Here is a 60,948-nt window from a genome sequence, read left to right as displayed (position 1 = left end):
TCAGCTGGATGCAGGCTGAACTGAATTTAGAAGAGCACAGGCTAATGGTGTAATGACATTTGACGCAAAGAACCCAATTAATTTGATGTTTAATCATTTCTGACACAATGACTAGTGAAAATATAAGTGCAGTAGTTTGCAAATAAGTCACGTCCACCCCTCCCTCTCTCCTTTCTCTCCCCCCCCCATCTCTCCCTCTCTCTCCCCCTTCTTCTCCTCTCCATCCTCGCTCTATCTCTGATTGGCTTTCTTCAAAGATAATTGGAGGCAAAATTTGATATGCTCAATGTCATGGACAGGAATGAGGTTTCGCCGGCGTCTGCTGCCACCATGAAAAAGAAGGCGGAGGGTGGCACTGGATGCAGCCACATCAGCGCAGCCAAGGCTGTCTCATCCAAATGCACGAGGAGCAACAGCGGGCAGAACTGTCTGGACTCTGGCTCTCCCGGGGAAGCGAGCGCTAACCTGTCCGGTGTGCCCAGCAACGTCGTGATGGACGAGACCGAGGACGGAGAAGAGGAGTCCAAGTTTCAGCATCCGCGGTTGCGCCGAGCTGGGGGGAGCGGCAGCGGCGGAGGCGGAGGAGGAGGCGGCAGTATCAGGATGAAGAACTTTACGCCAGGAGGGGGAGCCTCGTCCTTGGCTTCCAGGAGAAACTCCAACAAGGAACCCTGCCTTACGCACACAGAGGACGCTCCTGCCGCCCCACGGCCCACTGCTGCCTCCAGAGCTACCGAGACACCCTCTCCGGGCGATGCTGCCCAACGTGGCGAGACCTGCAGAGCTTCTGGGGCGGAGGCGTCGGAATCAGCGGTCGCGGTAGAGGTTTTAAACGCGACAGCGGGTGATGGTTGCAACGGCGTCGCTCCAATTTCCAGCATGAAATGCAACAAAAACGGAGAATGCAGGAGGGACTCGGGTACCGGGAGCCTGCGCTCAATCATCTCCAAGACGGAGAAGCAGACCGGGGGATCGGGGAGAGCAGAGGACGGGGGGAGCGCCAAGCGAGGAGCCTGTAACTCGACCACCGCCAGCATGGACGGCTCGATCACGCCAGGCGGGTCCCTGACCGGGGGGCACGGAGGAGAAAGCGCAAACCCCGGCGCAACCCCCGTGTCCAGCGGAGTCCCCGAGAAAAAGGACTCCAAGGTGTCCTTCTCTAACGCACCAAGCCGGAAAGCCTCGTCCTCGCTACACGGCCCGGCTCAGACTCAGACCCAGCAGCCGAGGAACTCTGTCACTTTCCAGAAGCCGGAGGATGGCCCGGCAATTGTGCCCGCCGAAGATGCAGAACCTCGGGGAAGCCAAGCCAGCTTCATGCAGCGGCAGTTTAGCAGTATGCTGCAGCCTGGAGTTAACAAATTCTCCTTGCGCATGTATGGTAGTCAAAAAGCAGTGGAGAGAGAGCAGGAGAGGGTAAAATCAGCTGGAAATTGGATTATCCACCCTTACAGCGATTTCAGGTAAGAGCTGTGGGTGCGATTGGTTACATGAGGGGCTCGTAAGGGTCCTCATTGTCATCTACAACTTACTTTGCAGTGAGTAGCCTAACCACTGGGACTCCTTGGAAACACATGCATTTATTGTTCGGGGCTACCGGCTGCTGGTTTTTCATGCCGTCCCTTATGACTGAACCCGCAGAGATTTAAAACGATGCATTGCATCGGACTGCCTGTAATCCCCCCCAAACAACCTGTTGTCAGGCAAACCGACTTTAGCGAAGAGTGTCCTTTCAAGGTTGTAAACAAACCTATTCTAGTCCACACTGTAGCATGTCTGGGGTGCTCAACAAGCTAGGCCTGCTAATACACATCGACTTTTCGTTGCAGTGCGATCTCATTTAACAAAGAGGACAGCGCTCTGAAGCTGCCTTCATTTAAAATGCCATTATTTCTTTGAGGATCCGGATAAGGTGTGCAGTGTAGGCTCTACAGCTTGCTGACAGGATGTATATGTATGTGTGTGTGTGTGCCTGTGTGTGTATGCGATGCACTCAGTAATGGAATGTCACCTTGAGCCAAGTGTGCGGAAACCTCAAGCATGCTCACTGGAGACATATCCGCCTGTACGACTTCCCGGATTGTGCATTATAATGACGGATGCGCTCTTTTATATCGCGGCTCAAACGCCGACGACCCAGCTGGACATCCAGCAGCTATTTTGTCATTCAAATATTTTGGGGGGAAGCACCAGAGAAGAGGGCTCCTCGTGATTGAGGCTTGCCTTTCAGCGTTTTATTCTAAACGTAGAATAAAGGCGACTCGCCTGATTGAATTTGGGTCAAAAAAATCAGCAGGTTTGACTCTGGGGCTGGATGGGTTGGTTTCAGCACCACAGGGAGTGGACAGCTCCCATCTCATTTGGAGTCGGCTCGCGCGTGTGAGCGCTAGACCCCCATCACTCATCATCCACGCTTGGCCCTTTGGTATCACGTAACACCGTGTCAGGACACCAAACATGAGGCATAACTTCAGCAGCAGAGATGCAATTTGACGACAGGCCACTTTTTAGACCTTTGTTTAGCTCGCAGACTCCCACTCCGCGAGAAGCTAGGGGCCCTCCCCTGATTCTTATGCTAATTAATGCATCTTAAAGCAACAAAGTTGTTTCAAATATCATCATCGGGGCGGTTATTGTTGTTGTCGTGTGGTGGGGGAGTCAGTTCCTGTTGCATAAGTCGCAGTGTAATGACTCAGCGCTGCACCTGTCCTGCAGAGCTTCCTGTGACGGGATCAAACCTCAACACTTTACTCTCTGTCCCATTTACCAGCCTGTCACATCAGCACTGGCAGTAAGTAAGCGAGACTGTCGTCCTCTTGATATCAATACCGTAATATTGTTGAGAGCTTCGTATAAATGAGCCCCCATTTTCTGTTAGTGGGGCCCAGGAGAGCTCATAAACAAATTTAACACAGTCTATGCGCGACTTTCTCTCGTTTTGTGACAAGAGAATACAATCATGGGTTTAAACACATCATTCAGAATTCAGAAATAAAAAATAATAAAAATAGTGAGAAAATCCCTCTGTTTGCGGTCTCTCAGATTCCAGATGTAAAACCTGAGAGAAAACAATCGATATCTACTTGCTGATCTTAATAATAGGCTACTTCCTATGCAGCACTGCCTCACTCAAATCCTAAATGCATGCATCTGTGTTATTAAATTAAAATAAATCAAAAACATGAAACATTTCCTTGTTTGTTGCAGGTTGCAAATTCAGCTCATATTCATACATATCCGGTTTTAATGAGGTCTGAACAACAGAAAGAAATTAAAAGGAATTTTCTGGTCATTTATATTCCCTTAATACTTATTTTTATACATGCAGATATATAAGTGTTGGCAGGACCCTAAACAATGAAGAGACAAAGCCAAAATAAAACCCAGTGGTCCAGAAATGAAGATGAAAGGGGCCTCCCATGGTTTAACCCATCATTTAAACATTTGCATTTAAATTTTTGAATTATTCCAGGAAAAGCAGCTCTGCTACATGTTCTTACTCACACGAGCAGTGATAATCATTAGATTCCTTTTGCTGTGTAACAAAAATCTAAAATGTGTAAAGTAATCGGTTTAATGCTGATTATAATTCACGTCAGTATCGGAAAAAGTAAGTATCTTTTCCCCCCCATTATTCCCTGCATGCTCATGCTGGCAAAAAATACCACTTTGGCTGCACTTTGTTTACACTTTTCCATTTTGAGCCAGGCAGTCTCTTGTGCCTATTGCGTTTCCACAGCAAATCCCTCTTCTCATCTGACTCTATTTTTGTCTTTTCTTCCCCTTTCCCCTCTTTTTCCCTCCTGTGCTCTGTGCACACACCCATGTAAAATGCACTGTCACGCACACACATCCACTTCCACTTCGCACACACGCCTGATAGGTTCTACTGGGATTTTACAATGCTGCTTTTCATGGTGGGCAACCTGATCATCATCCCCGTGGGCATCACCTTCTTCAAGGAGGAGACCACGACGCCCTGGATCATCTTCAACGTGGTGTCCGATACCTTCTTCCTCATGGACCTTGTGCTTAATTTTCGCACTGGAATCATCATTGAGGACAACTCAGACATCATTTTGGACCCTAAAACCATTAAGAAGAAGTACTTAAAAACTTGGTTCATTGTAGACTTTATCTCCTCCATCCCAGTGGATTACATATTTCTTATAGTAGAGAAGGGGATCGACTCAGAGGTGTACAAGACTGCTCGGGCCCTGAGGATCGTCCGCTTTACCAAGATCCTGAGTCTCCTGAGGTTGTTGAGGCTCTCCAGATTAATACGCTACATCCACCAATGGGAAGAGGTAAGGGCACACATTTCATAGCTATCCCTGAGCTAAAACATTATCTCAAAACTCACAGCTACAGAAGAAGAAACCCCTAGCCTAGTCAGTGAGAAAAGGTCAGTGATTTTCCTCCAATATGCTGATGTTGGCTCATGGCCAAACCAACAATCTGCTTCTCTGGCCTGCTCTCCTTCACCTGGAGGCCCAGGATCAGTGTTCTCACCTGCCACCTGGTGAGAAAAATATAATGTCTGCAGGATGTTTGCGCGCTAACAAAGTTTGCATTCTAATTACTGTTATTGTAACACCATCCTCCTAACCTTCTGTCTCCATCTGACCTGGCAGTCCCACAGGTGGCACTTAATAAGCAACCTATTACCAGGGCAAACATAGTTAATCAATTAAGAGACCGGAGGAAGAGCAGGTGAAGTAGAGACAGCGATTATTATAAGCAGCACTAGGGGGGCTATTGACTGTGATTATGTGACTAATTATTCATTTAAAGTGATTGGAGAGGTTAGGTGAGATGGCAGGTCTGCACAGACCTGACTGGTAGACTCTGCATGTGAGGATGGGTGCTGTTGCTAGGATGCTTCTTGAAGACTGAAACCCAAAGCACCAGTCCTGAACTTCCTGGCCACTCAGCTATTATTTACTCCACGAGAGGGATACACCTTTGTGGGCCCCTGCCCCAGCCCCTCACCAGACTCTCCTCCTCTGCTTTAAGAGGAATAGCCTGGGAGACAGGAGGTCCAACAGTGTCATAAGATCACTCTACTTTTCATTTATGCAAGTATTTGCAGCCTGGTGCTGGCATTTTGCAGTAGTGAGCAGCACAGTGGGGCTTGGCTGCTCACTTGACCTTTGGATAATTGGATTTCTGAAGATATTATGTGATATGCACACATACACGCAGAGTGGTGCATGATTGGAAGTAATACTTGCACGTGTGAAGAATAAGAGTGGCGATGTAGTGGAGAGTGAAACAATGGCACATGCGGGGGATGCCCATTTCAAATGCCTGTTTCCGTTATTGTTAACTATAACAGTTTATTTTGAAAATCCAAGAGTTGAAGCTGTGAGCTGTTTTTAGTTCCTGTAACGTTCTCGGCGCTGTCCGTGGTTCTGAATACCTCAGTGAGCCAGCACAATGTGACCGTGTAAGTCAGCTTTCTGTCATCCATCCTCATTGCAAGAATGATGACCAACTGCTCTATTTTGTGAGTCGCTGATTGATAAAAAGTGACAGTGAAAACCTCATAAAGGTTAAAGCTGCATTTAGAAAGATCAGCACATGTGATTCATGTCCAGTCTCATTCCTCATCACTCCAGTCATAGAGTATCACTCCTCCCTCAGTTGCACTGAGTAAGAAATGACCCATTTCCTGTTCCTTCATAGTAGACTAATCAGACCATCCTACGTGTTTTATAATGAAACGTACTGTCACTTCTGCACATTAAGATCTCATACCTATTATTAGTGCTTTTAAGCAGCTATTACATGCTAAACAGCATCACAGTTTTGATTCTTGAGGTCAGGCAAGTGATAGATGATTGGCCTAAGTGACTGTCCAGTGATAGAGGATGATTGATGTGCGAGACGACACAGACTATAGTTGTTAAGGCTCATGATGGTCCCCGTCCATCACGCTGTGTGCATGTGATGGCACGTCTGTCTCCGCTGTTAGTGTATCTTTTGTGCCCGCAGGCTTGCGTGAGTGTTTTGTATATGTGACTGGGCCCCATGCGTGCTGGCACCTCAGATTGATGTCACATATCTCGGTGTAACGAATGCGCTGCTCGCTCCTGCTGTGTTTGGTTTGAAACGGATGGGAAGCTGTCTCCCCTACTCATTTATTAAACTTGGTGGAATCCAAAGAAGAGTGTGAACAGGAAGGCAGCGTCCCAATAAGAAATGAATTCATAGCAGATTAGCAAAGGGGCAGTTGACATGGTCAAGATTGAGGTTCAAAGGTGGACACGGTTACTGATACACACACACACACACACACACACACACACACACGAAGACAAACTGGCCGGGGTTATGAATACCAACATGGAGAATGAAGAGGCTGCAGAACAAAAGGAAGCTGTGTTGACTCTGTGACACAGAGTGAAAGAAGACACACAGACTAAAGACACGGCGAGGAGGAGGTTAATAAGGTACAGTAGGGTGAATCAGACACGAACAACTGTGGACAGAAAACAAAAGGAGAAAGTAAAAACAGGGAATAATCCTCCAAATAAAATCAAATCTGCTCAGGACCATTCCTGAATGTGTGAAGTGATCAGGACGCATCCGCATGGCAGCCATAATAAGACCACATGATACACTGGAGCATCTTTTATGAAAAAAAAGAGATCAAATCTGCTACTTATTGAGATTTTCCATTGTGTGAATATTTACATATAAAAGAAAAGTTAATCAAAAACATGTTTAAAGTTTACTACAATTCAGTTTGTATTAGCTGTATGTGTCCTTGTGTTTTTTCAGCTTTTTTTTTAACATCCATGATTTAAAAAATTAAAATCATGATAATGAAGTGGAAATTTTCTCCAGTGGTTGTCATATATATGAACTGCCTGAAACACCACTCTGGAATGATGTCCGATGTGCATTTTGCAGCCCATCTGGGCATTGTAGTTTCAACATTGCAGTCATTTGTTCAAGAGTGCAGCACTACCAAGTTTTTCTTTTACGAAGTCCTTATAAGTTCCCCTTTCCTTGACCTCATGATGTTTTCCATTAAGATCAAGGTAAAGCGATTATGAATTGGAGGTAGGGGGTAATCAGTTTGACTGGTCGAAATGCAGACAGCTGGAGAACACATAGTGCTGAAGTCTCATCAGATAAAACTTACGACACTGTCAAGAAAGCCATAATTACTGATTTCATGTTCCAATATAATTTTACATATAAACTCCTCTCCTTGCCTTGCTGTCTCCAGATCTTTCATATGACCTATGACCTAGCCAGTGCGGTGATGCGGATCTTTAACCTGATCGGTATGATGCTGCTGTTGTGTCACTGGGATGGCTGCCTACAGTTCCTGGTCCCCATGCTGCAGGAGTTCCCATCAGACTGCTGGGTGTCCCTCAACAAGATGGAGGTACGTATGAGGGAATCATGACTAGGCACGTTGGACTGCACCTATCACACCAGAACTGGGCTTGCTTCTTGTAACCCGAGTGAACAAGAACTAACTGTGGTCACAAGGTATTGATCGAAGCGTCTCACTGTCATCAGAAAATATTGGCTAAATCTCAATCAATATTTTGTGACCATGATAAGCTCTTTCTTGTCTTTCACTGTGCAGGGAACCCCAGTGCTTTAGAAAGGTTATTTGGAGAAGGGAAGCCTCAAATTGGCCTCAGAGATTTTTAATTCTTTAGAGGGGAACACCACCAATTTTCCACTTCTGTTTACAGGACCTTGCTAAATATGTTAAAGAAAGTTGCACAGTGCCCTTTGTCGCTTCACAAAGCCGTGTGAAGTGTGATAAATGTCAAGTGATGGCACTTGAAGTTACCAGATATCGTCTGTCGCCCACTCCTCAGCTCAAAGCTACATCAGGCTCCACCAGCATAACACAGCTGATTCTCCAGTGTGGTAATGTGGGCAGCAGGAAGGAGGCATGCAAGCAAAAAGACAATATCTCTGTTGTGCTGCCTCAGTAGCTTGTTTTTATTGTTTAATCTTTTTAAATGATGTGAGCACAAAAATGATTAAGACATGAACATTAAACAGATCTTAATCGTGACCACACTACTTTACAAATAATCGTGTATGAGTCAATAATATTAATATTAATATTAATTAATATTACTGATACCAGGGTAGCACTATGCACGCTTCAGAAAATCATTATTAAGCTTAGTGATCACTGCTGTGTATGATTCAGGAGGAAAAGTGTGTTCGCCTTTCAAGCAAATCAAGGATATTACTCATATCACAACCTTGTCATTGGCAGAAAACAGCTATAGCTTACCAGCAAAGAGGCTGTTAAAAACAAACCTGTGAGATTTAAGTGCACCTCTACATCACTCCGTGCCTCCTCTTCAGCACGGTGGGGCGATGACAGGAAAGATAAAAGGGGGAAATAGAGGGATGGGGGAAATATGGCCAGGCAGCTGGGCTCTTTGTTGCCATGTCTCTCTCAGAGAGATAAAAGCTGTTTGTTTATAGGTCTGTCTGTCAAACCAGCCTTTTACTGAGCAAGAGGAGACCACACCAAACCCAGACACGAGGCACAGGTCCAAATGGGGTTTTAAACAGATTGGGTCCTGCTCCCAGACACCGTCTGGGTCGGCCACGACGGCTTGTAAATTTCAGATTTGAAGTATTTCCTGGATGAGAGGAGGGACTCTTGTTTTTAGTGCTGTATAAGAGTAATTCTGGTTGAAACAAGTTAATGGGATGATGAGGGTAAACATCCTCTTTGCCATATTGCTGAGATGAAAAGGATTCACTTTTTGTTTGATGTGTCAGACTGAAACCTACTGCAGTTTTACTGATGTTATTTTGTAGAGCTGGGTCACTGAGGACAAAGCATATATGTATATTTTTTTCTTCAATGTTGGTAAAATGATCTTGGACAAAAAGAACAATAAATTACATCTTACTTTTTATTTTGCTCCTCTAAATAACTAACCTACATCCAGAAAATGTAGGTACACATATTTATATGCAGAAATTTAGAGATTATAATGAGTGGAGGTGTGTTCACTCACCCCCGAGGCTGACTATATCAAAACCAAGCCTTTGATGTTATAGATGATTAAAAATCCGTCATGCATTGCCTTCACTGTATCAACTCTATGCCTTACACTGAAATACACACCACAGTACCAGTATAACAAATACCCCTGCTTCTTTGAATTTATCCATCCATCCTTCCATCTAGTTTCTTAATCACTTGTCCAATTCAGGGTTGGAGCCTATCAACAGCTGTCATGTCAGAGGGTGAAAGGCAGTGTGCAGAGAATAGGAATAAGACAGTCAAACTGAAATTGCTGCGATTTATTGGATCTGAAATGATTAGCTCAATTTGTCGAGCCACAGAATATTAAATCAGCAACTTAATGACAACAGATGAAATCATTTGGTTAGCTGTAAGACAGAGTACCAAATATTCACTACTTCTGTTGCTCACATGACTTATGGCTTTTCTCTTTGTTTTACATAACTCGACATTCCAGGTAAATCAAAATGAGTAATTTGAAAATGCTGTTTTTGGACTCACAAAATGAAAAAAATAAAGACTTGTTTATATCGGCGCAGAGTGAGATTTAAAAACGTCTGTCAAATATTGATAAAATCATAAATTAGAGAGTACATAACGGCAATAAAACAATGTGTCAGTGGCACAGATGATTTTGGACCTGTTCTAAAAGTTGTCGATTGCACTCGACCAACTTTGATACAACACAAATGAACCACAACAAATAGTCCATCCATTTAATCATCACAGCAGTACCAGGGGCCTGCTCAGTAAATGTACTATGCTACTTTGGAAGACAAGGACCTCCAGGGTGAAAGAGGTTAAAGGCCTAAAGAACTCACGGAGAGAATATCCAAGAGATCCTTCAAATCAGTGCACCAACATGCAGCTGCTATGTAAAATGTAAAGCACGTATCTAACAATGACAACTAAAAAGCACCGCAGATGGAACAGCAACACAAGTTCAAAAGTATTTCTACAATTCTAAACTTATAGGCTGCACAAAAGACAATCGTGCTCAGTACACGCTGCAGAGTTTGAAGTCCATGATGATGGAGTCTGGGCCTGACAGGACACTGACTCCTCCAGTGTTCTCTCCTGTTGAATAATCAAAGACAGCCGGTCTCCAGAGAGCCGTCACTCTCAAACGAAAGGCCCGCTCTGGCGTGGGCTACATACGGCCACCTGAGACCACCCCCTATTGAGTGGCTGACAACTTGTAACATTAGCCATTGTGTTGCAGCCAGGCCATCCATCATGGCTCACACCCTACAGTGGCTCTGGTGGTGTGGGGCCCACAGGCAGGACCCATGGAGGGCGTTGAGAACACTCTGTAACTCTGAATGACATCCACCAGCTAATAATTGGATTCAGTCAAACTTGTACTACCTCAGGGAACATAGGTTGTTTTAGCAGTACACCCCGACTTCCATCCCTGTATTGAACTCAGGTTATATTTAGCGTGAGCTTTACTCTGCCTTATCAGCCACTAAGTTAATTTCCATGCAAGAGTGCTTATAGAGCTTGGCTGCATTATAGAGAACAGAGGCGACTGGGTAATAACAGTGACAGTCATGCTAACTGACAGAAACGGGGTGTATACTTTCAACTCTGTAATTACAGCTGTGTGTGCACCCATCCCTTACTGTACCCACATCACAGAGGCGTCTCTTTCCCATTATCCCCCGCTTCCCTCAGCTTTGCAGCACAGTGGTCTGCTTACTTTAGTGACAGTAAGTCAGTAATCACTGTGTCTGGTGTGAAATCACTTGATTTACTCATTGCAATTAGTTTGACCAAACACCATCACAGGTCTGCTGTGGGATATTTCAGATTTGATTTGAAGTACTCATTAAGCCAGTTATAGCAATATACACATGAAGAGCGAAATCTGCTGTCTGAGCTCTAAATTAACTCGAAATTAGTTGGTGGTGTTTGTTTCGTGGGAGAGGAGAGAGAAAGATGGGATTATATCGCAGGTGTTTTTGTTTTGTACAGCCTTACTGAGCCAAGTACAAGGAATGCAATGATATTAAGTTGTATTACTGAACAAGTAGCTATGACATCTAATTATGCTGAAAACCACTCAAGAGGAAGTATTTTAAAGCCAGTGTAACAGGAATTTTCCCTCACGTGGTGTTGTGAAAAGGACTAAAGTGAGCTCCTCACTCAACTTATTTCCCTTACACACACACACGCACACATTTTCATATCTTAGTGAGGACATCTAATTGCGATAACACTTCCCCTAGCCGCTTCCTCAAACCCTAACCATCAAAAATGAATGCCTAACCGTGACACAGTGGTAACAGTGTAACCCTGACACTAAAACCAAACTTTGAGTCTCAAAAATTCCTTCAAACTCGTGGGGACGGGCATTTTGTCTGCTTAAGTGACTGTCGATCCTCACAAGTATGGTAGCACTACAATTTCACGGACACTTTTCACAAAGATGACAGCCGCTGTGGCCACCATCAAAAAATATATATACACTTTATTAGTTACACCCCTCTGGTATTGGTTTGTACCCCCTTTTTCCCTCACAGCGACTTTAATTCTTCATTGCACAGATTCAAGTGCTGGAAACATTCCTCAGAGATGTTGCTGGTTACTGACATGTCAGCATGACACAGTTGCTGCAGATTCATGATGTGAATTTCCTGTTCCATCACCTCTCAAAGCTGCTCCATTGGATTGAGATCTGGTGACTGTGGAAGCTATTTGAGTGCAGTAAACTCACTGTCCTACTCAAGAAACCAGTTTGACCCATTGGTACAATGTGGTCATAAAGGGATGGACCTGGGCAGCAACAATACTCAGGTATGCTGCACCCTTTAAACACTCAGGTTCCTGTTTTTAGCTAACAGTGGTGGCACCTACTGTGGTCTTCTGCTGCTACTTCTACTTCAAGGTTAATGATCTTGTTCGTTTAGAGATGTTCCTCTGCAAACTTTGGTTGTGTTGAGTGGTTATTTGAGTTACTGCAGCCCTCCTGTCAGCTCAAAGCAGTCTGGCCATCTCTCTTACATTAGCAAGGGATTTTCACCCAGAGAGCTCCTGCTCACTGGATATTTTCTCTTTTTCAGAACATTCACTGCAAACACCAGAGATGGCTGTGTGGGAAAATCCCAGTAGATCAGCAGTTTCTGAAATACTCAGACTAGCTCTGGCTCAACAACCATGCTAGATTCAAAGTCTCTTAATTCACCTGTGCTCTGATGCTCACTTTGAAATTCATCAGGCCATCTTGACCTTTTAAAAAATGTATCAGTCCTTTATTTATCCAGGTAAAAAATCTCATTGAGATTAAAATCGCATTCCCAAGAGAGACCTGGCATCATGGCAGCAAAAGTCAAAAATACATGTACCACACAAGTACATAACATTTAAAACAAATACAATATCCCGTTTGTCTCCATGTTTTAGTGAACTAAGTTGCTGCCATGTGATTGGGGGGTTAGATATTAACAAGCAGTTGAACATTATACCAAACAAAGTGACTAGTGAGTGTATGCATGAACAGTATGTATATATATATATTTGGTGATGAAGAGCACTACTCACTCCATAGAAATATTTTTTCCAGTTTCTCTGAATGAGTTTTGTCAAGTCCAAAAAAATAACTGATGTTAATGACAGGTTAATAATTTTAGCACACAGCCAGTACTAAGAAAAAAATCAGGGCATGTTGGCCTCTGCTTCATCTGCCTAATCCTCTTTAATCTGTCGCTCACAGGTTTACCATTTCATCACAGTGAGTACAAAAAATTACTTATAAGTTGCATTTAATTTAACACAAAACCTTTGCAGGAAAAGCTTGACCAAGGGTTAAAAAAAGAAGACACGTATAAGTCTGAGATACGTACCGTGATAATGAAACTCTAGTGGAGACGGTGGAATAAGATGCTGGAAACAGCTAATCTGACTCTGTCCAAAGAGTAATGTTGATACACTGAACTTTTAGTGTTATGTACTATTTTTGTTTGCATGAGCCCCTCCAAATGTAAACATGAGCTGTTTGGATTTGATTGACTTGATTGGTGTAACTGACCATCTGCGCAAAAGCCCTCCTTCAGTTCTGGGCTTATAACTATGTCACAGATGATAGAAGGCTAAACAGAGTAAGGATTTTCTCACCATATCTAACTCATGAAACACAGTGTATAACAAAGTGTCTCCGGTTCTTTTCATCTTCTCTAAAGTTGGCTTAAATTAAGTAGCTCCACTGGGCCAGGCAGCCATCAGTTCATATTGGACAGAATACTGAAATCCAGCTTCTCTGTTGACCTTACAATGAGCTCTCTGTGGAGCATGCTTTGCCCTCCACTTTCCAAATAAATACATTTCACTGTCCAAACTGCAGATCATAAAGACACCATGCACAGTGAGGCAGACAAGGAGAAACAGAAGGAGAGGAAGCACCAGACAAAGCTGACTGTACAATGAACTCTGATAAGCTGTTGTAAACTAAACTGGTGGGCGTGTGACAGGACCAGGGCAGCGACTTTGTCAGACGGTTGTCGATTATCTTTGAGATGTTTGTTCAGCTTATCGGGCGTCCAGCACGCATAGTGATCATTCAGTATGATATTGCTCCATTTTCCACTTCAGTGTTACTGTTGTTTTTCATGCACTTTGTGTCATTTGTAACATTGTAAGTGATTTGGATCAGGGAATGGGAAGGTCTGTCTGTTGCTCTGCGTAACACTTTGATTACAAAATTTAACAGATTGCTATCAAATTTTCATTAGACTATAAACTTTGTTATACATATATATATATATAATGTATTTTGACACCATCCGCAATTATAGTAAACGTAACAGTTGTCATATTGCACTTTTCTGCTCTACCCAACCACTTTCAGCCATTCACACAAGCACTTTTTTTTCTATCGGGCTCTGATGGATGCACTCGAGAACAACTTGGGGTTAGGATCTTGCCCGAGGATATCTGGCAGCTAGGGATCAAACCACCAACCTTCTGATTGGTAGATGACCTGTTTTACCCCTACTAGGAGTAACCCTTGAAGCTCCTATTTGAACTGGGTGGTTTCTGTCATATTTCAGACTTGCTTACAGAAAAAAATGAATGAGTTTGCATCAGAGGTTAGTGATGTTGCTTTCTGCCTATGACAAAACCCAGAAACTATTCTAGTTCTTCAAACCACATCTTTATTGATATATACTGAGGTGTCATAACTCGTCATTATGGGTACAGGGGAGGTTGTCAAATGTCGCCTTTATGGGGGAAAGAATTAAAAGCATCCCACTGCTGCTAGCATGGATAAAGTGCTGATGCATACTGATAATGTGAAGGTATTTTGACAGCACACGAGTTACATAAACCTGCCCAAACTGTTTGGCAGGTGTGTTTCACATCTGTGTTTGCGAGGCCTCTTGCACAACAAGGTTGCAGCAGGCTATTTAAAGAAGCATTTTAGGGTACTGCAAGATAAATTTAAAGCCCCTGCGTTATCAGTCAAGTTCAGACTATCCGCAGCTAATGGAGACGGTGATTACCATCAAAGCAACGGATAGTTCCCAAACTGAAATCTCCGAGGAGAGCGATTGAGACTTACGAGGATATGGAGTCTCTCCTTCTCTCTTGCCTGTTTCTATTTCAGAATCAAAGTGCTCATCATTCATCTATTATTCAATCTGCTTCACTCCACTGTTTCTCTTTCTGTTTTTACATATACCATTTAGCCCCAGCCCACTTGGTGGAGCTATATTTATTTTGGGAGTTTTGATTTCCCTGAGCTCATATGGAGAGCTCTTTCTATCACTTTGTGGCCATTTAAAGTGATGCTGTTTGGATGTTAACAAACCTCTCTGCTCAGTCTCTACCTGTGATTTTTTTTTTAACCTTTTATACCTAGTGATTGTTCTCGTATCTAATCTAATAGATGAATCAGATAAAAACAAATCAGAAAACAGCAAAAAAAACAACAAAAACCCCCCATATGTTTTTTTTAGTTTTCAGGTTTGTGAGTTACCAGCACTTAGAGAAACTACATTTATTTTCCTCTATTAAGCCAAATATTCATAATGAGAAACTGATTTGTGCTTTAATCTGCTAGACACAGTACTCGTTGTATTGTCAAATTGTTAACATTTGAATACACACAACACATTTTGCATCGCACTAAAAATTTTTTTTTACACGAACTTAAAACAATTATGTTAATTTTTAAGATTAAAAAACATTGAAAAAGTTCCAGTTTTTCATAATAGCACTACACTTTGGTTCATTTAGTTAGTTTTGTTATTGGAAAGAAACAGAGAAGAACTGCACACTTCTTAATATAATGCTGTAGTAGAGTGCTGATGCACTCTCCACAGCAGGTTATGGGGAGGATATAATGCAGCCGATTGCCTTTGTTAAGTGCAGCCAGTGACCTCTGTGTAGCTGGTACATATTTAGTGAGGCTAAGTGTGTGTGTGTGATTTTTTTAGTGTGTGTGTTTCTTTAAGACCTGAGGGTCTCAGAGGTTTTCAGGATGCTGTTTGTAATTTTTTTCCCCCCTGTGCGCTGCTTTAGTAACACAGCTTACACAGATAATGAGTTTCTTTAGTAGAAAAAAAGATTAAACATAGCTAAAAATCTAGGATTCTGATTCTACTTTTCGCTTTGAGTTGATTGCATTAGCATCGTGTTCAGACTCAGGTCAAATCAAGACCTTTTTCATCTGACTCTTTTGTGAAGGGCCGTGTTTGGGGACAAAGTTACAGTGAAATAAAACATTTAATAAGTGTTCATTACATGTATTTAAAGTGGGCGGCAACATAGACATCTTTCTAAGTCACAATCACATTTTGGAGTTGCTGCACAAGCAGCTTGGTGACCGCTGCCCTGCTGTAGTAGATTCCGATTCACACAGTTCTTCAAGTGCATATTTAATGGCCTCTCATTATAATTCCTCTCTGAGGAAATAACTTTCAAACCGTCTCTACTTTCCTGATTAGGCCTCGAAGGAATCCCTCGGTGTTGTTTCCCCTTCCTCCCTCTTTCCTTCTGTGTCCCTTGAGCTCTCATTTATATAACTGTTCCTCCATGACCCCCTGTCCCCAAAGCTTTTCTTCTAGTTACCTACTCCCTGGCATCACCCTCGTCTGAAACATATATTTGAATGTAACATTCGTGTGTTTAACTCCTTGTTTATCTCCTTTCTTGTCTTTCCACAGAACGACACCTGGTCAGAGCTGTACTCCTTTGCTGTTTTCAAAGCAATGAGCCACATGCTGTGCATTGGTTATGGCCGCCAAGCCCCGGAGAGTCTATCAGATATCTGGCTCACTATGTTGAGTATGATTGTAGGAGCTACGTGCTATGCTGTTTTTATTGGCCATGCAACAGCTCTCATCCAGTCCCTGGACTCCTCCAGACGGCAATATCAGGAAAAGGTGAGGAAACAACTCCGTCCCATGATTTCAACACTTTTCTGCAAGCTCTTTTTCTTTAGATCCAGTATTTCCTCTTTATTTAAGTTATTCACCTTCTTGCAAAGTGTTGGATAAGAAAATGGGATGAAACATTAAAGCTGAAGTGGTGGCCCATCAGTTGAGTAACTTAGCCTAGCATGAAACAGAGAAGCAGCTAATCTCACTGATCATCTACCAAACTTTACTCACAAGCTTCTGTAGAGCTCTTCAGCTTACACATTATGTTGTTTTTGGGGGCGGCTGTGGCTCAGGTGGTAGAGAGGGTTGATCCCTGGCTCCTTCAGTCTATGTACTGAAGCATCTTTGGGTAAGACACTGAACCCTGAATTGCCACGAAGTATCCATCCGGCACCAGATGCCGACAACTGTGTTTGGAAAAAGTCTTTGTTCCAGTTGAAGTCTATGGGAAAACAGCTTTCTGTCTTGACCTCTGTAAACATTTTCCTGATGAGGTCATGAGCTCAGTCACTCATTTTGAGTCATACTGAATAAAAAATTAAGTCTGGTGTAAATCGTGGTCAGATTCAAAAATGAGGATTAACCATCATATGCTCACTGGCTAACAACTTATGATTGATAAGTCACCTCACAGTCAAAGACTCATCCTGAGGCTTCATAAACCACTGTGCACGGTCAGGACCAGCTCTATAGTCCAGAAACAATCATTGTACTAATCGAACTATGACCAGCAAGATACAAAATTCAGTAAGCAGTAATATGTGTTCAAACAAGTTAGACACTATTTGTTAACTAAAAAGTAAAAATGTAGGCTAATAAGATTACTAATATGCATGACTAGCAAGTGTTAACAAGGATTAATCTCATGTAGTCCAAGATCTCACAGATGAAATCAACTTTATGTTCATGTTGAACAGAGCTAGATGAAATAGAGAGGTCATTATGGTTAATGTCAGACAAGCAGATGCTCACATTGCTAATGATTTGACTTAAAGATCACTTGAGACGGATTGGTAGTTAGTGTCAAGGGAGGAGTTAGATCAGTTTCACTATATCTGGAAGAGTATTTACTAACTGAAGGGCAGAAAGGATTTTTTTTTTTTTACAATCCTCATTTTGTTTGTGGCTGATTTAGATATTTGCTGCTCATTAAATGAAAATTAAACCATAAGGTCACGTAATTAGTTATCAATAATAGATAATACATATCATACAACAGGCTGTGTGTGTGTGAGGAAGTGTAACAGGAGTGTGTAGCATCAACCTACTCCTAAACGCTTCAGGTTGTGACCTTAACGACACACCATCAGGCGCCATTAAAGCACCCGTATATGCTGTCATAAGGACAATGAACCTGAGCGTGGATCAGAGCAGCGCTGAGCCGCGCTGCAGTAGTGGCCTGTCGTGGTAGCACAGCCGCTCTGTTTCCAAGCAGAGTCTTGCCGGCTAGGGAGCAGTGGGAGTGCTGCTGGCTTTCAGCAGCCAATCAGAGGCTCCGGGTGTGTTCGGCCAGGTAGAGCCACATTGCCAGAGGCTGTGGCTGTGCCTGTGTGTGTGATTGTGTGTGTGTGATTGTGTGATATGATGTCCCCTTGAGCAGCAGTAGAATTGATGAGGCAGCAGACCTGTGTGTCCCGGCAATGTCATCCTGAAGGTGACGTAAGCCATCATGGCCGCCTCGCTCTCTCAGAGTCTCTCGCTTCCTGGTCACTCACTCACTGGATCTCACTCTGCCTCTGCTCTATATCATCTCTTATGCATCTTTAACTATCCCACTTTACATGAGCTCCACCCCTCTTTTTCCTTCCCCTGCACTGCTTAAATGTCTCCACCTGATTCTCTCTGGCGTATCTCCTTCCTGATCTCTCGCTCTCCTCACCTCCGGATCTAAATTTCTCTCTTTTTTCCCCTTCTCTTCCTCTATATCTATCCTTTCTGGTGGTGGTGTCCTTGAAAGGTGCAGTGCTATTGCTAACTGGCTGCTACACAAAGCAAACTGAGGGGGAGGGTAAACCTGTGGGAGACACAGTCCTGGCGCACTGCAAGATATTTGAATGCTGTGTATTTCACATTGTTTGCAGTTTTTCTCTTTTTTTTTGTCAGTTTGGTGTCTGGCTAGCATAGTGCAGCTCTCCCCAAAGAGTTTTTTTTTGCCATGTGGCAGGACACTTGAGTATAAATCATGTCCAATAAACGGTTTAGAAGAAAACGATTCAGCCAGCAGAGTGCTGACTGGAGCTCTTGTCGTCACAGTTTGCCCAGGATGATGGGAGTTACACGGCGAGAGGAAGGTCCTTTGTGTTTTCTGTCTGAGGAACAAGTCACCCAGATGTGCAAACTGTCCAAATAAAGACACATACAGTATATTCAGCCTTGTCTTCCTCTCGCAGAAGGTTGAAGGTTTAAGTTTTCCCCCAGTTTTAAAAATCTTGTCGAATTTGCACCACAAGCAGGACGAACTCAGCAAACTAAAACCTTAAAAATTTAAGAGCTGTGATGAGTTGTCTAATCCTAAACCAGCCTGTATGTTATCCAGTTTAAGGATGAAGTGAGGAGTAGGAAACCTACATGCCTTGACATTAGAAATTTTTTCATAATGCTGTGCTCTTTATGTTTTTTCTTTCAGATTTAGACATTTTCTAATACTTCCTCACCCTGTCCCAGAATATACAGTTTTTCTGCTGAGGCCAAGAAGTGCATTTCCCCAAAAACCTTTTTCTCTGACCAGTTGTCATATATTTTTTCTGCTGCTCTGTGAGGATTAGTATTTGAGCTGCAGGCATGTTTATTAAAGAAAAAAAACCTCAGAGAGCAGAAAAGTGCCATGCATGCCAGTGAGGCTGATGCTGATGCTGCCGGGTGAATTTGCAATGCTTCCAGATAGGACTGTGAGTGACATTTTTATCATTTTGGAGAGTGTTAGCAAAACACGTCTGCTGGCAGTCTGTTACAGCCCCAGTGTGGATTGAGCTAGCATTGTGTGAAAGTTTCCATTTCAAACCAGAAGAAATGTCAGAGTCACAATTCATGCAGGTTAAATTTAGCGAGAATTTGGCTTAGTGGCTTTGGTGCAGAGACCTTTGTGTTAGTTATACATAGTAACAGTGCACAGTGACACATAGCAGAGGGGCATAGAAAGAACAGCAGTTCTACTTGTGCCTCTTTTTTGCAGATTCAAATCTGATACACCAATGAAAACAATGAAAATGATAAAAATGATGAATTTAGGGATTCTAGATTCTAGATTTCACCATTGATTTGGGATACCATATAACTGCACTGTCCTCTGATTCCTAGCTCAGTGAATATGCTGTTTGTCATATTGCTATAGCTCTATAATGACATACCAAAACATGCATAACTGCTCATTTGGCCATCTGGAAAATCATGTCTAAGGTGCAGCATTTTGTGATTCTGACTTTGTGGCTCTGAGAGTTTTGTGTAGCGCTGTATGAGGTGTATAATCATGGTAAAAAGAAAGTAGACCATCTTCAACTCTAAGGTTTTACATATTGGGACATAATGAAAGTAATCTGGTCCACAACAGGTCTCATAATGAGGTAAATACAGTCTGAGATTAACTACAAAACAACACATACTACACCCTGTCATTATTTATTTAACAAAAACAAAAACAAAATGCAGAAGCAGTGTGTGAAAGATGAAGTACACCCTTACTGGTGACATAGGAACCAAGAGGGTAGAAAGCAGCCATTTGCTGTTGATCAACTGCAGTTGATGAATTGAGTGTTGGAAAGTGTGAGGTTTTGGGAGTTTGCAGGAGCATTCAGATGACTGTTTTCACAATGCCAAGGGGAAAAGACATCAACAATGATCTTGGAGAAGCAAGTGTTGCTGTTTGTCAATCTGGGAAGGGATATAAGGCCATTTATAAACAATCTGAAGACCATCATTCTTCTGTGAGGTCAGGCCTTAGTTAGCATATTAAATGTTAAAGTTGATGACAGTACAATTAGAAAAAGACTGACCAGACATGACTTGTTCAAAAGTCACCAGGAGAAAGCTTCTTCTCTCTAATATAAACATGGCAGCATGGCTTAGGTTTGCAAAGTTGTATCTTCTTGTGTCAGCTTTGGACCTGCGCACCTTGCAGTCGCTGAGTGGACCATGAACTCCTGTGTATACTAAAGTATTCTAGAGTCAAATGTGAGGCTGTCTGTCTGACAGCAAAAGCTTGGCTGAAATTGGATCATGCAACAGGACAATGATCCCAAGCACAGCAGCAAATCTGCAACATAATGGTTAAAAAAGAAAAGAATCAAGGTGTTGCAATAGTCCAGTCAAAGTCCAGACTTCAACATGATTGAAATGCTGTGGTGGGACCTTGAGAGAGCTGTGCATAAATGAATGCCCAAAAACTTCAGTGAACTCAAGCAATATTGTAAAGAAAAGTGGGCCAAGGTCTGTATGAATGCAGCACAATGAATTTGTAGACATGACCTGTGATTAACATGTCTCAAGCTTTTATTATTTCCCCCTTATATTTCTGTCAGTGCTAGACATCACAGTTTACTAAGTGTGGCTTGTTAATAAAGTTGCTTTTAGTTGCAGGAATAAGTGAATCTGTGTAGAGGTGGAGAATCAGACTGGATTTTATATTTATATATACTAGATACACTCTTTTGTACTTATAATACTTAAAAAGGGTTTTGCATGAAATAATCATCTCTCCTTTGTAATCATTGTAGAGGCTGATCTGAGTCAGTGAGACAGAAAACACACAACAGTGCTCCACCACCACTACCCTCCTTTCCCTCATCTAGGGTACCAAAAACTCCTTTTCTACAATTTTTAGTCATCCCCCAATTACCCAGAGGCAGGCGGGCTTTGTAAAGAGATTCCTGCACTCACATCTACAACAAAAAACATCATTTTTTTAGTTGTATCTGATGGTATTCATTATTGGACATTACTGGTTTTTAAATAAAAGTTTCTTTTGAGTCAAGCCTTATCACCCCGTTTCCTTTGGCTGTCTCTGCCTTTGACTGAATTATATGATTTCCTGTATTTCTTCAGAAGCTCCGTTTCATTTAATGAGACTGTGTTCTGTGTGAGACCCCACAGTGTGTTGTTCCTCCCTCTGTACACATCTCTGAATTGAAGACAGAGAAATCAAGTTCTTATTTACTGCTATCTGATTTCCTTCTCTTTGGTGAATGTGCTTCATAATGTAATGAGGCGATTTAGCCGGGGATGGAGTGAATGTATTATACATCCACATGTCCGTTCGGGATGAACCCGAATTAGGATGGAGAGTTTTTGGATGAATGAGAGAAGGGGACTCAAGCGAAAGGGAGAGAAAGGAGTAAAAACCTGATGCTGGCTCAGTAGTTCATGGGTTTGAAAGCGGGAAAATGTAATCACAGACAAAGCGCTCTCTAAATGTCTTACCGAATAACAAATCACGAAAAGCAAATAGATCCCAAACAGCGGTTTAGATGACAAAATGTCAGTGGAGCGGTTTGCTGCCGCATCATCAAAGTGACACAGAAAATGGATGTCATTTTCACTCTCATTTGGGTGTTTGTCAGTCCCCTGTGGGCGCTGTGACGCACTGGTCAGACGCTTGTTTTCTCTCCTCCGTGACACTGGAGAGATTTGACGTTTGCCCGGCGATGATCGATACGCCGCACTATGACATGGCACTCAAAGCCACGTCATTAAATGCCACCATCTCAGTTCAATCAGATAAGCTTTAGCTGCCTTATTCGTTCAGCCTTATCCGACTCAAGCTGCGGGACTGAGCTTCATGCGTAACCGCACTCGGTCGCTGCACCTCTCCCTCTGTGAGGTTTACCCTCACTGCCACCCCCCCTCGACACCTACTCTTTTCACACAATCAGCATTTCCTATTCTGTGGGCTGCTCACCAAGAGCGCAGTGTTGGCATGGACACTCCGGGTAAAGAGTTGTGACACGGGGTCATTTCTTCAGGCTGCCCTCCATCTGCAGATGTCAGGAAGCAGATTCACTCATGCAGGTGAGACTTTGTGTTGCGTAACTCCGTCAGAAGAGCTGTGGAGCTGCACCGGCCCAGGAGACTTTTCCTTTATGTGGATGCTGAATAATTCAGATGTTGCATGTTACGTTTATTTATGTTTATGTTTGTTTTCCTCAAGGAAGCTCTGAGGATGACGCTATCAGTCAGAAGCACGCATTGCTTTTTCTGGGCACGGTGATAGTACATTTTCACTACAGAACAATCTGTATTCACTGCATTCCCATTTCCCCTCTGCAGGAACAATAGGCGTGTAGTTTGAATCTGGAGGGCTGATATTAAACTTACACAGAACACAGTTTCATTGTTTTGCCTCCGTGCATTTGAAATATAGCAGGTACTGAAAAATCTTACAGTCAAATTTTGTATTTTTTGTCAGGAGTTACTCATCAAAGAGGCCAATCTTAAAATATTTACACATTCTTCTTCTCCAGAGTGCACAGGGAAATAGAGGAGTTTACGGCTGTTTTGCTGGCAAAGCATACCCAAAGACCAAAACTGTTTTCAGCAGATTCAAGCCCATGGCTCCGTCTCATCTGGACAAGGTTTACAATACTGTGCAAAAGTCTTGAGGCGCCACCTATTTCTTAATATTTTGCTCCCAAGGAGCCAGGCATTCCTGTAATTTTTGAGCAATAGCTTTCCAGGATTTCTGAAGGACACTGGTCATTGGCCATCTTTGGACATTGTCTGCTTTTTCAGTCCAGTTCTTGTACCTTTTAAAAACAATCTTTTTTCTTTAAGCTAGTTGAAATGAAATGAAATTTATTTCGGTCAACAACAACAACAACAACAACAGATTATCATTCTACATAAAAGTACTCAATCAAAGTACTTTTATGTAGTACTTTGATTGAGTACTAGTACTGTGTTCCCCCAAATTTCCGCACAATAGGTCATATAAGGCAAACAAAGGGAAGTATACAATAAATAAAGGCAGTTCTTATTCAAAGAATCTCTTGTTTTATAAAGAATAGAAATAAACTTGGATAATTTCCGTTTCACATGTTCTATGTGGGGCTTCCAACAAAGTTTATCATCAATAATTACTCCTAAAAATTTTGTCTCATATACTCTTTCAATTTCAACATTATTTAAATTCAATTTTACTTTAATGTTACTTTTACTACCTCCAAATAACATAAATTTTGTTTTACTTTCATTCACTGGTAGTTTATTAAATACAAACCATCTATTTAACTTCATGAGTTCTGTTTCCACTGTTTTCAGTAATTTCTTTATGTCCTTTCCAGAGCAAAATAAGTTTGTATCATCAGCAAACATCACATATTTTAAAGTATCACTGGCTGTACAAATATCATTTATATAAAGTAAAAATAACTTAGGTCCCAAAACAGATCCTTGCGGAACTCCACAAGTTACTTTTCTAAGTTTAGATTTCATGTTATTAATACTCACATATTGGAACCTATTATTCAAGTAACTATTTAACCAAAATTGTACAACACCTCTTAAACCATAGCTTTCACACTTCTGTAAAAGTAAAGAATGATCTATCGTATCAAAGGCTTTACGTAAATCAATGAACACACCTATTCCAAACTGTTATTCATCCACAGCCGTTGCAATATTTTCAATAAATTCCATCACAGCTAGAGATGTTGAACGATTTCTTCTGAACCCATACTGATGATCATTCAATAAATCATATTTATCAATAAAAGAATCTAGTTTGTTTGCAAATAGTTTTTCAAGAATCTTCGAAAACTGAGGCAGTAAAGATACCGGTCTATAGTTTGACACAATCTGTTTATCACCAGTTTTATATAATGGGATCACTTTGGCAATTTTCATTTCATCTGGAAAAATTCCAGTTTGAAATGATTTGTTACAAATATATGTTAACGGCTGAAGGACACTATGAAGAACTTCTTTAATTAGCGACATGTCAAGGTCGTCACAATCCATGGATTTTTTTACTCTTGAATTTACTCACCACTTCTACAATGTCACTCTCACAGACTCCACCAAGAAACATTGAGTTACATTTACAAGAAGTAGAATCTACTTTATCATCATTTCCTCCCGGTACAGAAATCTCTTTTGCCAAGTTGGGACCTACATTAACAAAGTAATCATTAAATTCATTAACTATGCTCTAAATTTTCTCAATCACTACATTACCTCTTTTTACAACACGTGTTGGAGAACATATATTATTTGGATTTTTTATGATCCCATTTAATACACTCCAGGTAGCCTTAATATTATTTTTATGTTTTTGAAGCACCTGTTCATAATATCTTTTCTTTTCATATAGCATAATAGATGTTAATTTATTTTGATATTTCTTATATTTGTCTTTAACACTGACCAGTGAATTGTTCAAACATAAAAAAAGGCACCTGACACAAGGGACGAACCACTGTTGTGTCTACAGATAACAGACAATGTAGCAAAGAGTCAAATTAAATCCCGTTTCTCTAGTTCTAATATATGAAGTTCTAATATCCACAGAAGAGGTCAGGACAGAGATTCAACAGTGAGTGTCTATAGCCATCTGTAAAGCACTGCGGAGGCCCTGCCATGATTTGGGGTTGCATTTCAGCCGGTGGTTTCAGGGATCCTCTAAAGAATGATGGAATTATGAACATGGAAAAGTACCATCAGACTGACAGTGGCTTCATTTTCTACTATGGTGATGATCCTGGACACACTGCCAGTGCTTTAAAACCATACCCAGGTAGAAAAACACACAACAAAACAATATCATTCATGGATTGACCTCCCCAGAGCCTGGAGAACTATTCCTGAAGAACACTTAAAGAAATTACAAGAAAAAAGTCAGAGACAGTTAAGGCTGTGTTTAAGAATAACATGTTTCAATAAATTGCTGTAAATGAGGGGTTGCTTGAGACTTTTTTCACAGTATTGTATGCTCACCTCACTGACTGCTCACAGTTTTGATATAATCCTGAATGTTGCATCACTATACACTCACTGAGAACTACATTAGCAGTAGCTAATGTAGCTCCTTTTGCATATTTCTTCAATAATGTGCTGAAAATTCCTTAAAGGTTTTGGTCCATATTGACATGATGGCATCACACAGTCTCTTACATACTCTGAGCAGCCCATCTGGCACCAACAACCATATCACGTTCAAGTGAGTTAAAACAGTTTCATACCTTAATCTGATGCTCTGATCTGATGCTCGGTCAAGGTCATCTTGACCATGTCTCTGCTGAGTTGCTGCCATGTGACTGGCTTATGAGATATTTGCTTTAATGAGCAGTTGAATAGATAAGGAGTGTGTCAGTGTGACTGTGTAAGAGGAGAAAATATCCCAGAAAAGGGAAAAAGCAAAAATGTTGCATTTACTTCTGCACTGTGGTGTCAGTGTATGCACATCATTATTTATTATTCAGTTTTAATAATACGGGCATATCTGCTCAGTTTATTAGCTCTGAGATCGTCCCCTGCTGTCCGCTGTTTTCCCCCTGAGAGTTTCATTCACATTACATGAATAATGTAAAATATTCAGCCAATAGCAAGGGAGATAATTCAAAACAAGTCTTAACAGAAATAAAGCTCTGTGTTTAAGCAATGTGACCCTAGTAGAGTGAAATGGTACTCATCGGGTGGGGTCTGTTTGGTTTCTTGTTTGTCGTTTGTCTCTTATTAGCGTATTAGTGTGACCAGGATGTTCACAGTTATAGTACTGCTGTCATAAAGCCTGGAAATGAAAAAAGGGAAGCTTTCGTTCCATTGTGCAGCTTGGATCTGAGACAATAATTCTTCTAGTACAGTACACATGCATTCAGTTGTGTACATCTTAAAATCATTGTTTGCTAACTGTAATTTTCTTCTGCAAACAGAGAGCCAGGCCGTCTGTTCCTGACAGCAAACAATTTTCAGTTAAGGAGTTTATACGCTGCACTGGAGGATTCAGAGCTTGCAACAGTGTTTGAGCAGGTGGCACTCATTGTTTTGCTCGGGGCCTCTGGCAGGACACACAACATCTGACATACTGTTGTCTGTGGAAGAAGTTAACCACGAGCCTTTCAGGGTTTTTTTGGGGGGGATGGTCTTGCGAGCAAACCTTTTCAGGGGACGTTACTTGATACTGACAGACTGTGGCTTTCATCCACAGCATCCACAGCAGAGTTTAAGGAGTGCTGGGATTGGGGTGGTATGGATGATGACTTCCTCAGCCCCTGAACGTTGTGAGTACACAGCGGCTGCCAGCGTGCTGACCTCTCAAAATTGTGGTTTGGACAGCTTTATAGGCTGAGTTGAGTTGTGGTCTTAAGCTTTCCAATTGAGCTGGGTTGAAGTGCACAGAAGCTGACAGCAGAGTACAAGGAGAAATCTTTTTCTCCCAACAGTTCACTGTCTGCTCTGTTTACTGCCACATCTATCACTCCTCTCTCTGCAGCCCAGCCACGTTGTTTCTAGTTTCTCTGTGATCACTTTGGAAGGACTGAAATTAGCATATCTAAACAACAGAAGCTGCTTGTTTGTCTTGCTGCTATGTTGAAGGGAACCTTTCACTTTTTATTGATTTGGCATTGATTAACTGCTTGGTGTGTTCATTTCAGCTGCGTGGTTTGTATATGTTTGACGACTCTTGAGAGACTTTTGCACAGACACTGATGTGCAGAGATTTATAAACCTTTCTAGCACAAAGTGATGCTTCTATTGAGAAGTTCTTGAAAAATTATTAGAATTAAAAGAGTTTTTAAGAATTTCCATTTGAAGTTAAGGCAAAATTCCCAGAAAGGATAAATATTCAGCAAAGCATTTTAGCCCATAAGAGGGAGAAGTGGGGTGAAACACTAGTAGGAGCATGGAGGACTCTTAAGAAGCTTAAGAGATTCTGAAACAGATAAAAATTATTTGTAAGAAGAAGAGGCATGAGAAATATTCTACAGGGAGTGCAGAATTATTAGGCAAATGAGTATTTTGTCCACATCATCCTCTTCATGCATGTTGTCTTACTCCAAGCTGTATAGGCTCGAAAGCCTACTACCAATTAAGCATATTAGGTGATGTGCATCTCTGCAATGAGAAGGGGTGTGGTTTAATGACATCAACACCCTATATCAGGTGTGCATAATTATTAGGCAACTTCCTTTCCTTTGGCAAAATGGGTCAAAAGAAGGACTTGACAGGCTCAGAAAAGTCAAAAATAGTGAGATATCTTGCAGAGGGATGCAGCAGTCTTAAAATTGCAAAGCTTCTGAAGCGTGATCATCGAACAATCAAGCGTTTCATTCAAAATAGTCAACAGGGTCGCAAGAAGCGTGTGGAAAAACCAAGGCGCAAAATAACTGCCCATGAACTGAGAAAAGTCAAGCGTGCAGCTGCCAAGATGCCACTTGCCACCAGTTTGGCCATATTTCAGAGCTGCAACATCACTGAGTGCCCAAAAGCACAAGGTGTGCAATACTCAGAGACATGGCCAAGGTAAGAAAGGCTGAAAGACGACCACCACTGAACAAGACACACAAGCTGAAACGTCAAGACTGGGCCAAGAAATATCTCAAGACTGATTTTTCTAAGGTTTTATGGACTGATGAAACGAGAGTGAGTCTTGATGGGCCAGATGGATGGGCCCGTGGCTGGATTGGTAAAGGGCAGAGAGCTCCAGTCCGACTCAGACGCCAGCAAGGTGGAGGTGGAGTACTGGTTTGGGCTGGTATCATCAAAGATGAGCTTGTGGGGCCTTTTCGGGTTGAGGATGGAGTCAAGCTCAACTCCCAGTCCTACTGCCAGTTTCTGGAAGACACCTTCTTCAAGCAGTGGTATAGGAAGAAGTCTGCATCCTTCAAGAAAAACATGATTTTCATGCAGGACAATGCTCCATCACACGCGTCCAAGTACTCCACAGCGTGGCTGGCAAGAAAGGGTATAAAGAAGAAAAACTAATGACATGGCCTCCTTGTTCACCTGATCTGAACCCCATTGAGAACCTGTGGTCCATCATCAAATGTGAGATTTACAAGGAGAGGAAAACAGTACACCTCTCTGAACAGTGTCTGGGAGGCTGTGGTTGCTGCTGCACGCAATGTTGATGGTGAACAGATCAAAACACTGACAGAATCCATGGATGGCAGGCTTTTGAGTGTCCTTGCAAAGAAAGGTGGCTATATTGGTCGCTGATTTGTTTTTGTTTTGTTTTGAATGTCAGAAATGTATATTTGTCAATGTGGAGATGTTATATTGGTTTCACTGGTAAAATAAATAATTGAAATGGGTATATATTTGTTTTTGTTAAGTTGCCTAATAATTATGCACAGTAATAGTCACCTGCACACACAGATATCCCCTAAAATAGCTAAAACTAAAACAAACTAAAAACTACTTCCAATTCAGCTTTGATATTAATGAGTTTTTTGGGTTCATTGAGAACATGGTTGTTGTTCAATGATAAAATTATTCCTCAAAAATACAACTTGCCTAATAATTCTGCACTCCCTGTATAAATGCTAAATGAGAGTGGGGCAGTAAAATACTACAGGTCAATTTTGGCCTTTTCTAAAATTCATAGGTGACATTGTCTAATCATAGCATGATGTTTGCTTATTTTGCCCTTTGTCTTAGTTTGTTTTAAACTTTGAGTGTGGTTGTATTCTAGGTTTTTATTATCATCAAAATCCTGTTCACTAGAAACATTTAGCAGTTTCTAACTCTGTCTTGTACTAGAGCCCTGAGCCAGTTCCTTCCTCCTAGATGTATTTATTTATGAATGAAATGCAGTTGTGAACAAGTTTTCACACTAAGGACAGGTTACTGATTCTTTGCAATTAGGAGGGTAAGTAGCCGCCAGATGCTGCTAATCAAATTCACTTGATTAATTGATCATCAGCAAGTCTGAGTGCCTGTATGAAAGCAGAGGTTCTATTTGCTGGTCTGGAGCATTCAGGTGTGTGTTAACACAATGACATAATCTTGCCAGGACATCAGAACAGTTTCAGCCCAAGGTCAGACCGTGCAATGTTCAAAGAAACCGCAAAATACTCAAGAGCTACATCTCAGACTCTACAGGCCTCAGTCAGCATGTTTGTGACAGCACAATTAGAAAAAGACAGAAAGAGTATGGCCTGTTTAGAAGGGTCACGAGGAGAAAGCCAATCCTGTCTTAAAAGAACAGCTTAGTTTTCCAAAGCTACATCTGAACAAACCACAAGTGGGGATGTTTGTCCCTAATGCACAGCAGCATTTGCACAAAACCAAACACAGCAAATCAGCACAAATACCTCATACCAACAGTCAAGCACGGTGGTGGAGAGGTGATGACCTGGGCTTTTATTATCCTTATGAGGGCTGTGCCCACAAACCTCACTGAGCTGCACATTCACCCAATGTATATACTATATATATATATTTATAATGTTATCCCTCTACCCCCCCTCTACCCCCCCTACCCCCCCTACCCCCCATGTTTTTGCACATGTCGAGGAGGCGTGTCAGGATACATTTCACTGTGTGTTATACTTGTATAACTATGCATGTGACAAATAAAGAACCTTGAACCTTGAACCTGAGCTGAAGTGGGCCAAAATTCATCCAGAGACTGAGAAAAAGTAATGAAGTAATAGAAATGAAAATGATCAGTTCATGCTATTGCTCTAGTAAACTAGAATTCCACAAGAAAATACAACAAAAATAAAATGAAATGCACACACTGGACAGAAAGAGCTGTTTTGCAGATCGTTTGAGCGGATCACCTGTCGGGAGCTTTCGTACTGAGGTATAACTGCAAATTATTGTGCAGTTCTTTAAGGACGTAAAGTTTGTCAGCCCTCTCTGGCCACTAAATGCCTCAAGTCTCAAGCAGTTGCCTGGTGACAAACTCAGATCTCAACCAAAATGTGGTCTTTGTGTACCTGCCTAACTGGAATTAGTGTCACGGCGAGTGAGGAGAGCCGTGTGAATAAAGGAAAAAGAGGATCCAAGCGCAGGCAGTCGTGAAGGTGTGAAGGTGATTTATTGACACAAAAATATCGAGAGGCAAACGACAAAATGGAGAACTAAACTATACTGGGACAGCTAAACTACAGAGCATGAACAAGAACACGAACCTGAACATAAAGCAAGGTGGACGACGGTACAAGATGGCGACAGCAGGGAGAACACACGAGTAGGGCATGGAGGATACACCGATGACGCAGGGTGGCTACACAGAGATACACAGACGGACCAGCAACTACAAACACAGAAGACGCGACTTAAATACACACAGAGAAACACAAGGAGATTACACACAGGTGGGGAACACAGCTGGGAATAATCAACAAGACGAGACAGGGGTAAAACTGAACACACTCACATGAGACGCGGACCTTCACAATAAAACAGGAAATGAGAACACAACACCAAGACGCAGACCTGACACTGAGAGAGACAGAAAATGACACATGGAACTAAACTCACACAAAACATGAGAACACAAATCCTAAATACCAATAAACAGAAACATGGAACTCAATAACAATAATCATCATCACCACCATCACCACAAAATGAGAAAATCCAAAACACCAAGATAACTGAAACACAAAGCGCCAGAGAAACATAAGAAACAATCCATAATGCAAAAGTAAACCAAAATATAATAAACTCAAAATACTGGGTCCAACGGACCCAGAACCGTGACAATTAGTAAATAATAAAGTCCAAAAACAAGTGAGCACTGCAAGTTTTTGCAGTTTTTAGCTTGTTACTCAAACAGGTGTGAATGTGCATTTTGGGGGCTATCATCAGTGGCAGGTTGATACACACTGCTGGTGTCTCAGTGGGTATTTAGAGAAGCAGGTTGATATGTTTGGGATTTACTGAATCTGAACTGAAAAAAACATGTTGTGCTGATGTTTTTCAGTGTTTGAACAGGTCTGTGATGAGAAATAGATATAAATACATTTTTAATGGCTCAATTAATTGCTGCTTTCTGTATTTTTGGCATTAAGAAACATGTATAATAATAGTTAAACAACTGAACAGTGTCACACTAGAAAAGCAATACGATGCACACTTGCGAAAACTAATTTGCCAGCCCCATTACTGTTGTGGTTTTTAAATGCAATCGCTCACCTCAAGGTCAATAAAAACTTTTTCTTTCTGTTGTTTTTGTTTGCATTAACAGGAAGTAAAAATCATCTCTCTTCATCCCACTCTCTCTTAGTACAAACAAGTGGAGCAGTACATGTCCTTCCACAAGCTGCCTGCTGACTTCCGACAGAAAATCCACGATTACTACGAGCACAGATACCAGGGCAAGATGTTTGATGAGGAGAGCATCCTGGGAGAACTCAGTGAGCCCCTGAGAGAAGTGAGACAATAATGCACATTATTCCCATTTTATATGAAATATATATTATATTAAAAAGTCGTTACTGTGCACATTTTACTGTTCTTCTTTGTGTCTTGTCTTAGGAAATTGTGAACTTCAACTGTCGCAAGCTGGTGGCGTCGATGCCGCTGTTTGCCAACGCAGAGCCAAACTTTGTGACCGCCATGTTGACTAAGCTACGTTTTGAGGTATTCCAGCCACAAGATTACATCATCCGGGAGGGCACTATTGGCAAGAAAATGTATTTTATCCAGCATGGAGTCTGCAGCGTCATCACCAAGGGAACGCTTGCAATGAAACTCTCCGATGGCTCTTATTTTGGAGGTAAGATATTTTTTTTTCTGTTGGTGCCATTGTTTTTTTAACCCTTTTGTAAGCGATGGCATTTTCTGTTTCCCCGTTTCAGAGATCTGCTTATTGACGAGGGGTCGGCGAACAGCCAGCGTGCGAGCGGAGACTTACTGTCGACTTTACTCTCTGTCTGTTGACCACTTCAATGAAGTGCTGGAAGAATACCCCATGATGAGAAGAGCCTTTGAGACTGTTGCCATTGATCGTCTAGACCGCATAGGTAAAAAATGATTTAGATCATTTTCATATGTATCATAATGTATTATCATATAATATATTGGGCATGAAATTATGTAAATCTCCAAAACATCAGCTGCTAAGTGTTTCTGCTGTCTTTTCTTTTTAATGAAAGAAAATGAAGCCGTGAACAAAAAACACAAAAGAAAATGTTTCCTGAATATTAAAAGAAGCAGTACAATGAGCTGTGCTCTTTGCTCAGAATGACATAGGATACTGTAACAATAGATAAAAGTACAGGGTGACACGTATATTTCCTGAGGGCTTGTTCTGCTAGAGGATGTACCTGAGTTGAAGGGCATCGCATGCTATATCTAAATCGCGTTGTTCTCTCGTTATATGTCCTCCTGTTTCCATGTATTTATGCATTATTCACCTTTATGTACTCCTTGTCTTTTCCTCTCACTTTACTGCTTCTGCCTTTTTTATCTTTAGTAATTAGCCTGTGCTTTTATTTCTCTCTGCAGGTAAAAAGAACTCCATCCTGATGCACAAGGTGCAGCATGATCTCAACTCTGGTGTCTTCAACAACCGGGAGAATGAGATGATTCAGGAGATCGTCAAGTATGACCGTGAGATGGTAAAACTAGTAGACCTGCAGCGGCCACGGGCCATGTCTATGACCCCTTCGCTTGGTGGCATCTTTGCCCCTCCGGGTCAGCAGCAGACAGGCTCTGCTATTGCCACCCTCCAGCAAGCTGTGGCCATGAGCTTCTGCCCTCAGATGGCAAGTCCTTTGGTGGGTCCAGGGACTCTGCAGTCTCCCCGCATGGTGCGAAGGTTTCAGGTGATGCAGAACCTCTCCAGTCCAGTCTCCATGTCTCCTCTGCAGTCTCAGCCCCCTCTGACGCTTGGAGGGGCATTTGGATCTGCAATTTCGAGTCCCCCGGTCCAAAGCCCGCTTGCAGCTTCAGGACGGACTTTCCAGCACATGGCAAGCGTGGGACCCTCTGGGTCCCAGCTGTCCCTAGTACAGCATCATGCACCAAGCCCCACACAGACCCAGCAGAGGCCTGCCTCACACAAGAGCACCCACTCCCTGCATATGGGGAGCTTGAGTCAGGACACCCGTGCCCTGTCGGCCTCCCAGCCTTCACTCCCCCAGGAAGGAACACCGCAAGCTGCCTCTGCAGCCCCTAGCCCCCCGCCCTCCACTCGCACCTCCAACACCTCCATTGGACCTCCGCAGCCCCCTCACTCCAGCATGCCAGGGCCCTCAGGGGTGGGGAGATCCTCGGGAGCCCAACAGAGGGTGGCATTTGCCTCCACACCTCCTCCCACTGGACCTGCTGGAATGGGGGCAGTAGCAGCAGCTGCTGGATCAGGACCTCCAGACTCTGGAGCTCCCAAGAAAGATTCAATTGTCAGCCTTCCAGAGCTAGACTCTGCCAGATCCCGGCTGTCTTCCAACTTGTGACCCTGGTAGAGTTCGAGAAAGAGGCCTTTTTTGTAGGAGAATCTATTCGGTTTAGGTCAGTCCAGCTGATCTGTCAGCTTGCTGAATGACCAATCAGCTACCGCCAGCGCCACCAGTTATTGGACCTGGATGCACTGTGTGCTGGTGCCAGCAGAAGGAAAAGAGCTACTCAAAGTCTTGAGACACTTTGGCTAGGAGGAGTCTATACAATTAAGCTAGAATAACTTAAGGTTGAACTGGTCTAGTCTACTGTGCCAGCACCTTTAGTCTTAGTATCACCCCTTTCACTCTGCTTCCAAACACCTACTGTATATCGCTGTCTTTTCTGTAAAGATATGAAGAAAAGTATGATTGATGTAACTATTGCATACTGTGTAGAATCCATGCAATGCAATCTAGCAGGAGCTGGACTTAAACTGAAAATCAGGGACTTGAGGTCAAATGACAATGACATTTTAAGCGTCCAAAAGTGTTTTGAGTGTAACTTTTCTGTATAAGCTGTTGTAGCAAAAGAACACATTGCTCTTCATATTGTTTCAAATAGTAATGGAAATAGTGTTTTAGACCGCTGGTCGATCTTACATCGATGTGTAAATAGTTGATGAAAAAAGTACGGAAGGATATTATATTCATCGTATCTACCCAAACCAAAGTTGAGCTTGAACACCAAGTCTGGTTGTGTCTGTATCAACTAAAAAAAAAAAAAAGAAAAAAAAAAAAGAAACATCGAAGAAAATGCCATTTATTTAACTGCCTTGATTCAACATTAGAAGCCATATATTTGGTTTGTGTGTATGTATACATGTGGGTGTAAGTGTGTGTGCGTGAGTTTGTTGATATGTTTTGGTTCCACTTTCAGAGAATGGACTCACACTCTACACTGCACGGTTGGTTTGACATGCCGATGGTGGTGCTGACCTGCTTTCGTGAAACACCTCTGAAGCCGGTCGGCTGTTTGGTGGGTGGCTGATTGTAACCCTGAAGGCAAAGGTGGTTAAAATATCTGAGCTTTACTCGAAGGAAACATTTGTGAACAACCCATACTGTATACTTGCTTGTTTCTGTCTAGGTTTATTGATTAACACATGCAATATAATTCTGCAATACTCTACCCCGCCTATATATATAAATATATATGAATATAAATATCTATACATATGCTGTACAGGAAAGTGAACTTCTTTCTTTTTCATATTGTTTTGTTTTTAATGTGAAATCTTAAAGAATCCAGCAGCTATTGTGGCTTCACTTGAGGTATTGTAATCCAGTGACCATGTTGTTACCTTAACCAAAAATGCTTGAGAGAATGAAAGGACTTGTAGTGTAACTCTTATTTTGTTTTGTTTTGTTAACACTTGAGAGGAACAAACTGTTTAATTCTGGTTTCACGTCACAGGAAGAATCCACGCTTTGAGTTCAGCGGGTCAGAACCTTAAAAAGAAGAAAAAAAAATCAGTTTAGCTAAACTAACTCTCTCTGATGTTCAATTGTGAGATGAATGGGGGTTGAGGGTAGGCAATATGGGGGCATAAAATGCCTCAGATGTAAAGAAAAAAACAAGAAAAAAAAGAGAAAAAAACGTACTTGCTCTATATCAAAGTCTTTATGTGTCCCATTTCACCCAAAACTCCCATGAATGTCTCAACATTTAGGGTTGAGGCTTGGATAGCTGGTTATATTTACTCTAAATACTCTGATCCTGTTGAACCTGAAATACTTCTCTTGCTGAATGTATGCCATACGAGAAGGAAGACAGCTAATCAGATATAAACTGCCATGTAAATAAAGGGACAGTGATTTAAAGAGGCTTTTATGATGCAAGGGGGGGTTGTGGGCATTGCTGTATGTGTTGCTGAGTGTCCGTGTGATCTTTTTTTTATGGTTTGATGATGCTTCTCTGGGTTGAACATTGCTATATTTAACCTGTACCAGATCTACCACAAGAGGATCTCTCTTCTTCTTCTTCTCCTTTCTATTAGTTTATTTACTGAAGTGGGCGTGAACAAGAGTGAGTCGTAACAACTTTGAGCTCCTTGGTCCAAAGTGAGCACTGAGGACGTCCAATTAAGCACCTTGTGTTGCACTACGACCTTGTAATCAAAATGAAAAATCGATGCTCTATTCTCTTAAAATGGTTGCAGTACTTCTCTCGGACCCATTATCTGGTTAAACTGTAAGGAAGGAAAGTGAATCCAATTGGGTTAGAAAATAGGCAGCTGATTCATTGTGTTAAACAAACACCATGTCCACCTTTTTCAGCTCTGAACATCGACAGAGTCTAATTGTAAAATCGATGCGATGGACATTTCACTCAGGTTTGCTACCTTTCCAGAGAGATGTATTGATTGCCGCAGCGTGGCTTTCCATTGATTTATGTAGACTTGTCTATCCTCCCATCATCCACTTGTTGATTTAACCGTGCTGAAAGGTTCCCCTTGAAATCTGATTGGCTCAGATAAATATGGAGGATCTACTGAAGTCGTAACCCTGAGATTGTTATTAGCGTAACACTCTGCCCGTTTGGTTGTGATCACTTATCCTGCGAGCTGTTTGAAACAAGGCGTAGGTGATTGTTTTTATCCAAGGGCTTCATTATATGGCTTGTAAAACCTGGCTCATTGTTACTGTCGAGCAGCCACATGTTCTCTTATCTGTTTAATCGATAACATGCACTAAACCTCGTTGTTTGTCATACCTTGGTTACAAAGCTGTGACCCTCCTTCATCAGCAACACTCTTTTTGTATTGCTTTTTTTTTCCTATGGGAAAGGTACATGCCAAAATGCCAATATGATTGTGAATGAAGTCCATTTGAGTCAATGGCTGTTGTGCGCTTCAGTACTGTTCCAGTGCAATCAGTTGGTCCTCTTCCCCAATCCTTTGTGCTAATACCAGAGTTTGCCCTATTAAGCTGCTATCAGGACTGTGCTGATATTATTTGAATGAGACCACAGTCAGTGAGAGCAAGATGGAAGGAGAGTTAAAGAGCTAATGTTTCAGGCAATATCAGGCGCCGTCTCTGTTTCATTGCATCCAACCAGTAGGATATGTGTGTAACTCACTCCCACTCAAAGGATGGCATCCCAGACACTTTGATCAGTACCGCTCTGTTTGAACCCTCGGCCATGAGGCCGATACAGCCCTGGCCAAGCACATACTTCTCTCAGTTATCTGTTTAGTGTTCAGTCTGCTGGCTTAAAGCCACCGTCAACATGTTGTGTGTGTGTGTGAGTGTATGTGTGTGTGATGTAGCACTGTATTTGCCTGATGACGGGGGGTTCAAAGTGTGATTGTTTAATGGTTCTTCTGGACCTTGCTATTTAGTGGGATTGAAAGCCCTCATACATGTTTGACACTGACTGACAATTATTGAGAATCTCTAAGTTTCAAACCTCTCATTCTTGCTGTACCAGTTGTTAAGGGTACCGAATGCCTTGGTGTTGACATGTTAGCAAATCAGGGTATTGTTTTTGTTTGTAAAACTGTCTTTGAGTTATCGGTCTGTTTTGTTCGGTTGTTGTTTTGCAGTTTGTTTTTACAATGTGCCCCATGCACACGGACTGTATATACCTTGTGCCTAGTACATCTAGTTTCCACATAGTCTATTTTTGTGGTTTGTATGTGCCTGTAAAAATGCAAATCTGTGTTCTTATTTTCAACTTGCAATATATGTAAAAAACAAACAAACAAACAAAAAAACAGTAGAAGAAGACTAGTATTGCTGAATTACGATGACAATGTCAGTATATACAATTTTCCCAGATACGGGAAACACAAAATTGCACATTTTTGTTGGTTTGAGCCTTCCAACACCATGCGCGCTGTACTCTGTACTCTCATGTTCTGTACATATGGTATACACAGAGATGTGGGGCACATTGTTGTGTTTTTACCACAGCCTGCTGTATAAGATACATTTTTTTTACAGTGAGAGGGTGAGCTCTGACAGGCTTCTGGTGGATATCGGCAGTCTAGACGTTAGCTTAGATGATCCGCTCGCTGCAAAGAGCCAAAAACGACAGAAAGTAATAAACAAACTGTGGAGATGCTTGCACAATATCAATACAGTAACAGAAGTTGGCTGTGCACGTGCTGGAAACAACGTTCTTAAAACATATTGTCGCACAGCTATTTACACTCTGATGCTGGTTGCACACTGATCAAGTCTTTGCCATTTAAGAAAAGCTCTCTCTTAGGCTGAATTCGACTCATGAGCAGTCATGAGCTTGACCTACCATACCTTGGCAGATAATAGCAGAGTGCATGTTTGTATTTTTCTTATCTAAGCAGAGTTCTGTGTACAATTCTTAGTGGGACCTTCGAATCTAGACATTGTTGTGTACCAAACTACTGTACAATGATTTTATTTAGTCTAACAGTTAAACTTTTGTGTCGTAGCTACTGTAGCCTGCTTAGCTTACCTAAGCCTTCTCTCTGCTTCAGGACTCTGTGTGCTTGAGTTTGTGTGTGCGTGTGTGTGTTCCTGTGCCTTTCCTTCTATAATGTTGGTCCCACTTGAGAATATGATGCCATTTAGGGGGTTTTAAAAACCCACATGAAGCCGAGAGAGATGTGTGTTAAATGGTCACAACTACATTTGTTCTACAGAAGAGGAAAAAAAAAAAAAAAAAATGAAAGAAACCACTGTAATGCTCCAAGAAATCACTCTAGCACATCCCTAGACTTAGTAGCATTCCACAGCCTGCACGAATAGCTCAGTGTGGGCATCCAGACACACTTTACCAGCACCATGTAGACGACAGCACAGATATCTGACACAGCATGTGTTCTCTCTCTCTCTGGAGGCCAGTCTGCAACCATCTCAGGCTGTGCTCTGCTTCTGCTCTTAACAGAACGGTTTAAGTATTTTGAAAGTCCAGCTCTGTCTAAGTTGATGTCTACAATCCAGGACAACTCAGCTCCCAGCCCAAGCTGCAGTGCTACCAAATCAGTGTCAAAGGATTTAGATGGATACTTGGCATGCTTGTAATATTTGCCTGCGTCCAGTCCTTGCGGACCGAGATGCTGGTGGCGAGGGCATGGGGCTGATTTGAACCTGTTTCTAAAAAGGCTGTCTTGTCCACCACCTCTGCTGGCCGAGAACACAGAGCCACACCCTGGTCTCTCTCAATAAGCTGGTCTGTCAGTCAGTGGCAATGTTGTTTAAGCATTCGTAAACAGACAATACATTGTTGTGCAATAAAAAGATGAGCGCATTGGCATACTTATCTCTGGGTGTGGACTTTTATTTGTCATCCGTCTCTGTTGGTCGGTGTTCCGTGTGTGTGCATGAACATTTACCAAACTGCTGGAGTTACACTAGTTACTACTCCCCACCCCAAACACACAGACACACACACACTCGCATATGTGAACACACACATGCTCAACCTTAATCAGACAACCACCTTTCCACCTCATTCTATCCCACATCAGATGAGATCTCTCTCTCTCTCCCTCTTTCTGCAGACAGGGGCTCTGCTGCATCCCTGATGAGGTGTCTGAGCTCAGTCTGAGAGCTTTCCGCACTGTGTGTGTGTGTGTATACGAGTGAACACACGCACACAGCATTGCACAGCAGTAAGTTAAATTTCTCTGGTAGCTAAGAAGGTGTGCATGCACATGCAAGCCCTAGTTTTGTATTTGTCTGAGGGAAACAGAGAGAGAGAGTAAATGAACCGGTGCTAGGAGTGTGCGCGCGTGTTTCGATGCGCGTGTCTGAAAGGGTTGGTGGGTGTGTGCGTCAGAGATGAGGGCAGTCCAAGGACACACTCCTCTGGCAGCCTGGGAGCAGCATCCACCCATTCCCTCCCTGTCTGTTTCTTTTCCTTTCTATGTATGCACACACACACAAACACACTGCTGTCTGTCTCCTCAGTGATTATGCATGGCACAGTGAGATAGAAAGATTAAAATTACATGCAAGGTGAGATTTCACCACAGTGCTCTACACTGTTCATCTTGCCTCCCCAGCTCTACATGCAGGTGGTACAAATGCGGGAGAGGCCATCCGCACTGCGTGTCCGCACTTTTACCTTGACGTGACATAATGTCCTCTCTCTTCCGCTCTGTTGACACACACACACACACACACACACACACACACACACACACACACACACACACACACACACACACACACACACACACACACACACACACTCTCCCTCTTTCTGTTTCATTGTAATTCAATGAACAAGCAATGTACTGGTAGTGGCTGCCGGCTGATACTACACCAAGTTGTGAAGCTATGTGAGTATATAGTTTCAGCCTTATATGGCCGAGGACTGTCCTCTACCTTGTTTCCTCTGCAGTGCTGGTCCTCTACTTTGTCCCTGGCTGTCCTACTTCAATTAATCATATCAGCATCACCCGCACTACCCACCCTAGCTGTTTACCTCCAGAGGGCAATTTGCTTATTTAGCTCCTTACCGGTATTCTCGCCCCTTCCCATTCATCTCCTTCCAGTTTCCCTTACTGCTCTGCACCCCCGTCTTCGTTCATGTCTCTCCCGGGATCTTCCTAGTAAGCAAAATCTACATTTCAGCTTTTTCAATTCGCAGTAACAGGTGTACCTGGGTATTGCTTAAACATTTGCAGGTGTTCTTGTGTTATGCACAGACAGCTGTGTGTGTATTAAAAGCAGATACAAAACACACAGGCACAACAGTGCACCCCTCTGCCCCCAAATTCCCTATCCTCTGATGCTGCCGCAGCTGCTTCCAGCCTCGTCTCTCTGCTAAGGGGAGCATCTAGAGAGCACAGCTCAAATCTGAATACCAGGATTAGCATTTGGTCCAAGCTCTGACTCTATGAGCGGGTCAGTGAGCTAAGCAGAGAGAAAGAGAGAGGGATACAGTAAATCATCTTACAGCTGCTGGCAGACTCAGTAACATCACAGTTTGCTGGACAGAGGGTTGGATGGAAGTGAGAAGTGCGTCAAGCTGAAATGATCAAGAAACAATAAAGCAGAGAGAGAAACAGGAAGAAAGGATCACGTGATCTTCTACAAGCTATTTATTTAAATAATAGTTTGAAAAAAATCTTCAAGCACTTGCTTTACTCATCAGGAAACCACTGAAAGTACTCTATGACACTTCTATGTCTAGTTTACATAAATGTAGCTAATTTACTCACAAAATTCTGCTATATGCTAATGTCATTTTAGTGCATCATTTCAATTTTATTAATATAGCAACAAATGACAACAACAGTCACTGGTTGGCACTTTATATTATAAGGTAAAGATGCTACAATAATACAGAGAAACCCCAACAGACGACCATCAGCATGAGCAAGCACTTGGTGACACTGGGAAGGAAATGCATCCTTTTAACAGGAAGACAGCTCAGGCAGAGCCAGGCTCAGGGGGACCGACATCCACCGTGTCCAGTCTGGGGAGATGGGAGGGAGACAGGACAAAGACATGTTGTAGAAGAGAGCCAGAGATGAATAATAACTAATGATTAAATGCAAAGAGGTGTATAAACACATAGTGAGTGAAGAAGAAATGCTGAGTGTATCATGGGAAGACCCCTGCATCCTAAACCTATGCAGCTTAGCTAAGGGAGGAATCAGGGTCACCTGATCCAGTTCTCACTATATGCTTTATCAAAAAGGAAAGTTTTAAGCCTAATCTTAAAAGTAAAGAGTCTGTCTTTCTCTTGAATCCAAACTGGATTCCTCAGAAGGAATCCAGTTTGGATTCCCTTATGGAGACAAAGTTAGCCTTCAGCCTGAGAGCTGAAGGCTCTGCCTCCCATTCTACTTTTAAATGCTCTAGGAACCACAAGTAAGCCTGCATTCTGAGAGTAATGTGCTCTAATGGGTCGATGAGGCCTTTATGGGGCCTGATTATCCAAGACCTTGTATGTGAGGAGCAGGATTTTAAATTTGATTCTGTATTTAACAGGGCGCCAATAAAGAGAAGCCAGTGTGGGAGATATATGCCCTCTCTCTTTTTAGTCCCTGTCAGTATTCTCACTGCAGCATTTTGGATCAAGTGAAGGCCTTTCGGGGAGTTTTTATGCCAGCCCGATAATAATAAATTATAACAGAAGTAATAAATGCATGAAGAGTACAAACGTTTAAAATGTGATACATATACAATGCATTATTTGAATAGCGAGATCAGAATTGAAAAAGCTCACAAAGGAAAAAAGCTCAACTGGATAAGTTGCCCTTTGCACTTGAGTATTCAACAGTGTTTCCCATCAAGTAGTGTATATTTGCTTTAAACAGCAAATTATATAATGAGCAATGTGCCTGTTGGGGAAGAGAAGCATGAGGAGGAGGACAACAGCAGTCATAAGAGCACAGTCTACACATATATACAGGGTTTTATATAACATTTTATATAATCTTTCATGTAAATTAAGTACTGGTTTTATTATTGTAGTTTTCAGACTAAAGTCCCTGAAAACTGCTTCCATAGTAGTTATAATCATTTTACATTTCAAGACTCAGAATCAGAATACTTTATTAATTATGTGGTCATAGTACCCCACATAGGCACAAAAGTACTTAAAGTCAGACTGTTTTTGTATCTAAAACAACAACAACAACAAACTAAACAAAAAAAGAGAGAGAGATAAAGCAGAGCAGAAAGAGTGTGTGCTGTGAGCAGTTGACCTCAGCAGCACTCTGTATCATCTGCTCTGCTAAACTCTTCCTGTTACAGGAACATCCACGAAGCCCCTGGCTAAAAAAACAGAAGAAAAATACAGATGGGGTTAGAAATGGGGGAGATGTGGAGAGCTTGTTGCTGATATTTTAGAAATGGTAAGAGGAGGACATGATTCATGAAATGAAAATGAAAACCTTTTTCTCTAGGCAGATGTAGTAACTATCAGTTTTGATAAGCATTTTTTCCTTTTACTAGTATAAGAATGGCAAACCCCCGCGCTTTCTGCTTTGGTGCTAGGTCAAGCAATTTTACAGTTTTGTTCTGTTCTCCTAGAATATCATTAAATTTACATAAATAGACTGTGATTTACATAAATAGACTGTAAATTAACATTTCAAATGTAAATTAACGTTTTTAAAATCACTGTAATGCATATTTAATGAAACATAATTTTCACAAATATGTGTCCGTTATTTGAAAGATTGAACTGTTTTAAATGTAATCTGTCTGTACATATGCATATTTTAAATTTTTCAAATACATTCTATTATTGCTAATGTATCATGATTTCACAAATAGGTTGTCGGTTTGTTATTTGACAAAGATTGAACTGTTAAATGTTCTAAAATGTAATGCTGAAAATGGAAAAATATATGTAAAAATGATTCTTATAAACGTATTGTCATTTTAACATTTTCAAATAATTTCTTACTATTATTAACTTTAAAGATGTCGGAATATTACTGTTTTTCTAAGATTCCTTTAAACAGTTTTACTATTAGATGTCATATATTTAACCTCCACCTGCAAAAAGAAATTTGTCATGACTGCAAAGCCAGTGTGTTTAAGGAACGGAAGAAGAGTCCGAAACAAACTAAGGTTAAAAAGAAGCTGAAAAACATGAATATTCTCGGAAAAAGAGTGGTTGGGCAGGAGGTGAGAACTGAGGCTTCAAACAAATAATGAACTGAACTTGACATGACATGATGATGTGGTGCAGAGACATTTGTTTGAACTCGTGAAAATAAACCCACTCCACCTCCAAAGAAATGCGAACAAAAAGCGCGTATGCCTCGAAAAGTGGTTGCATATGTATTCAAACAAACGCAGAGTGTGCAGAAACTTCGTGAAAAATCCCACTATAGTGTGCGCGTGCCTTTTTTATGTATTTGATATCTGGAATGATAGCGAATGCGCACCTGCGGACCACTTATGTACACCCCTGAACATAACCTAGACTAAAACTCAAGGCAAACTAATGATAACTAAACATTATCTCAAAATATAACATAAGAAATCAAAAACATAAACCTAGCCCCTGACAATATTAAAATAATATAAATCAATATATTATAATAATATAAATTGATATTGCGCTATTTTCAAGATTTGATGGCTTATTTTGATAACTTGGCTAGCTGCACCCAGAACATACATTGTAATGTATGATCATTATAGTACGTTTTATTAACTTTAGTGATGGTGACGATGGGCGAAAACAAAGTGCTAGTGTCACAAACCTGCACTCCCTCTACTGGCCAGTTGGGGGCAAATCTAGTTGCAAAAAGATGTTTGATTCTAAGTAAGTCTGTCTTCCTTGATCTGTGACCTCAGCAGACACTTTCCTGATGAGTTCATGGTTTCAATCAATACTGCTGCATCTTACTGAAAGTAATGGTCCCCATTAGAGTCAAAAAGAAGGACAAAGCAGGCTGCACTTTAGGACAGGCCCCCCAGTGATATGCATGTGCAGTATAGAAGTCAGCTCCACCCCCTCTCACCCTCTCCTACTAATATTCCACACACATTAATATGAGTGTCTGTGCAGTAATCTCCAAAAGTGTGTCAGTGGTGGCTCACCTCCAGTAAGTGGTTATAAATCCAACCAGACCACATTACCTTCCAGCTGAATGTTGTATCTCACTCAGTATAAAAATGGTCTTGAAGCCTTGAGATGAGCATATTTGGCAACTCAAGATTCAAACCTAGTGGTTTAAATCTTGATGTGACCAAGAAGGATGGCTCTGACTATTTAGCTAACGAGCATATCATGGACCCTGAATACTCCTTTTAAACACCTATAGTGGAAACAATTCACTTACTATTTCATTAAATATGACCTAAAACGAGTGCTTAAGACCAGGTCAGAGCAGAAGGCTGTTCTTAGGTCTATAGGTCTATGGGTCTTTCTGGAGCCACGGGTATTTCCTCCCTTATGGAGACAAAGTTAGCAAGGCAAGGCTGAAATTATTTGGACATGAGCAGAAGAAAGATGTAGCTGCCAGGCAGAGGTTAAAGAGGAAGACAAGAGGAAGACCGCAGAGAAGATTAATCGTAGTGAAGGAGGACAGGCAGAGGGTTGGTGTGACAGAGGAGGATGGTAGAGCTTAGGTGAGCTAGCGGCAGAGGATCTGCTGTTGAGACGCCTAAAGGCAGAAGCCAAAAGAAGAAGAGGAAGAAGGTACCTTCAATTTGTTGCCGTTAAAAACAATGCAGATTTAAGGTGATTTCCCAGTGGCAACATTTGCTGGCCTCTCTGGCAAGACTGTCCTATGTTGGTAATAATGTAATAAGCTTGCAGAAAACCTGGTGCCAATCCCTGGACAGATCTCTGGTGCACCTCAGGACCAACACAGAGACAGGCATCCGTTCACACTCTTACAAAGTGATGGTTGGGACAATCAATCAATCAATCAATCAATCAAAACAGATTATTATGAATTTTAAAATCTTATTTAGTTTTCATATCTACCTGTTTTCAGTGATATCAATTTTAATACCAGGGAATTAACTAAGCATATAATTGTTTTCTTTCACTCTTTTTTGTAACCTGTGTGTGACAAGAACACAATAAAACTGGAAGTTCAGTTGTTGTTGTGCCACCGCAATATTTTTAGTGGGTGCCATATGGCCACCACTGTGAAAAAATTCTGGAGGCACCCCTGCTCACAGCAAATCTTAAGTCAAATTAGTAAATCCATTTCTGGCAGGCTGCAGAGTGTTCTGGACTTTTACATTAGAAATTTGCTTCTTCTGGAAAATGTAATTTATTTCTGCATATGCATGCTTTTGTTCAGGTAGTAGCTGTCGATTCTATGTTGCTGCTGCTGATGTATAGGTAATACTCCAGGATAAATCAAGTCTGGCTGTTTGCGTGGTCTAAAGCAGGCTAGGTGCACAGAATATGTCTCCATGGTAATTTATGTGCCTCTGCTCTCATGAAACCGAGTCACGACTAAATTCAGCCAGGATACCTGGAAAATCCCACTTTAATCTACTATCTGTGTTTTGTGAAAAAGCCTCCAGGTCTTTACTCTCTTTCAGCTGTGATTGTTTTGCGAAAGGAAAAGGAGGCCCCCGCTCAGTAATTTTACTCCATCATCCACTTCCACCAATAATATTAGCTATGGGCCGCCGACTGAAGTGATGAGAGCCAGAACAATGCTTTGCTTCTGAATCATCTCATCTGTTCTGCTCTGTCAAGGTCTGTACTCAGTGACACTGTGGGCTATTCATCAGAGCAGACACACTCACACTTTCACACATTGTCACACACACAGTGAAAGACAAAAATATCCACCGTATGATTGCAGTGCTTCTATTGACTGATCAGATTATGCACATTAAGATTCTAACAATTCTCTTTGTGTTAATAGGCGTTTGTCGTTAGTAATGTATGCAGCAAAGTGTCAAAAATCAAAGGAGAAACCAACATGAAGAGAGTAAGGTTTTGGGCCTCTTCACTTCAAAACGCCTTACCATTGATTCTGCAAGCCTGGATCTCTAATGAAAGGACTTCTTGATGACAGTGGTAAAAAGCGCTGTCTGATGTTGTGAAAATGTTCTACAATACAGTAATCACAAAGAGCTGTTTTTTCTGGGATTCATTGTCACACTTGCCAACAGGCCTGTTTCCAGCCAAAAGAGTGCTTTCTGATCCTAAAAGAAGCAATCCAACTACTCCAATCAATCAAGCATCAATTTTGTACATGTATTTCAATAAAGAGAGATCCTTAGAAGGAACTGAATGCGATTTATTGATGTACAGAATTCAATTTAAGGTATTTGGCGGTTAGACTCCGATGGCCCAGCACAGCAGAAAGGAATCCCAGCGGTGATAGGGATTAGGGCAGGACCCCCCGGAGTTTAGACGCTGGTGGTGGAGATGGAGCCTTGAATGGAGCCTGAGTGATGAGGGAGAGGCGGTGGTGAGGAAGAGGTGGGTTGGACAAAGGTGTCTGCAAGGAAAAATGATAGCTGCGCAGTGAGATTTAAAGTATATGGAGTAGAAGTTGGTTGGCCTGAAGAAGGCTGGCGGAAATATGATTGGACTAGACCAGTGATGTCACAAGCAGCTTGACAGCGTGGGAAAGTGGAAGTGATAAAAAGCTTAGATTAGCTGCCAATACCTGGGAAGCAGACAGATGTGTGACTACAGATCTTCCTTATAACTTACACATAAGCTTCTTTTTTTTCTGCAAATGCATCCAAATATCAGTGACAAATTTTTTACATAGGCGTTCCACTGTTGAACTGGTGACTGTGAAGTCCATAGCACATGATTCACACATCTTCATACTCTTTGGGTGACCCCCAGGCCCTTTGAATGGAAGCATTGCTGTGTTGGAAGAGAGCACTCCCACTGGGACAGAAATGTTTTGTCATAAGACAAAGGTGATCACTCAGAATTGCTCTGTATTGACTCGCAATGACCTTTCCCTCTAGATGGGAACACACCAGCAATGTGACCCCCACAGCATAACAGAACACACTCATTGTAGGGGTCAGAGTTCACATTTTGCTGCTGATGTTGTATGTGTTGTACGGCTTTTTTGCTGTTTTGTTTGCTTTAGATATAAAAAGAGACAGAGGAAAGAGACAGAGTCAAATGACTACGTTTATCTTTAATACTATACTATATGTGTTCCCTTAGAAATAAAATATCTTATGAATACAAATAATATGTCTCCCTCAACTATAATAAACAAGTTCTCAGATCTTGATGCAGCTTTTTCTAGGAAATACAATGCAAAAAATTACTTTACTGAGCGAAATACAGTTCTAAAACAGCGTGTGTTAAAAGCAGTCAATTCAGATGCTGGGGGTGACTGGAGGCCAAGAAACAGTGACAGAAAAATGAGAAAACTATGAACACAATAAACTATTTGTCACTGTGACCCTTTAACAGAGCTATTTAATTCTGTCTGTGTAGGCCTTTCTGTTGTTGTTGAGCATTAGCTGTTCTGCTCTGTCACTGCGTTTGGCTATGTGACCATAATCACTAATGAACTGTTGTGGGGTCTTGCACTTTCTAGTGGAATCCGGCATTCTGTGCAGTAACATAATCTCTAGTAGTGATTTTTAAGTGGCCTTAGCAAAGACTGGTCACTGTGTGCCGCAGAGTCTCAAGCACGCAACTGTTTCTGTGAAAGGGAGAACAACAATGATGCTCTAATTGTCATGAGGCTATAGAAACCCTAAGGCATCCATCACCTTCACACAGCACACCCCTGGGTCCCTCGTTTCTCCCTCTCACCTGGGAACAAATAGACCTTTAGTGACTCAAACTAATGCAATATAAATGTATTCAGGGATCTGTGTTCAGGATAGTATCTCATGAGCCAAAGGTTGTTTGGTTTTCTTAAGATTTCAAGAAGCTTTGCTATTTGCTATTCAGATACTCTGTTTCCTGTTGATGGAAGGAAACAATGCTTTTTATGTCATTTAATCCTTTCTGCTCACATTATATTCTGATTCATGAGAGTAGTTGGCCAGTAGTGAGTGAGTGTATGGATCACTGTCCTCTCTGTTCTTTGACGTAGCTGCAGCTGCAGAGTTCGGTTTGTTCCCCATCTCAAAGGCTCTTCTGGGACAATCAGCACGCAAAAGGGTAGTGGTTTGATTGCCCAAGCAGAATTACAGAATTACTCAGCAAAGTGACATCAGCAAAACTAAAATTTAAGCATAAATGCAGGGTGTCTAACAGCAGGAATGTAGGCTGGATGCAGTCATGCAAGTGCAGCTATTGATCTTTTTCTACGTTGTATTTTTCACAGCAGGACACGTGTTGGAGCACACCCAAGCTGCACATTACTCCAGCAGTAAAAAGTTCACTCTTTTGACTGTCTTTAGAAAGTAGTTAAACTTCTGTAAAAACACAACAAATATTGGCTAAAAGTCCCCACCCCCCTTTTTTTCTGAAGTATATAATATACTTTAGTATACTATTAGAGTTACTGATAAGCATTTTTCAAATGTTTCCCATAAAGAGGCAAGCCTCAGTGTTTTGTAAGCGTTTCTTTCTGCAAAGAAAACTCTTTCATCAACAGAGCCCAGGATGAAGTTGGCAATGCTAATGCCAACAGACGATGCTGTTCCATCTATAAAGGCCATTGTTGAGAAATCAAAGCTGCAGGCTGTAAGTAACATGATATAACTGAAATGCTTTTTGTTGTACTGACAACTGAGCTGAATGGATTGTGACTACAGCCTCAGTGAAGACGATGGGGATGTTCAAAGTGTAGCAAAGCTACACTTTAAGCTACTCTTTATTATTCTTGTGAGACTTTACAAGTCTTGTGATCTGTTCTTAGTGTGTATAAAGTGATGTTAGGCAGTCAGTTTGCACCGCAGTATAACATTTTACTCGCTACATTAGCTTCAGTATTTCTTGATAGCTTTCCACTTCATTTGGTATTTTATAGCATTTCCCTCATTTAGGCTACATCATTTAGCTGGAACATATATAGACACTGTTTCATACAGCTACATACTGAAAGACTAAATCTACTGTTAGTTCTACAATGAACAGGTAATGAGCACTCCAAAGAGACAACCTGGCACCCTTTAATCTTTATTGCTGAGGTGGATTTTCTTATCACCAGTTATATCTTTCAGTGCTAAAAACTTTAATCTATGATGGTGTTTAGTTGAGAAAATGTTATAACTTTTGCAAATACTTGGAATCGTTTGTATTTTTTGCATACGATTAGTTTTCAGAGTTGGCTAGAATGACGTCACCACGTTAACAGCGTAGAGCGTACTTCAATGTACCATCTGCATAAGCGGCTCAAACGTAAAAGTTTGGTTATACTTTACGAGAACGGATGACAACAGGGCAACTATTTTTTCTTGTTTTAGATATTTTTTTAAGCGAGCACCACTGAATATGCAAAAGCATTTGCTCACAAAATTAACATGATAACCTTAAATGAATGTCGTGTTTTAATGCCGCATCTGGACTCGTGAATCTCAACCAGTGCAGCAGCGGCAACAGAATAGTACGTGATCTGACCGTTATTTCGAGCAGACAAGCAATCAACTAACAGTGCATATTATGTTGTAGTTGCTGGATCTGCACTATTACAAGCTCTGGATCTACTGTGCATTCAGGTGACCGTGATGAGACAGATGGACAGTGGGAACAGAGAGAGGTCAAAAAGACAGAAATGTGGTCATCTGTTTCACCCCAGTGATCAGGAAAAAATGTGTTTGACTAAAGAAAGTATGAAAAGCCATTTGAACAGCAGATGGTACAGGAATGTGAAACATTTGAGGATATTACTGAATATTTTGTGTCTTTGTTATGAGAGGACAGTTTGAGAGTGGACAGGAAAGGTGGGAGCTAGAGAAGAATATTTAACAAATGGCCCAGGCATTTACAGTTTTCCCTGGGGGACCCTGTTCAACCCATTGCAGCTCTCACTGTTGGGTTTGCAAACACAAAATATCCTGCAATTTCTATCTTGTAGGAAGAGAAATATAAAACAAAATTCTAAGCTAGGAGGAATCTCAGTTTAGATTGTTTTTAAAAATAAGAATCGATATGAACTGGAGAAAGATCGAATCGTTAAACCATAAATGAAAATGGCGGAAATTAAATCTTATCAATACCCATCCCTATCTTTCATATCTAAAAACTTTAACTCAGTGATGTTGTTTTTTAAAATTGTATATTTGCATCATATCTGACCTTCATTGCAAGATAAACCAGAAAAATAAGATGTGAGTAATGGGAATGAGCAATGCTAACAGCAGTAGCCATTTCTTCTGGGCACCATCTCATCCCTTAGAGTGGAAAAGTCTTTATTAGACAAAGCTGACACAACCTTTTTTCTTGTTTGTGTCTGATTTAACGCTCCCACTGACTTTGAACTGCAATGTCCGGAGTTGTAATTTTTAAAACTGAGGATGCTAAGTGGGTATGATCAGCTTACTGGACTGTCAGCCAGGTCACAGCTGAGGCAACAGAATAGTATGTTGATCTGACCAGTAACCTAGAGCCACACAAGCAAGGTTAGCTGTTTTTCCTCCTGCTATTTAAAGGCATCTGATTCTGGGTGATTCTGGACTCGGTTGGTCCATTTGTTAAAAAGAAACACTGCCTAAGATACAAAAAGAATATTTCTTCTAGCAGTGACCAGAAGAAAACCGTCGTGCGTACACTGAGTACACAACAATTTATTTTGTTCAAAGCAAAGTTGTGGGCTGGAAATATGATTCTGGCTTACAGCCCAGTGCCGTCAGGTTACAGTCAGGTTATTGTTCTGGTTATAGACAGGAAAAAGCGGTTTACTTAAAGGAATAGGCAACAGAATTTCTGCCCAAGATCTGGATAGGTCTTGGATGAGGGAGTGAATTTCCACTAGTGGGGCGTGAATTTTCTCATAGTGCAATTCTCAGTCTCCAAGTCCTAGTTGCTAACATCAGGGTGGCCACCTCTTAATTAAAGATATAACTTTTCTTTCTTTAGACTACTTGAACACACGGGCTCCTAAAAGGCGGTAAAAACAACACATGAACTCTAGGTGAAAACTGATCCTCTGTCCGATAAGGAAAACTATATTGTTTTAGAAAAACAGGACAAGCCAGTTAAATTGTTAAAACTATTTTTCCTTAAAGGTGGATCTTGCTCCATACAAGTGAGGTTTCCAGTTCAAAGCAACATATTGCTGTCTCAGTTTGAATGGAAGCTAACGAACTTGTCTGCAAACACTGTCCCGCTACTTTCCGAGCTGTGAAACTGTGAAATGTGCAACACGACCTGGAAACGTAGATTGTTTGGCCCTTTGAAAGATGTCGGTTGCAGTGCTGAGAACAACTTAAGTTTTGAAGGTGAACATTCTCCATTTCTGGAGAATTTGTACTGACTTTGAACTATTGGTGTCCAGAGAAGTATTTGCAGACAAACATGAAAAACACAAATGAGGCAGTCTGATCAGCCAATAGTTTATTGTGCATCACATTCTTTGCAACCTATTTAACTCAGACAGAGTCAGCAACCTCCAGGAACCACTACCAACCAGTTAGTGAATCCATGTTTCCCTAGAAGCAGGTGGTTGTGTCACTCCAGTGTTATTTAAAGGAATACATGATTCTGGGTGATTCTGGACTCAGAATACAAAATTTGAGTAAAAGAAACATTCCGTTAAGTTACCAAAAAAAATATTTATTCAGAATACAGTTACTTTGTTGAAATAAATGGAATACACTGAGTACACCTGTTTCATTTTGTTCAAAGCAGGATTTTTGGGTTTGTTTGAAATATGATTCTGTTGTTCCAGGCGGCAGCGTTACGGTTGCCATGGTTACAGTGACGTTATTGTTCTGCGTGTATCCTGGGTGAGAAGCGCTTTTTGTTTGTTGTTGTGAAGCTAAAGGCAGAATTTCTACAGGCAAGATCTAAAGCATGTAGGCCTGATGGGCAGTGAATTTGCAGGGAGAATGGAATTTACCATAGTGTTATGTCTCAGTGAGCGAGGGAGGAGAGAAAGGAAAAACTGTCAGGGTGGCCGGAGCTCTTAATTAAAGATATAACTTTTCTTTCCAAGAAGAGTGCCTGAACACAGGGCTCCTAAAAGTAAGTAAAACAAGACATCAACTCTAGGTGTGTTCGTGTTTCCTCTGTCCGGAAAAATAAGTTCCGTTAGAGAAGCCTTTCAGGACAAGCAAGTTAAATTGACCCAAACTACAAAGTAAAGGTGGATCTTGCTCCATACAAGTGAGGTTTCCAATTCAAAGCAACAGGTTGCTGTCTCAGTTTGAATGGAAGCGCGGAACTTCAGTAACAGTAATAAATCACAGCAATAGGACATTCATGAAAGTTGTAAACACCATGATAATATATTGTTTATTTGAAAGATGTTGGTTGCAGTGCGTTGAGAACATTAAGTTTTGAAGGGAAACATTCTCCATTTTTGGAGAATTTGTACTACTCTGTAGTAGTAGTTTAAAAGTAACCAGACAAACACTGGTGAAAAACTACAGGCAAATGAGGCAGTCTGCTAGCAATATGCCTAATACTGGCCACCATAGCTCTCTGTCTTTTACTGATCGGTGCTTGGAAACATGTTAACTTTCTGGATAGACTCCTAATGGGTCAGAAAATTTGTTTAAAACCTGGATCATTGCTGTTATGCAACCCTATGTTGGAAGACACCAACATCGTGTTGCACCAACCAGTCCTGAACAGCTCACCTCAGCTGCTAGAAAAGACAACAATGTCATCAATGTCTGTAATTTCCATGTTGGATTAATCACTGGTAGTTACGGATTATGTTTGTGTTTTCATCAGGAAAAAACTCCTGTAGGGACTGATAAAGCCTAAAGAGGCAGCAATCAGGGGGTTTTGCAAGATTGTATTCAAAAGTCTCAGATTCCAAAAGAACGAACTAAAACATAATCTTGGAATTGATATTATGTCTGCAGAGTTAAGGCTCCTTAAACAGAGGAAAAAGGGGTTAGGGTTATGGGTTTAATATGATGCCAGCCCAACCTTTGCAGCTATAACAGCTTCAACTGTTCTGTGAAGGTTTTTCATAAGGTTAAGAAGTGTTTATGGGAATTTTTGATGATCTTGGGTGAGGAGGCCTGGCTTGCTCATCCATGTCTTTAAGGACCTTGCTTTGTGCACTCTTGCGCAGCCATGTTGGAACAGGAAGGAGTCATCCCCAAACTTTTCCCACAAAGTTGGGAGTGTGAAATTGTCCAAAATGTTTTGGATATTTAGAGTTCCTTTCACTGGGACTAAGGGGCCAAGCACAACTTCTGAAAAACAACCATAATCCCCTCTCCTCCAAACTTTACACTTGGCACAATGTAGTCAGACAACCTGACAACCACCAAACCCAAATTTGTGATTCCTGCTAGATTTTATATTTTACTCGATTAACATAAAAAAATTATATTTTAATTTCTCCATTAACATCTGATCCATCTTCAATTTATGACCAACATATGCGTTGGTCATTCATTGAAGGTCAAGTGTGCAAATACTTCAGTCACAGTATTCACAAGCAGAAATCAGCCAAACTGAACATGATATCGGGCAAAATAATCCAGTAAAGTAAAATCGCAGTATAAGCTGAGGTCAATCGTTAAAAACAGTATGTGTTTGTAACTGATACATCTCAGGAAAATGAACACTGCTGGCTTCACATTTTACACCCCCTGACACGTGCTCTCGCATTACAAATGTCCTCCTGCATCCCCATGGTCCTTGTAGACTGTCTTCCTAAACTAATAAGGTTAACATGGAAGCTCATTTCCTTTCTCCTTCCTCTGTTGTCTATCAGACCACTGATGCTGCTGCTGGTGTTGTGACCACCCCATGGCTTAGAAACACACACACACAAGTTCAAAGCATGACCCGCTACACGCTCATGCTCTCCATTGTCTCTGCTGGCGTTAATTCTCCACCCCACCAGGCTCAAGAGTCGGTGTTATCTAGGATGGCAGAATACCCAGGGCCTCTCCCTTCTCCTCCACTCCTCAGATATCCCAGTATGGTCTATTTCTGTCCCTGCATCTCTCTGCTTTCAGCAAAGTGCCTCTGACGTCTCCCTCTGCAACAAACAGATGAGGGCTGTCAGTGATGGGTAGCTGAAGATCGCACTGCAAACCAAAACAATTTAAGTAATGCCTTAAAAAATATTTTACATTTTACTGAATCATGTAGAACAAGAGCCTCACTTTTCTAGTAGAGGAGCAATAATAGAGCAACGGATGTGTGGTGATGATGACTTTTCAAATCTCCTCTCCCTTTTTTCCCTAATTGAGAGTCATTATAACAATGAGATGTTATTTTTATGTACAAAAGCAATTAAGTAATGAGACATAAATGATTATTGGAAGCGAGGAGGCAAGAGGAGGTGATGGAGTGTGAAAAGGGCAGAGGGGATAAGGGGTGAAGAATCATAAATGGGATGAGGGGATTATTTACAAAAAAAAAGGAAAAAAAATTGTCTCTGAAAGTGCTGAGTCACTGGAAGGGTAAAGCTGCAGACCAGCTCTCTTTCTCCTTCTGTCTCTTCCTCACCCACAAGCTCCACACCAAGACACACAGCATGTCCCCACCCTGCTGCAAAACAGTCACACACACACGCACAAAACCCAAGAGGAAGGAGGATGAGGCATATTGTTACTGCACAGCTAGCCCCTCGGTATCAACTGTGCTGTCGTCATCCGGATTTGTTACAACAAACCAGATCACAGTACACGTGAAAAAAAAGCAAAAAACAAAACATCCATTGATTAAAAACTATAGCAACAGATTGGGGGCTGGTGGCTAGATGACGTGTGTTTGATGTGACGTCGAAAATGGGCTCTGCATTGTTGCAAGTTCCAGTATTCACTCATAAAAATGCATGCTGAAGATTAAATGCCATTTTAAACAGCCACAGCCTCTGGTCATAGATGGCATTTTGTTGAGTTTACCACATTTCCATTGCATGCATTTTCATTTTGTTTCTGCATTGTGAGCAGGATGCTATGACATTTGCCCTGACTGACATGTCTTGCCATATGTTGTGCTGAGAGGCATAAAACCTCTGACTTTGCATAAATTCAGTCATATGCTCCACTTACTGGAAAGGCTCAGAGCTCCGGAGCAGAAGTGAGCGTGTGAAAATCTGTGATTGGCAAACCTTGATAATCCTATCTATTACACTGTTCAGTGGGCAGAATGCATTTATTTGATTGGTCAGGATGGATTATATTTATAGTTGTACTTCTTGCCAAGTGACAATATAACGACGGCAGTAAATTAAATCTTGGAAAAGATACAAAAGATACAAGAATATATATATATATATATATATATATATATATATATATATATATATATATATATATATATATATATATATATATATATATATATATGTATGTATGTATGTATGTGTGTGTGTGTGTGTGTGTGTGTGTGTGTGTGTGTGTGTGTCCCAGCTTGGTGTTTGTGTATGATCATGATCTTTTTAATCTGGGGCCATAGCCATCGAGTCACATATCAGTCATTCTTCTTCCAAATAAGATGCTGCATTAAACCAATGCTCTCAAAATCTGATCTGGAAGCTTTTTAAAAAAAAATTCTAGCCTTGATTGCAACAAATTTCTTTTTTCTGGTATAAATGGGAAAAATTACTGTCTTGTTTTCTGCTTGTTCAAAATGCCCCTGAAAGCAGCTTCTTACTTATATTAGCAGACTTCATCACATCAGCCACATCCTGGCTTCTCTGCATAGGCTCCCCACACTTTTAAGAATAGGGACTTTTAAAACATGCTGCAGACTAGCTTCAAGCTACATGGCAGAACTGTTGACCCCAGATGAGCCAGTTTGTCAGCTCAGATCCTCAGCTGGGGCCCTCCTGTCTGCTCTAAAGCCAAGGCTTAAATCCCACGATTTTTGCCATCAGGGCCCTTCAGCTCTTGAATGACCTGCCTGAGGAGATGCCAGGCAAAATCTAAAAACACATTTTTTAAAAACTTAAAAACAATTTTTTTTTTTTTTTGCTGCTGTGACTCTTTTTTTCTTTATGGTAATCAGTGAGAAATGCAGAACACATAAAGCTAAATGAGCCATATATTAGCTGATGAAAATTCAATAATAAACAAAAAGTCCATAAAACGGAAAGAGAGAAAGTAAAAACAGCTGGGGGGAAATGAGGCACAGGTGAACAGAATCCACACAATCACAAGGGAGGAAATTAAGCTAAATACCAGACAAAGGAAACAACCAGTAAAAAGATTATAAAATATAACAAAATTAATAAATAAAAATCAAATATTCAATAAAAATCAGAATATAAAAGGAAAGAAAAAATAAAACCTCAAAACCATGGGTCTAAAATTCAGGACCATGATATAGAGAACATCAGCAATAGAACAGAAAGTATTAATAAATGATGTTACAAGGACAAAGTGGGGGACTAGACATTTTATCCACACTAGGCTGATTGCTAAATGACCAACAGGAAGGTAACAAGGTACAAGTGAACCCCATTAACAAGTGAAAGCAAGACAGGAAGCAGAATTGAAACAAGACACAAAAGGAAATTAACCTTGAAAATAAAACAGGAAATAATCCTGTGAGACGTGATTACTAAGTCTGAACAAGATGTATGAGACGAGGATACAAAATGTCCAAGACAGAAATACCGTTTGAGACTGGAAGGATACCAGTCTTACTAGGATGAACATAGTGTATAATCATTATAGTACTCTCCTCCTTAATGGGTGACCAATTGGAACGAAACTTTGTACAAACATTAAAAGAACTGGGATTTATGATAAAATGTTTCAAAAACATAAAGGCTACTAATCACAGTATGTGTGATATACAGTGATTAAATATACAGCTATTAGCAAGGTTTATGTTTTTGAAAAATTTTACTATAAATCTCAATTCTTTTGATTTTCCTGTATATTATGTCCATGTCGATGTGTTTTCCGAGGGAAATGTCATCTCTACAATATCGGTTCTAGTGCAAAATAACATCCTGACAAATAACATACCCATTGTCTTTTCATGTTGTGGCAGAAGAGAAGTAGTACATTTGGCATAGAGTCAGTATCAGCAGCTGGTGAAAACATTCATAGTTCCACATTATAGGCATAGTTAATGAGTGAAATATGTTTCTAGTTTCCACTCCTTAGACAGTACAGATTTTTACAGCAAATATGCCCACCCATGGCTGTCAAGCAACAGCTTCTGCTGGGGTACAGCAACACTCCTCGTACAAACCACCTGTTACAGTGACTATAACTTAGGAAGGAAAGTGTCATCTTCTAACTGGAAGGTTGGTGGTTCGATCACCAGCTTCTCTGGCCATAGTGTCCTGAGGCAAGATGCTGAACTCCAAATTGTTCCCAGTGCATCCAGTGTACATGACAGCTAGAAAGGGCTTAAAGGATGAACGAGGCTCATAGTAAAAAATAAAATTAAACAAAAATGCTGTTTTAATTAATTAATGCTTTATAAAAACACTTCATCTACTTTGAATTACATAAGAAGTGATCAGCTGATTATATGAATGCAGCTCATGTGTAAGTGCAACAAGGAAGATCTGTAATCGCTCATCGGTCTATTCTTTACATCACTTTCTGTTTCCCACGCTGTCACACTCAGTGCCGACATCATTACTCTGACCCAATCATTTTCTTGCATACCTTCTTCGAGCCAATCAGCCCCCACTCTGCTCCTCTTTTGTTCTTCCTTTCAGAGTCAGACATTCGTGCAACCTCCCTATCTCCGCCTCACCTTGATCTCTCAGAGCCCCATGCGAGCCTCCATCTTCATCTTCACCAGCGCTTAGACTCCAGGATGGGTGGGAGGGAGTAGGTGGCCCTGTCCTAATTCCTACCATTGCTGGGACTCTTTTCTGCTGTAATGGTTCATCATAGCAGTCTAATCACCAAATAGCTTATTAATCGAATTCTGCAGCAATTAATCATGTTCAATTCTTCCAAATGATCTCTTCTTATTGAAATAAATGCTCCAGCTAATTGAAATCTTGGAAAAACATTTTTTCCTTTGTTGTTTGCCTGAGTGTTTTCTGGTGTCATTATTGTCTATGCATTACCTCATCAATGGGAAAAAAATACATTTGTACACACACACACACAACCCTAAGTACACAGACAAGAGATAGGCTATCATTTAAGCTTATATGGCATCGGTAAGCAACATCAGGAGTCGATCGACAGAGCAGCACCCCCTGTTGTTTGTGTCACAGTGACAGGAGGAGAGGAGAGCGGAAGAGAGGAGAGGAGAGGAGACAGATGTGATACAGTATGACTCAGGGCTATGAAGTCAGAGTGGGTTTATGCAGAGATTAAAGGATTGAAGAACAAGGGAGAGAAAGTGTAGGCAGGACAGACAGAGAGTCCATAAGAGTCCAAAAGCCTCCTGGAGAGACTGCAGAGAGTAACACAGAACAGTTACTCATCAAAATAAACTGCAGATGCAATAGTACCTCTGTGAAGTGGTCTGATCAATACATTCAGCGCTGTTTATTTTCTCTGTGAGGGGATATAAAGTGCAGATCAGATCATTCGTGTGAGGTGGTTGCCACATGTCAAACTGTCCTGTAAGCAGACAGTGTCAGGTGGCATCTCCACCAAAGCTACTGACCACCACTAACACAGAGTTTTTGTCAAAGTGTCCTTGAGCAAGACACTGGAACCTTCCCATTCATAGGAAGTGAACAGCCATTGAAATGATATAAAATAGCAAAATTTGTTCCTAAAAAATACAACTATGTATTTTTAGAAAAACACAAATGCTGTGTCATCTGAACTAAAGAGTAGATGGAAAACCCAGCATGATGGAGCAAAAAACAAAAGAAACAACAAAGAAGACCCAGCACTGTTAAGCAGCTTGAATCCTATATTAGACAAGAATAGGACAAAAGTCCAGCAGCTGGTCTGCTCAGCTGCCAGATGTTTATGGACACAGTGGTAAACATTGCTCTGTCCTAACTTTCTTGAGAAGTATTGCTTCCATCAAATTCAAAATTACCTTGTTTTGTCTTAAAATTGTACATTTTGTCACTTTTAACATTTGATATGTTTATTGTGTTCTGTTGTGATTAAAATATGGATTTATTAGATTTGCAAATTGTTGCATTCTTTTTAATTTATATTTTAAACAGCTTGCATAAATACTTACTCATAGTGTTGAATGCACTGAAAATTTTCACTCTGTCAAAGTCCTTTTATGTCATTACTTCAGTTTAATGACATAGTGCTCTTATAGTTTTGTTGTTGTTGTTGTTGTTTTTTGTGTGACAGGAAGTTGTTTTCAGTAAAAACAAATAAGCCCCACACCTGACTACCTGACTCACAACAAACAGACAAATAAGCAGGTTTCTGGTGTGTAGAGAGGTACGCTACTTTGATGAAAGTATTCGCTCGTCTGCCTTCACATATGAACTTGAGTGACATCCTACTCTTAATTCACTGGGTTTAATACTGTATGATGTCAGTCCACCCATTGCAGCTATAACAACTTTAACTGTTCTGAGAAGGCTTTCCAAGAAGGTTTAGGACTGTTTATGGGAATTTCTGATCATTCTTCCGGAAGTGCATTTGTGATGTTAGACAGTGATGTTAGCACAGAAAGTCTGACTTGCAGTCTCTGCTCCATTTCATCCCCAAATTATTCTGTCTGGTTGAGGTCAGGACTCTGTGCAGGCCACTCATGTTTTTCCACACCAAACTAATCCATGTCTTTATGAACCGTGCTTTGTGCACTGCTGCACTGTCATGTTGGAACAGGAAGGGGCCATCCCCAAACAGTTTGCACAAAGTTGGGAGCATGAAATTGTCCAAAATGTCTTGATATGCTAAAGTGATAAGAGTTTCTTTCACTGGGACTAAGGGGCCGAGCTCAAACAATCCCACACCATAATCGCCCCTCCACCAATCTTTACACTTGGTGTTACGACCCGGCTCAAAGGCCGCAACATAAAAAAGAGATGAACACCAGATTGTGGGTGAGAAGAGGTTTTTCTTAAAATGGCTCCACAGGTTCGCTAAAATGGCTGGTGCCACCAATGCAAAGACAAGTGAGCTCCCCAGAAAGCTTGCCTCAGGTATGCCTTTATCCACCCCTGGCTAGATGTGGCCAATTAGCACCAGCTGAACACATTAAGATGATTAGGGGCTGCAGAGGACGTAACCCTCCTCCCTCAAAAGGGTTCCTCTAGGACCCCTAAATTTATTAAAAGCCCTTTGAAGCCTTCAGGTCCTTGACCCACAAACCTGAAATAAAAGTAAAAGCTAACAGAAGCACAGTGTTCACACTATAGTTGGCATCTGTAAGCATGGATGCCACTGCATGAGGGTTTGAAGTTGCCACACTGAAACACACACAAAAAGTAACATGTGACCAACACAAAGGAGCACAACAGTCACCAACCCAAAATGATTATTCAGCCTGCTACAACACAAAATGAGAGCAGCCATGAATAATCACACACAAGTGATCTGTGGTCTCCACCACACAAACAGTCACATACAAGTGGCCCTATACCACAACAAGTTACTTTAATCCAGAAAGTTCAGTAAAGCAAACACACAAGTGACCAACCACAAATGGAGAGCTATGGCCACACAATGATCACATCAAGGGTGGGTCAGCACCCCTCAGTGTTATTGCCATCACCTGGCCAACAACACTCACAAGTGATCCAACAAAACAGCCATATTCCCCACAACACTAAAGGTCACAGCACAAAACACTCACCTCATGAGGATCTCATTAGCATCCATCAACACTGACATATGCACA

At 41.4% G+C, this 60,948-nt stretch overlaps 1 protein-coding gene across 1 annotated transcript; it reads left to right on the top strand.

Annotated features, from left to right (window-relative positions):
- The first annotated feature begins 546 nt into the window (after positions 1–546).
- LOC116319218 (potassium/sodium hyperpolarization-activated cyclic nucleotide-gated channel 2-like) lies at positions 547–35,558 on the top strand. Its single transcript, XM_031738487.2, has 8 exons — positions 547–1,463; positions 3,884–4,307; positions 7,241–7,402; positions 16,201–16,419; positions 31,583–31,729; positions 31,834–32,074; positions 32,157–32,321; positions 32,806–35,558. Exons 1-8 carry the CDS (start codon positions 604–606, stop codon positions 33,753–33,755), a joined length of 3,168 nt encoding a protein of 1,055 aa, XP_031594347.2. The 5' UTR covers positions 547–603; the 3' UTR covers positions 33,756–35,558.
- The last annotated feature ends 25,390 nt before the right edge of the window (positions 35,559–60,948 follow it).

This window comes from Oreochromis aureus, linkage group 18 (assembly GCF_013358895.1).
Source record: "Oreochromis aureus strain Israel breed Guangdong linkage group 18, ZZ_aureus, whole genome shotgun sequence".
Classification (NCBI taxonomy): domain Eukaryota; kingdom Metazoa; phylum Chordata; class Actinopteri; order Cichliformes; family Cichlidae; genus Oreochromis; species Oreochromis aureus.
This window is presented reverse-complemented; position numbering and strand designations above follow the sequence as displayed.

What these genes read in the sequence shown, in the direction of transcription:
- LOC116319218 (XM_031738487.2), top strand. Translation starts at nt 604, where the DNA reads ATGAAGAACTTTACGCCAGGAGGGGGAGCCTCGTCCTTGGCTTCCAGG. An exon ending in ACATCCACCAATGGGAAGAG is followed by an intron (nt 4,308 to 7,240) that starts GTAAGGGCACAC and finishes TGCTGTCTCCAG; the next exon opens with ATCTTTCATATGACCTATGA. An exon ending in TGTCCCTCAACAAGATGGAG is followed by an intron (nt 7,403 to 16,200) that starts GTACGTATGAGG and finishes GTCTTTCCACAG; the next exon opens with AACGACACCTGGTCAGAGCT.